This window comes from Macaca fascicularis, chromosome 1, assembly GCF_037993035.2.
Source record: "Macaca fascicularis isolate 582-1 chromosome 1, T2T-MFA8v1.1".
In the NCBI taxonomy this organism is placed as follows: domain Eukaryota; kingdom Metazoa; phylum Chordata; class Mammalia; order Primates; family Cercopithecidae; genus Macaca; species Macaca fascicularis.
The window spans coordinates 64925285-64980203 of record NC_088375.1 but is presented as its reverse complement, the minus strand read 5'-3'; the positions used below and the strand labels follow the sequence as shown (position 1 = coordinate 64980203).

Here is a 54919-nt window from a genome sequence, read left to right as displayed (position 1 = left end):
AAACCCATTCAGGATGGAAGGCAGTACTGCTCCACATGGTTAACTAGGGACTAGGGCCTTTTCTCCTTGTTGCTTTAATATCCCCTAGGATGCTGTCCTTCTCAACAAGGCAGAAGCTAGCTCTCATGCATCCTATCAGCATTTCAGCCCTCAAGAGTATGAAAAATAGGAAGGGGAGAGAAAGAAGCTTCCTTTTTAAGAGGTGACAAGCAAGTCGCATTTATTGGGAGGTTGCTCCAAGGGAGGGACTAGTTGAGAAACCCTTTGCCCTGCTGATACTTAAAATGGTAGAAGTGGTTCTATTACTTAAAGTAAAAATAGAGGTTAATACAGGCAAACAATTAACACTCTCTGTTATAGCCACAAGTTAATTTAAAATGCCTCACTGTCCCATCATGCTGCAAGTTAGCCTGCTGCCAGCAAAATTTGTTCACATACACAGAACTTTAAATGAGATTATTTAGGCCTTGCTCTTAAAGAACAACTGCTGACCAATGATCATTAACAGAGGTTTGCAGGGAGCAAAATCATACTTCCCTATTCCAAAATAGCTCCATAGAGACAATAATGAATCTAGATGGAAAGAACAGGATTACTATTTTTTAAAAAACAGAAAACAATTTTTAAAAATTCTTTGGAAAATGTTAGAAAGTGTTCTTAAAAGAAATTGAAAAAGTCAGCAAAAAAACAATGAAGTCAAGGAAATCTCCAAAAAAGTTTTTGGAGAATTGAAGGTAAGAATGAAAACAGAAAACATAACTAAATCCAATAATTAACAAGGAGGTCCAATACCAAATGATTTTGGTTTCCATGAAAAGAGACAACAGTGAAGAAATGTTACTGAAAACATTTTATAAGAAAATTTCTCAGAATAAAAGAATATGAGTTTACAGAGTGAAAGAGCCCATCAAGAATTAGCATAATAAATGAAAATAAATCATACAGTAAAGTATACCAACGTGGTATTTTAGAACACCATGAGTAAAGATTGTATCATAAAAGCTTCCAGAGTTGAGGAAAAATCAGGTCATAAATCAGGATGTCTTCTGACTTCTCAATAGCTATATGGAATATATTAAAACAGTAGATAAATTCCTTTAAAACGGGAGGAAAAATAACACTTTACCCAGCCTGCTATGCCCAGCCAAACTATCAATCAAGTGTGAAAATAGTTTCAATCAAGTGTGAAAATAGTATCAATCAAGTGTGAAAACAGACAGTTTCAAGAATACAGGAGTTCACTCAATAGTTTACTTCCTATACATCATTTCTTAGGCAGTTCCTGGAGGATGTGCTCCAACAAAATGAGGAAATAAGAAAGAGAACATGAGTCAACGAAGTAAAGACAGGGCAGGAAGGCAAGTCTACAGATTTGAGAGCATCCATTGCTTGTTGTAGTGGGTAGCAGGTCCTGTCACTGTCCTGTCAGTATCACGAGGGCCCTGCCACTTTAGCACACTCTGAACAACTTCCAACTGCCTGATATCTGTTTCCTTTTACCCAGGCTTTTTCCACAACCATCAAAGGTTACTCTGATTTGCAATTAGCAGGATAAACTGAAGATAACACCTTACAGAAGCAGACCTCAATTAACAACTGATGGAAGTATGTATAAATATCCCAGCTCCCTACCCTGAGCTATGATTACTCTGAGGTGCGAGTTCACCGTCTTTACCAGTTTCCCTTGGGATGAGACTTCAGTCATCCTAACTAGCTTCCTAACATATCCTATTTGGTTGCCTTTGTTTTCATATCTCACTGCCTTTCTCTCCTGGTGTTTCCTGCACCTCCTAAACAAATTACCTACACTTTAATTCTTGTTTCAAGGTCTGTTTCTAGGGCTTTGGAAGAAAGGTACATGAGAATAAGAAAGGAATTAATAAAGCATATGATATCTCAAGATTTGGAATACATTTGGTAGACTGAAAAATCTCTTGGAGCATTTAGGAGAAAATGTAAATAGGAATATAGAAAACAAAACAAGCAAGCAAACAAACATTACTGGAAAAGGACATTATAGACAACATATTAAAACAAAAGAAAGGAAACATGCTCACAAAATACTATTTGGTATACTGCATAGTCATAACCTGTAAAAGTTATTACTGATGTAACCAAAATTATGCAATAATTATATTGAAAGAAAAAGGAAAAGCAGGTGGTATATTAGAAGATGATTAAATATCTGTAATCAATAGATAGCAGCTAAAATGAATAATCTAAGACAAACAGAAAAAACCTATTATCTTAAAATATGAAGGTAAATATCAGAAAAAAAAATGTTGCAAGATATGACAGTGGTTCTCTGGGAGTAGGGAAAGGGAATTGTGTACACCAGATAATATGCTAATTTGTTAAACATGAATATATCTTAATTTTAAAAATAAATAAAGTTGATAGGTCAAGAAATAGATGCATTTCTAACATGGTTTACAATTTATAGAATTATACACAAAGTTAAAATCTTAAATGTGAAATTTAAATTTAAAATGGAAAGAGAAAAATGGATAATATGATGGAAGTAAGCTCTCTATACTTACCTTTATTGTTTTAATATTTGTTAGAATATATATATGTATTTATTTTAAATAATTTTTAGAGGGATTTAAATGAAAGGATAAATTAAAGAATAGAAGGATAATTTAAATCTATGTGAAAATAAGTCAACACTACTCCTTTATATTATTAAAGAATGGTAAGAAAGGAAAAATAAAGGGCAAAGGGCTAGTATTTAAAAACCTCAACTGTTTCTTCTGTACTCTTAAAGACTGAGACTTGGGGTGGATAACTCTTTGTTTAAGCATGTTAATAACATGAAAATATAAGCATACATAATTACCCATCTTATCCACTCATAAAATGGTGTGGAAGGTGACTTTCTGGATAGTGGAAATTTTAATTTTATTTATGAAATTAGTTCATTCACAGTTGGTGGAACAGAAGATCCTCAGCACCACTCCTCCCCACAAAAGTACAACTTGCAATTATTCAAAGACAAGAACACCACCTTGAATTCACCAGAATCTGAGGAGAAAGCTCCTACAACAAAACCACAACTGGTAAAATGGCCATTTTAGACTGTGCCACCCTCTCCCCTAAGCTGGCATAACCACCACTCACAGAGAACTTCCCTGGACCCACAGTTTCCAAGGTGGGAGGAGGGAACTGGAAGTGGACATTCTACCTTCCCACTGGTCTGGGAATTTTCATGGGAAGCCCACTGCAGTCCTGTCCCACAGGAAGCACTGGGAATGCCAGGAGGGCTGAACCACCTGGGGTGAATTGAAGACAAGTGGGGGGAAGGGTGCTTATCACAGGGACTAGCATGTGGATCTTGGTGGCTACTCTGCATATAAATCAGCTGGGCATCACACGAAGGAGACTGGACAGTGCCATAGTGCTTCATGGGATACAATCCATGGCAAGGCCTGAGTCCCTGGTCAGATTTCCCACACAGCCCGGATGCTTACATGGAACTTTCCCCTGACCTGGAAGCAACTGAAAAGTCAGTGATGAAATTCTGGTGCTCTCTTAAGTCTTCCCCAGACCTGGAAACCACTGCAGGTCTGTGTTTAAGTTCCTGTGCAAGCTATAAGTTCTGGTACTCACAATAAGTCTTCCCCAGACTGGGAAACAATGAAAGGGCAGTGATTTAGTTCCAGGGAAGTGTTTAAGTTCTGGTGCTCAATATAAATCCTTCCCAGAATGGGAAGCAACTACAGGCCAGCAAATAAAGTTCTAATGTTAAGTAATAAAAGTCTAACACCAAAGAACACCTGCAAAAGTTGGAAGAGGTGGCCATTTCTTCGAATGCACAGGCATCAGTGTAAAGACACAAGATTGAAAAAAAATCAGGGAAAAAAACCAACAAAGCTCTGGTAATAGACCCTGAAGAATTGAAGATCTGTGAACTGTCTGACAAATAATTAATAATAACCCTCTTTTAAAAGTTCAGGGAATCACAAAAAAATGAATAGAAAATTAAATAAAATTTATAAAACAATCCAGAAACAAAACAAGAAATCTGACAAAGAAATAAGAACAATTTTTATTTGATGTCTGTTTTTTAGAGATGGGGGTCTCACTTTTTCACCCAACTTGGAAGTAGTATGATCATAGCTCAACGCCATCTCGAATTTCTGGTCTCAAGCGATCCTTCAGCCTCAGTCTCCCAAGTGACTGCTACAGGCACATGCCAGAATGCCTGGCTAATTTTTAATTTTTTTGTGGAGACAGGGTCTCCCTATATTGCTCAGGCTGGTCTCAAACACCTGGGCTCAAGTGATCCTCTCCCTTTGGCCTCTCAAAGCACTGGGATTACAGGCATGAGCCAACATGCCCAGCCTAGGAACAACTTTTAAAAACCAAATCGAAATTCTAGAAATAAATAATGCAATAACTGAACTGAAAAACTCAACAGAAAACTTCATCAGCAGACCTGATCAAACAAAGGAAAGAATCAGCAAGCCTGGGCCCTAACACAGTGCCTTGCGCCTATAATCCCAGCACTTTGGGAGGCCAAGGTAAGAGTATTGCTTGAGACCAGGAGTTTGAGACCAGCCTGGGCAACATAATAAGATTCCTTGTCTCTTAAAAAAAAGCCAGCCATTGTAGTGCATGCCTGTAGTCCTAGCTCCTCAGGAGGCTGAGATGGGAGAGTCATTTAAGCTCCAGGGTTCAAGGTTACTCTGACCTATGGTTGCACCACTGCACTCTAGCCTGAGTGACAAAAAAAAAAAAAAGATTCAGTAAGCTCAAAGACAAAACACCCACCCCACTTTCAGCAATAAACAGATAATCCAGACAGTAAATCAACAAACAAACTTTGGAGTTAAACTACACACTATACCAAATGGAACAAATTGATATTTACAGAACATGTCATCTAACAGCTGCAGAAACACATTTTCTCATTACCACATGAAATATTCTCCAGGATAGACTCTATGTTAGGCCATAACATACACAAGTCACAACAAATTTTTAGAAATCAAAATTATACCAAGTACCTAAAAACAAAAAAGTCCATAAGTCACAAACCCATAGCTAATACCATACTGGATGGGGAAAAGCTGAAAGCCTTTCTTCTAAGATCTAGAACAAAACAAAGATGCCAAGTTTCACCACTTCTATTCAACATAGTACTGGAAATCCTAGTCTAAGCAATTAGACAAGCAAAAGGGGAAGAAAAAACATTCCAATTGGAAAGGAAGAAGTCAAAATGTCCCTGTTTGTAGATGACATTATCTTATGTTTAGAAAAACATGAAGACTCCATCAAACAACTGTTAGAATTGATAAATAAATTCAGTAAAGTTGCAAGATTCAGCATTAATACAAAAAAGTTAGTGATATTTCTGTAAGCCAATAGAGACTGGCCGATGCCATAGTTCTTAGTCAACAGATAGGACCATACAGAAAAGGCAATTGTAGAAGAGACCATCTGTACCCTGGCCATATGCCCTTGACCTACTCTAGAGATTACTGCAAATGGTCTCATAGGTGCCATTGGTTACCCATGTCTTTCTGCGTAATGGTAATCCCCAACCTTGGAGCCTGCTTAGCCAGCCTACAGTGTAGATCCCTTGGGTCTGGAAGCCATTGCTACTGGGGCAAAACTTCACCGGTGAGAGAAGAGAATAGGCAGAAAAATACCCAGGTCTTCATCCTGAGGAAGACAACTCAGAGTTGGATTCTACATGCTCTCAGATGATTCTAGCATGATTGAGTCCCAGTTGGCAATGAAATAACCCCCTCAACAATGTTCCCTCATGGGTTTTCTTCTCTTCCCCATCTTACTGCCCACTCACTCACAGTGTTTTCTGGAACCACCTTTCAGGGAAACTAGTTGCTCACAAATTCTTGGATCAGGAGAAATTCAAAAATAAACATTAAACCAAGAAATTCCTAGTAGCTTCATAGGTAATGGCTTTTAAGATCATAGATAGATATGTTTGATGCTAAGTGGGTGTCTTAATCTATTTTCTGTTGCTTATAACAGAACATCTGAAACTGGGCAATTTGTAAACAAAAAGAAGTATTTTTTACAATTCTCAAGGCTGGGAAATCCAAGTCCACGGCTCGGCATCTGGTGAAGGCCTTCTTGGTGGGGACTCTGCAGGGTCCCAAGGTGACACAGGGCATTACATGGCAAGGGGGCTGAGCATACTAACTCAGGTATCTCTTCCTCTTCTTATAAAGCCACCAGTCCCACTTCTGTGATAACAGCTGCGGAAACACATTCTTCTCATTAGCACATGAAATATTCATCTATGAATGGTTTAATCCATTCATCAGGACAGAACCCTCATGAACCAGCCACCTCTTAAAAACCCCGCCTTTCAATAGTTCCACACTAGGGATTTACTTTCAACGCGAGTTTGGAGGGGACAAACATTCAAACTATAGCAGTGGGTTTCTCCAACAGCTCCACCTCCTCTGTTACGTCTAAAGTTCAGTGAAAGCCTGCCATAATGCCATTTCCTTCACAGAACTTTGGGAAAATTAAGCCAAAAAGGCCAGTGTTCAAAAGGCCAGATTTCTGTGTGCAGGGAGAGAAAAGACAGCCAGAGGAGCTGGGATAAGAGTGAGAAAGAGACTGCACAGGAAGCAAGAGTCAGAATAAGTGATGACTTAAAGGAATAAAAGTTTCTAGAGTATCCAGAGATATAAGGAAGTTTGATATGGGGTATCTCTTCCTGTGTGAGGCAGTTGCTCAATCTGTTTTAATTTAATATTAAGGAAGGTGGTGACCAAATCAAATAGAAGACTTGAGAATATGCAGAGGGCTGACATGCGGGCTTGATCTTCATCTGTCTCTCGAAGTTCCTTCTCTGGGGTTGGAATGAGGAGTTCAGACACAAAAGTAAACTTCCTTCATGGCAGGCAATAGTGGAGATGTGGCATGAGTGAAAGAGACAACATGCACAGGGGCTCAGGGGAAAGCCTGACTCCCCCAGAGGGGGGAGAATGGATGAGGCTTTGGGGGTGTGTTGACATTTAACTTCACCAGGGAGGACGTGAGTACAGTGCACACATGAAACTGTGGAGTAAAGGCAGTCTGTCCAGGATGAGAACCCAAGTATGGCCAGGCATGGTGGCTCACACCTGTAATCCCAGCACTTTGGGAGGCCAAGGTGGGCAGATCACTTGAGGTCAGGAGTTCAAGACCAGCCTGGCCAAAGTGGTGAAACCCCATCTCCACTAAAAATACAAAAATTAGCCAGGCATGGTGGTATGCACCTGTAATCCCAGCTACTCAGGAGGCTGAGGTGGGAGAATCACGTGAACCTGGGAGGTGGAGGTTGCAGTGAGCCAAGATCACTGCACTCCAGCCTGAGCAACAGAGTGAGACTCCATCTCAAAAAACAAACAAACAAACAAACAAAAAATCCAAGTACCTATTTTTTGTGGCCCAAACAGTAAAACAAATGTATTAACTTTATATTATGGATTTTTAAGGACGCTTATTTCACAGAGTCCTAAATGACCACAAAGACAAAATAGTTTTTTATAATGTACATTTTTAATTGAGAAAAAAATTGTGCTTTGTGTCTTGAAAAGCAAAAATATAAGCCACACAAGGATGATTAATAATTTCACAATCTCAAAGCACCAAACTTTAGCAAATTATCATTTCTAGATATTTATTATGATGAATATCACTGCCAAATTGACAGTAGATTTGCTAAACTGATCTGTATTGATTTGCAAGAGGCAAGCCAGCAAGGCACCTTTTCCTCCTTCTTTTGAGAAAAATTATAGTTCTTTATCCAAAGTGGATTGTCTTGCCTTGTCTCTCTGTAGTTCCAGTTGTTCAATTTCCAGAGACAGCTTATACACCTCCAGGGCCATTTTCACATCCTCTGGGTTTGGAAGACACTGCATGAGTCTTTTGCCTGCGAGCACTTTTTCACAGCCTTCAGGGGTCTCCTAAAAGAGATATAAGTGGTGGGTGAGATTGAGAAGCTTCTCTCCTAATCATGAAGGAGAGTGGATCCTGACAGTGAAAGGACTACAGGATTGAACCAAGACCAACCTCAGACTGGTGGTTGAGGCTGGGAAAACAAGAAGTCACTTGGGTCCCACCACAGTCTTCCCCAGGGCAACATGGATCTGTTCTGAGACAGCTGTCCAGAAGGCCCCCATGGTAACAGAGGCTGTTTTTGCTGACCATCCAGAAATGGAACAACAATATATTATATAGCTTAGCAAAAGTTAAGTTAGGAATCGGTAGTACCGGGTCTATGAAACCCTGCTCTGTAAGGGCTCAGTTTTTGCTGTTCTCAAGTGAGAACAGGAGAACTTGCCACCCCTAACTTACCAGAACGCTTCAAGTCAAAAAGAGTTTCTTTGAGTGGGAGTGACTCAGAAATGAATCCTGACAAGTCAGATTTCAACATTGTTGAGTGGTACAGAGCTCTAGGGGATGCCACCATTTTTAGGGGTTGACAGCGCAGACTTTCCTTGAATTGTCCCACTTACCCACTCACACCTGGGCACCTCTGGGTACCAGGTTCTGTTCTCAGAGCAAGTGATGCTTTTGGGACCAACGATACCATAGCCAGAATCACATTGGATGGTGACAGTTTCAGGCTCAACATACTGATTCTTATCCACAGACAACATTCCGTTCACTAATTCTGGTTTCAGACACAGAGCTGTAACGGAAACATATTTTTAAGAAATCTGTAAATCTATGAAGAAGGACATGACAACAGTCTCGGATAATAAGAATGAACTGTATCTAGTTCTGCTAATTGCTCTATCTTTCTCTTCATTTGAAAAAAATCATATTAGCATTTTATTGAGTATGACTACCTATCAGACTTCTGCTAAGCCCTTTATGTTGCTATCATTTAAGTCTCCTGGCAGCCCTATGAAATGAGCACTGTTACTATTCCTATTTTATCTAAGAGACAGTTGAGATATGTTAAGACACTTGCTCAAGATGGTAACATTTTCATATAATATGACAGCATATTTCTTTTTTTATTATACTTTAAGTTCTGGGATACATGTGCAGAATCTGCAGGTTTGTTACATAGGTATACACGTGCCATTGTGGTTTACTGCACCCATCAACCCGTCATCTACATTAGGTATTTCTCCTAATGCTATCCCTCCCCTTGCGCCCCACCCCCTGACAGGCCCTAGTGTGTGATGTTTCCCTCCCTGTGTCTGTGTGTTCTCACTGTTCAACTCCCATTTATGAGTGAGAATATGTGGTGTTTGGTTTCTGTTCCTGTGTTAGTTTGCTGAAAATAATGGTTTCCAGCTTCATCCATGTCCCTGCAAAGGACATAAACTCATTCTTTTTTATGGCTGCATAGTATTCCATGGTGTATATGTGCCATATTTTCTTTATTCAGTCTATCATTGATGCGCATTTGGGTTGGTCCCAAGTCTTTGTTATTGTGATTAGTGCTGCAGTAAACATACATGTGCATGTGTCATTATAGTAGAATGATTAATAATCCTTTGAGTATATACCCAGTAATGGGAGTGCTGGGTCAAATGGTATTTTAGTTCTAGATCCTTGAGGAATCACCACACTGTCTTCCACAATGTTTGAACTAATTTACGCTCCCACCAATGGTGTAAAGTGTTCCTATTTCTCCACATCCTCTCCAGCATCTATTGTTTCCACGACAGGATATTTCCAAAAGAAGGTATGTGACCCCAGAATCCCAACAAGGTAACTCTCACTCACAGTCTTGATTGCTGCAAGATTCTATGTATAAAAATTTCCTTATTGCAGACATTTATGCAGCCAACAGACATATGAAAAAATACTCATCATCACTGGTCATTAGAGAAATGCAAACCAAAACCACAATGAGATGCCCTCTCACGCCAGTTAGAATGGTGATCATTAAAAAGTCAGGAAACAACAGATGCTGGAGAGGTTGTGGAAAAATAGGAATGCTTTTACACTGTTGGTGGAGTGTAAATTAGTTCAACGATGATGGAAGACAGGTGTGGCAATTCCTCAAGGATCTATAACTAGAAATACCATTTGACCCAGCAATCCCACTACCGGGCATACACCCAAAGGATTAGAAATCATTCTATGAAAAAGAAACATGCACACATATGTTTACTGAGGCACTATTCACAATAGCAAAGACTTGGAACCAACCCAGATGTCCATCAATGGTAGACTGGATTAAGAAACTGTTGTACATATACACCATGGAATACTATGCAGCCATAAAAAAGGATGACTTCATGTCCTTTGCAGGGACATAGATGAAGCTGGAAACCATCATTCTTAGCAAGCTATCACAAGATCAGAAAACCAAACATTGCAAGTTCTCATTCATAAGTGGGAGTTGAACAATGAGAACACATGGACACAAGGAGGGGAACATCACACGCTGGGGCCTTTTGGGGGGTGGGGGCTAGGGGAGAGATAACATTAGGAGAAATACCTAATGTAGGTGACAGGTTGATGGGTGCAGCGAACCACCAGGGTATATGTATACCTATGTAACAAAACTGCATGTTCTGTACATGTAATCCAGAACTTAAAGTATAATAAAAATAAATTTCCTTCTTGCCTATTATTCTTCTGTGTACAAAAGAGAAAATGGTGGCAAATAATTACTGAAGTTTTTGACAGCAAAGTCATGCATGTTGACAGCAAACTTCTATGCATGTAAAGATCAGACCTGATCTCAACTCCTCCTGTCCCCACAACTGCTGCAAACTACGAGTCCCCCTTCACCCTCCCTGGCCCCTCCCACCAACACACACCATCTATATCATAGCAGGTGGTGCCTGCCCTGCACGAGACTCTAATGGAAATAACTGTCACTCATGATGTTTATAATTCACTCAGTGGAGCCTATATTCATACTAGAGCAAGTTTCCATGGAAACTTTGCCACAGGCTACAGGTACACTAAGATAAAATGTGATGCTTTTAGAATATTTCTGGAAATATACAAGAAACCAGGTATGGGCTGCCTCAAGAAGGCTGAATTTTGTGATTGGGAGAAAGAAATGGAGGAGATTAATGCTTGTGTATGCCCTATGTACTTTTTGCATTGGGTACCATTTGCATATATTGGTTATTTATTTTTAAATCAAATCAAATGTTTTCATGCTGCCTCTGACAGGGAAGAAACTTAGCTCTCAGTGCTCTCAGGACAGGTCCACCCACTTAGTCTTGAGCTGAAAAGGAAGCTGGAGTTACCTTTACATCGAGGGGCTGGAGCTGACCAGCGTGAATTACTGCAGGAGAGTGTCGCCTGTCCGACCAGGACGTAGCCTTTATCACATTCATATATAATCTCTTCTTTGAAGATATTTGAAAAACTGTATACACTAGCTTGTTTATAATGCCCATGGGCAATTTTAGGAGGAACATTGCAATCTTGAGGGAGAGACAGAAAAGTGAGAGAGCGTTAGCTTGTAAAGTGTATCAAGTAGCACATTGCAGACTATGTGTAGCTTGTAGGAGGCTTCATTCTGTCCTTCCATCCTTGCTGCCCATAAGAGCATGTAGCCAAACCCAGATATTTGTGCTGCCCTCCTGTACACCTCAGACTGAGCAACCATAGAAAGGCTTGAGTTATAGCCCTTAGGTTTTCCTTCATCTTATTGACAAGTTCACTCAGCTTTCCATTGTTTAGGAACCATTTTGGCATGCAGCCTTAGGTCATATCATACTCATAGTACACTTAGTCACTTTCAGGCTAAATGCAGAGATGTGCATCCATGAGAAACTGTAAGGATGTTATATCATCCACCATCTCTGAGTCATTGCTTCCCAGTCGATACTGTCCATCCATGCCCTGGAAGAAAGTCCTGTGTTTTAAAACATTATAGAAAAGAGCTCATAGGATAAATGAAAATGGTGACTTGAACATTGAAATAGTCAAGAGGACATGGCGGGTGCAGAGCACCTCTCTGAAAGGGAATACTATCAGGTCCACAAACACTGCATGAGAAAATTAAAAAAAAAAAAAAAAAAAAAAAGCAGAGCAGCAGGAATGTTGGACAAAGTACTATACCAGTGGACTATGACAGTTATAAGTACTATAATAAGATGCTCCTAGAAGCATGGAAAAGGTGATGGCCCACAATAAATCAGACTGAAATGCTGGGATTGACATGGCAGGTGGTATAAGAAGAGATTAAATGACTCAGGGAAGTGAATATGCTGGAGTGGACATTTGTGTACACTGAAAAATGCACCAGGTAGTTATGCCACATGCGAAGTCCTAGAGGGAACAATATTTACCAAAGCTCTAAGGAACTCCCTGAAAAGAGGAGAACCAACATCAAATGCTGGAACTGATGATAAAAAAAGGTCATTAATGAAAAAGGTTCACTAATAGCCATAGCAGTCAGAGAGCTGCTCATATGCCTCAGAAGCTAAATAAATGCAACCATTATAATGAATTGCAAGGTCAGAGAGGCAACCAGGGATGCCTGAGAGTTATGAAGATTAAACCATAGCATTCTTAGGGGTGAAAACAGATGAGCAGCCAACAACAATATACACTTTATTTGTACCATCAAAAGAAATTAAGGATGGATGATCAAGGGACCAATGGCATTTGGCCCAATAAAAAGTCACAATCCTTTGCCCAACATATGAACCTAGGACAGTTTTCCAGCCTGGTAATCGTTAATTGAAGATGAAGCCAGTTGCCAGGGGTGAAGATGCTATAAAATCTTGGAAGGTTCGCACAGTAATGAATCTGCCAGTCCTCCAAGAGGACCTATGTTTATTTATGTAGGTAACTGTGCACTGATAAAAGAGGTACGATAATTCAAAAATTATTACACATAGGGCTTGAGTTGACATTGATACCTAGAACCATCATAGCTCTCCTATTAGTTCAGTTTGTGGTCATTTACATTATCCTTGAAAGTATAGTCAGAATAGACAAAATTGGTAGTTGGCCCAGCCCCTATATTGGGTTCTTGACCTGTGGGGTAAGAGCCATCTTATGCAGGAAGACCAAGTGAAAACAATTGATACCACCCACCCATTTCACCCTCTCCCCAAGGCAAATAAAGTAAATTTAAAGAAAAAAACACTACCACAATATCTCCCGGGGTGAGAGAGGAACATGAAAATTAGTGCTGCTCAAATAGCTAAAGACATTGGAGTGGTAATCCCTATTATATTTCCATTAAATTCTTATCTGTCTACTATAAAAATTAGAAGGATTCTGAAGAACTACAGTATACCACTGAAAAAACACACACATCTTAGTTCCTATTGCAGCCATTGTACCAGATGTGGTATCTTTGCTAGGGCAGATTAATGTGAGTTCAAGTAAATGAGGTCACTGATTCAGCAAAGACCCTTCTTTCCTTTCCTAGCAGAAACAGTTTGCATATACATGGAAGGTGTCAAGAGTGTACATTTGCAGGTTTGTTTTTGGGCTATGATAACCCTCCCGCCCATGTCATAATAGAGTCTGAATATATCTTGACCATCTGGATATCCACAGAACATGACATTGATCCGATATATCAATGGCATCATGTTAATTCCCCCAGATAAGCAAGAGGTATTAGCATGATGATGCTCCAAAGTAAAAAATAAAACAAAAAATAAAGTCAGGTGTTTGCCACATCAATAAAATTTTCAGAGGTCCAAGGTTCAGGGAACACTAAGATATCCCATCCAAACTAAAGTCAAATTATTGCAAATTGCACATCCCACTCTGAAGAATGTAGTACAGCACCTAAATAGGACTTTTCAGATTCTAGAGGCAGTGTAATTCATACTTGGGGATGGTGCTCCAACCCATAGGCTGGGGGGACAAATGATTGCCAGGTTTGAGTGGGGCCCATGGTAGGAAAGTGCTCAACAGCAGGTCTAGTCTGCAGTGAAATTACTCTGTTGCTTGAGCCTTAGGACCCAGCGGAGCCTAGTGTATTGAAGGTGGTTGTAGTAGGAAAAGATGTGAACATCAATAGGACATTTACCCCATAGACCATTGAGATCGTGAAGCAAGGCCATGCACTGCAGTAGAGGACTGTATGCTTTCTGAAATATAACTCTTGGCATGTTACCACATCCTGATAGAGAAAGCTCCCGACAGTGGGTCATCAAGTGATCATGCAGCCAGAATCACCCATCATGAGCCAAGTCTGTCAGACCCATCAGGTTATAAGGTTAAGCAGGCAACCATTCATTATAAGATGGAAGTAGAGCATCTGGGATTGAGCATGGGCAGGACAAGCTGGCACAGGCAAGCTGCACAAACAGACAGCCCAGTTCCTACCTGTGCCCAGCCACTGTGGCAGGAGTGCCTCTTCTTTAGCTCACAGTTGTGGCTGTAGCAGTTATCCAATATAACCAACTGTCAGGATGGGGAAAACTCTGAGCGTGGTTCACAAATACTTTTGGTATTGTAAACCAAAAACAAAATTCAAAGGTCCCCCAACCATCTGAAAGGACCCCTCCTCTCGGCCAAGGGCATTCCAGAGTTAACCTGAATATCTTGTTCAGGCCATGATGGAAGAGAGGGTTGGATATTCCCCATTATATCCATCCAACATTAACATCAACACAGATCTTAAATCTAATAAGAAACATTTATGGCTCAGCACGGTGGTTCATGCCTGTAACCCCAGCACTTCGGGAGGCCGAGGTGGGTGGATCACTTCAGGTCAGGAGTTCAAGAACAGCCTGGTCAACATGGTGAAACCCTGTCTCTACTAAAAATACAAAAATTAGCTGGGCGCAGTGGCATGTGGCTGTAATCCCAGCTACTCGGGAGGCTGAGGCAGAAGAATGTCTTGAACCCAGGAGGTGGAGGTTGCCATGAGCTGAGATCGCATCACTGCCCTCCAGCCTAGGTGACAGGGTGAAACTCTGTCTCAAAACAAAACAAAACAAAACAAATCTCCACAACCCCTTATCATAAACCAGATATTCCTTTCTTCTGGTAATAATTCAACCAATTGCCAATCAGAAAATCTACCTATGATCCAGAAGCCCAGCCCCACTCCCCCTTCCCCGACACCACTTTGAGTTCTCCCACCCTTCCAGATCAAACCAGTGTAAATCTTACATGTATTATGTCTCCCTAAAATGTATTAAAGCGAGCTGTACCCCTACCACCTTGGCCACAGTCATCGGGACCTCCTGAGGCTGTGTCACAGGCACGTCCTCAACCTCAGCAACATAAATTTTCTAAATTGATTGAGACCTGTCTCAGATATTTTGGGTTCACAGTATGTGTTGTAGAGAAGAGAGAGATCACCTCCATCTCAAATCCCCTTAGCTCTCATGTGGGCTCTTCAGTTGGATCTAGAAATCAAATTGGCACTAGGTAGATTAACAAGGGAAAAGCACACAAATTTTATACATACATGGGGATCTTCCCAAGAGGGTAAAGTCTGAAGAAGTGGCCAAAGCAAGATATTTTATACTTTGTAAACAAAGAACAATAAATTTGAGAAGAAATGTCAGGACAAAGGGGATTTGGCTAGGAGCAATAAATTTCTAGGAGAGTCACTAGGAGATGTATAGGGAGGGGCTGTAAAACTAGTGGAAAATAAAAGCTACTTTGGGAATTTTAGTATTCAGGTCCACTGCAGCCCCTAATTCCCAGTCTCTGGTGATAAGGGCTATATAGTTTCTTGCTCTAGAAAGGGTAGAGTACTGCTCCCCAGAGGAATCTTTATGGCTTGTGCATGCAAAAAGAGACAAGACAGCTAGCCCTTTCTGAAACTTCAATTTCTCTAATGTTTTCAACTTGAAATATTCAACATACCAATTCAGCATATTTTGAGATGGCATGTCCTTCACTCCTTTGGTCCTTCACTCCACTCCTAAAATGGAAGCCGCATTACAGCCCAATCAAGGTCAGTCTTGAAAGACAACTTGTAAGGGGTAATCTTCCTGAAAGGAAGTGCTATAGAGGGTACACCTAAAGAAAGTGGCCTAAGGATAGGCTAAATTAGGATTCAGGGCATGGAATGAATGGCTTGTCTGGTCAAGGTCCTACTCCTGTAAGGAGAAAGATTGGAAGATTGGGCACAAAGAGATCTGGGGTAGGAGCAAGTAAGTGGACATTTGAGAGTGGGCGGGAAGTGTGAAGATCTTTATTTTGTGTGTTAACACCAGAGCATCCTCAATAGAAAAGGTATTAAACAGCCAAGTAAAAAAAAGTCTCAGCTAGTTGAGGTAAGCTATTCTCTGTTATTGGCCTCATGGGTCCTGGCACAAGAGGAGGAGGAGCAGAGTGGTTGTGGTGGCATGCATGGAAGACAAGCATGGACCCAACAGCATGGGGTCCCACTCACCAAGGCTCATTGTTGTCACTGAATCTCCAACCTGCCAACAACAATGCTAAGTCCCTAGTATGATACCATCACTTGAGGCAACCAAAAAGCCACTTCCTAGCAAGTTGACTACATTGGACCTCTTCTACCGTGAAAGGAAGAGAAGTGTATTCTGATAGAACTAGACAAATATTGCAGGCATGGATTTGCCTTTCTTCCTTGCAGAACCTCAGTCAGCACGGTCATCTTAAGGGTTACAGAGTGTCTGAACAATTGGCATTGACATAGGATCCACTACATCCAACTAGAAAACCCACTTACAGCAAAGATGATGTGGTGTTGGGACTCACAGAATCCACTACTCAAATCACATACTGCATTACTCAGAACCTGCCGACCTGTGAAAACACCGAATGGCCTATTAAAGGCACAGTTGAAGTGCCAGCTGGGAGGCAATGTTTGACAGTGATGGGACACTGTCTTCCAAAATGCTGTATTTATTTTAAATCATACTGACTTTTATACGGCTCTGGGTCCCCAGTAAAATAAATGCATCAGTCCAGGAACTAGGGGATGGAAGCGTGAGTGGCCCCACTGGCCACCACTCTAAGTGACCTACTTGGGAAATTTGTGCTTCACATCTCTGAAGCTCTGGGACCCGCAGGTTTAAAAGGCCTGGTTGGCAAAGTGGGAACATTTCTACAAGTGGGAGATAGGAGTTTTCCTGTTGATTAATAAGCTGCAACTAATGCTTGGTCACTTTGGGCTCCTAATAGGGGTAATGAGCCCTCACCATCGCTAGATAGAGATATCAAACACAAAGGGAGAAGGGTGGAATGTGTTAACACTTGAGCCTTTTTTTTTTTTTTTTTTTTGACAAAGTCTTGCTCTGTTGCCCAGGCTGGAATGCAGTGGTGTGATCTTGGCTTACTGCAACTTCCACCTCCTGAGTTCAAGCGATTCTCCTGCCTCAGCCTCTTGAGTAACTGGGACTACAGGCCCACACCACCATACCCGGCTAATTTTTTGTATTTTTAATAGAGACCAAGTTTCGCCATATTGGCCAAGCTAGTCTCGAACTCCTGACTTCAGGTGATCTGCCCACTTCGGCCTCCCAAAGTGCTGGGATTACAGGCGTGAGCCACCATTCCTGGCCCACTTGAGCCTTTTGGAGAAGCAGAAGGAGGCATTTCACACTGGGTGATGGTCTGACTGGAGGGCTCAGAGGCAACAGAAGGCTGCTGTTTGAGGAAGAAGGAAGCGAGCTCAGAAAGGCAGGTTCAAATAGATTTTGACAGTTCTTCTTCTGCAGATTGAGACATATGGACCAGAAATAAGGGGAGAAAGAGAATAATACAAAGAAACAAAACGCAGTACTTGAAAAGTCCAGCTTACATATTACATGCTGTCTATTTCACTGATTCAGAAAAGAGGAAACTGAGGTGACCAAAAGAAAGGGAACACACAATGAGGAGGAAGGAGAAAGTTGGACCCATTCCAAGAATCATGGAAGGTATATGAATTTTTTTACCTAATTTTAAACCTTCTCTTAATAATCTCCATCACACTCATATGAAGAAACTCCCAGAATAAGATAATTCTATGAACTCTTACTGTCTCCACATGATGGTGTTCGGGGACTCCATGTGCCATCTGCTTGGCATGTAGCTGAAAATCTTCTGATCCCAAGACACGAAAATGAAATCTCATCTCCATAGAAATAAACACAGTGATTGGCAGGACGATTTTTCCTGTGTTGAGTGATTTGAGCACTATCTAGCTTTGGTTCAGGGCAACATAACGCTGAAAAATAAAACGTGAGGTGCATGGTTAGTAAAATCACCATGAGGAAGCTTCCATGGCTAACAACCCCATTTCCATCTTTGGAAGATCTCACCACTGAAGAGAGATTGGGAAAACAGAAAAGGAGACTCAGGACACTCCAAGTCTGCTCTTTTCCCCCTTATTTGCTAAAGTCCTCTAATCCAACTAAGCATTTCATTAGGAGGCTCCAAAATGAAAACCTATATGAAAAGCCAGGTGTGGTAGCTCATGCCTATAAACCCAGTGCTTTGGGAGTTCAAGATGGGAGAATTGCTTGAGCCCAGGAGTTTGAGACCGGGCCACAGAGTGAGACCCTGTCTCTAAAAAATTAAAAAAATTAAAAAAAAATTTTAACCAATAGGAAAATGTAAATTTTCAAAATTATTCAAGAGCAATGACAAACAACATCCATTTACTTATGGCTTCATTATTAAACTCTCTATTAACTTACACTGCTCAAGTCACAAAGAAGAAAGTTTTCGAAAGTTTATATCCACCTAACAGCTAAAGCATACGAATAAATTTAAATTATTGCTTATTTCAAGGATTTTTCTTTTTTCATGCAAAATTTAAGAGAAATAGCTATTTAAATGGCAAGATCTTGCTTTATCACTCAGGCTGGAGTACAGTGGCACAATTATGGCTCACTACAGTCTCAAACTCCTGGGCTCAAGCAATTCTCCCACCTCACCCTCCTGAGTAGCTGGGACTACAGGTGTGTGCCACCACACCCACTAAGTTTTTTATTTTTTGGTAGACAAGGGGTCTCACTATGTTACCCAGGCTGGTCTCAAACTCCTGGCCTCAAGTGCTCCCCTCACCTCAGCTTCCCAAAGTTCTGGGGTCACAAATGTGAGCCATGACGCCTGGCCAAATTCTTTAATTTTTTAATATAGTAAGAGCTGCTATAGGGACAAAATTGTTTTATTCATTAGTAGCAATACTTCAAGAAAAATCTTGCTATTGTCTGATGTAAGAGAAAACATCAAAACAGAATAAAACATTATATTCTCCATGTCAGTAACTCAACCAGTATTAAAATGGGGTCTTTTGGACATACTCAAACATTTCCAGTGCTCATTTGTTTAGGAATTATAATAAAAATACTCAGCAATCATATGGTTTGGATATTATAACAACAATAATATTTATGAAATGCTTTACAGTATAGAAAATACTTTTAAATATGTAAGTCATGAGTCTAAATTCACATTTGATCAGGTTTCATAACTTGGATAAATACTACTTCACTTCTGCTTTTAAAATTGTTAAAAATATTCTTTATTAAATAATTAAATCAATAAGACCATAGTGGGTCAAATAAATGTAACCAACTGGGTCCTGCTCTGTCATCCAGGCTGGAATGCAGTGGCATGACCTCGGCTCACTGCAGCCTTGGCCTCTTAGCCTCAAGTTATCCTCCTACCTCAGTGTCCTGAGTAGCTGGGATTACAGGCATGTGCCACCACATCCAGCTAATTTTTAAAATTATTTGTAGAGACAAGGGTCTCACTATATTGCCCAGGCTGGTCTCAAACTCGTGAGCTCAAGCAATCCTCCCGCCTCAGCCTCCCAAAGTACTGGGATTATAGGTATGAGCTACTGCACCTGGCCTAAACACAACTATAAAGGAGGTTTTTAAACATCTATAAGCAGTATTTTTTGTTATTTAAGTAATGGCAATAAGTTAATTATTAAGTATATTTTTAATTCAGTCCTTTCATTAAAATATTTTATTCTATTTCCCCAAAATGAGTCTGAATAACTGCAATTAAACTTTGTTAAGCCTTAATACGAAATAAATAATCTTCTGACAGGTTGATCTAAACTACCACTTTTTGTTACTTATGCATTTCACACATTGTTCAAATTCTGCCATGCAGCATAAAATTCCCTGTATTCTTGGCCTCAGTTACTTCACCTCTAAAGTGGCAAGGTTCTGATAGATGGGTAGAAGAAAGCATTTTCTTCCTCTGTTGTCTGTTCCACCGAGGCTCATAAAATAGTATCCACCTGTCCTTCAGTCCCTCACTCATTCCCACAAATAAAAGAGGTGCATCTCCTACCAGAGAAACTGGAGAAAGTCTCCTTTATATCCTTCCAAAGTGAGAATACTGAGTCACGAGTCAGGACTTGTCTTCTAGAGGCAGATCAGGAGTCCTGCCATCTCATGACTCAAGAGGAATGAGACACAAGTCACCTTGCAGCTAGTTACATTCATGACTGTTTCACAAACTTGTCTCCTGCCAAACACCCTAAAGCCCATACTGGGGGGAGGTAAGGGCTATGAAGGAAGCCTGACTCCGACAACAGTTGAACTGTATTCTCCATTCCAGTTTTACCAGTAAGAAGACTAATACTTAATCTGCATACTGTTTGACTTCTGTGTCTACTTCTCATTTGATTCTGAACTGGGATAAGGAAAGGTTCCAATTTCTCAGTGCCTCAAACTGTAACATGTTTATGGTTCCCTTCTGGTACTAACGGTTCACTAATCTGTTCAATTAACTTAATTCTAAACTTGTTGTGAGGGATAAAATTATATTCATTTAAGGTAGAGAATCCTAGCACGTACTGGATGTTTAATATACAAAAATATTAAAAAACAAAAACTCACCCTCACATCCTTGATATGGGGTCCATCTCAAATTTTTCTGACAAATCAATGTTGTAGGTGCATCTGTAGTGGGTTTGTAGCCAGGATGACAGCGGTACCTTAATATAGTCCCAACAACATACACATCCTCTTTTTTCGGCCTAGGATATGTTTCCCAGGAAGCATGTGGAATGTCTGGTAAGTTAGTACAACTACCTGCTCATGAAAGAAGAAGAAGAACAAAGGGACACTATTACTAGGGCTGCCACAGCAATCAATAAGCCTGTCCTATCAAAGGAGGTCATGTGTTCATTCAGCCTGGAACCAGCCTGCAAGGCCTGATGTATCAACCACACCAGAAAAGACGTATGGACATTCGCTCAAATGTGCACACCTCCAGAGAGGCTCTTTACTAAGGGCACTCCCAAGTGGTTTCCATATGCTGTGCCAAGTATAATAATATTAATTCTCCTTCCTCTTCTTTACACTTCAGAGATTTCAGTTTCTGAACTGAAGCATGGCAGGAAAACTGTCACAAACAAATCTAACTATGTTTCCTGATTGATTGGGGAAAATAAACAAGAGCCATTCCCCTCATCCAGATGATACCAGGAATGGCTTGGCAAGAAAAAAAACAAACTCCAAGCATTTTCTGAGCCTGGGCCTTGGGTCTTGTCCTCTTCTCTCTTTCCCAATGCTACTGATTCATATGATATGGAAATATAATGCAAACATCTACCACATTGGATGTTTATCACTTTTTATCTTCAGATATTTGAAATGGAATATAAAAGTTCCTTTTTAACGGCATTATTGAGATTCAAGTCACAACAAATAAATTCACCCATTTAGAATGTGCAATTTGATGGTTTTTAGTATATACAGAGTTGTGCAACCATCACCATTAACTAATTTCAGAATATTTTTATCAACCCAAGACGAAACCTCATATTCATTATCAGTCACTCTCTATTTCCACCTCCCCCTAGGTCCTGACAACCACTAATCTATTTTTTTTCTTTATGGATTTGCCTAATCTGAGCATTTTAAATAAATGGAATCACACAATACATGTACTTTTTGTTGCTGGCTTATTTCAGTTAGCATAATATTTTCAAGGTTCATCCACATTGTAGCATACATTAGTACTTTTTATTTTTCATTTTTATTGCTAAATGATATAATCCATTTTATGGATAAACCACTTTTTGTTTATTCATTATTCAGTTGATGGGTATTTGGGTTCTTTGGCTATTATGAATAACGCTGCTATGAATCTTCATGTAAAATTTTTGTGTGTGGACATATGTTTTCATTTCTCTTGGGCAGATACCCAGGAGGGTAATTACTGAGTCATATGGTAACTCCATGCTTAAACTTCAGAGGGACTGCAAAAACTCTTTTCCAAAATGGTCACACCAATTTACATTCCTATTAGCAGTGTATGAGAGTTCTAATTTTTCCACATCCTCACCAACATTTGTTATTGTCTATCTTTTCTATTGTAGCCATTCTGCTGGATGTAAAGTGGTATCTGATTGTTACTAGAAGGCTATCCTTACAAGAAATACTAAAGGAAATTGTTCAAACTGAAAGTAATTGACACCAGACAGTAATTTGAATCCACAGAGAAAAACAATGAGCATCAGCAGAGGTCATTATGTCAGTAATTTGAAACCCAATAGGATATATATTACTACTCCTTCCTTCTCTTAGCTGATTTAAACAGCAATTGCATAAAACAATATGTATATTATTGCATTATTAAGCCTATAACATAGAGAAATGCAATATATTTGACAATAACATCACAAGAAAGGTAGGAGGGAACAAAGCTGTATTGTAGTACAGAAGTGACACCAGATGGTAACTTAAATCTACAGGAAGAAATAAAGAGAGCTAGAAATGATGAATAAGAAGATTAACATAATAAACTCTATAAATATATACTTGCCTTCCTTTCTTCTCTCAGCTACTATAAAAGACATGAAACATGAAATTATATAAAACAATAATTATAAAAATATATTGTGCAGTTTGTAATATATGTAAGTGCAAAATATGTCATTGGATTCTTGGTTGAGGTTTTTATCTTTCTGCACTTTGAATGTGCCATCTAGCTGCTTTCTAGCCTCCATTCCTTCTGATGAGGAATCAGATGTTAATCTTACTAGGGTTGCATTGTACATGATGTGTTGCTCTTCTCTTGCTGCTTTCAAGATTTTCTCTTCATTCTTGGTTTTCAACATTTTGATTATAATGTCTCCAGGCCTAGATCTTTTTGCATTTATCCTACTTAAGTTCAACAAACTTCTTGGATATGTAGATTAATGTGTTGTTTTGTGTTCTGTTTTGGCTTTTTTTTTTTTTTTTTTTGGCCAAATTTGTGATATTTTCAGCTGTTTTTCCTTTGTATAGTTTTTTAGCTCCTTTCTCTTTCTCTCATCTTTCTGGGATTCTCATTACACATATGTTGGTACACTTCATGGTGTCCCACATTTCTCTGATGCTGTTTATTTTTCCTCATTCTTTTTATCTCTGTGCTGCAATTGCATAATCTCAATTTATATTTGAATTCACTGATTCTTTTTCCAACTCAAATCTACTGTTGAGTTCCTCTTTTGAATTTTTCATTTTACTTACTGCGTTTTTCAACTCTACAATTTCCATTATCTTTTTAAAATAATTTCTATCTTTATCAGTATTTTCTATTTGATAAAACACTGTCATAATACATTTCTTTAATTCTTTAAATATTGTTTCCTTTAGTTCTTGGGACATATTTATAATAGCTGTTTTTTAATTCTTTGAACTTTTCTGCTAAGTACAATCTCTGGGCTCCCTCAAAAACAGTTTCTATTGTTGGCTTTTTCCCTTTACATGGGTCACTCTTTCCCGTTTCTTTGCATGTCTGACAATTTTTTTTTTTTTTTAAACAGGACATGTTAGATAATACATTGCAGCAACTTTGGATATTGATTCTCCCTTACCACTTTTAGGATCTGTTGTTGTTTCCTTATTTTCTTGTTTGTTTGTTTGTTTAGTGATGTAATTGGACTAGTTCAGTTAAGTCTATTTCCTTCAAAGTGTGCAACATCTAACAGCATGCCTCAGAGAGCACAGACTTGGGCATGTACACAGTATTTTTAACTGCTAGGGATAACTGTGGTTTTCTCTTTGACTGTCTCTTTCTCATTGAGACTTTGGGTAGTCTACCTCTGTTGGTATTACATACAACTATTGGCCTCCAACAATTTTTATCTGATTGTTCTATTTTTTTCAACAACTCCCTGGGGCATAATATGCATCACAGTCTAATCCAATTAAAGTTCCTTGAAAGGGGCAGAGTGTTTACAGTCTTTGAAGCTTGCTCCAAATCTGCCCTGGAAGAATGTCTGTCCTATAGATCAGGAGCTGGGGGAAATTAGAAAACTCATTCTTCTCCAGGCACTGCACTAGAGTTCTTCTTATGGTGTAGGAGCTGTGAGGAGAAAAAAGTGGGCAGTAGGAACAGGCACTGCCACAAAGCTGTGCCCACCACCAAGTACACATATTCCACAACCCAGAGCCAGGGAGAATACTAACTACCAATATTCATAGCTGTCAACCTACCCATAATAGTTCTTCCATTCTAGAAAGCTGGGGAAGATGGGAGATGCCACTTGGCTGCTGAGCCAACTGGAATAGTTCTCCTGCAACATAGAGCCATGCAAAAAGTGGGGACTGAATTCTTTACCAACTGCCCCACTTAGATCCTCCCCATATAATGGGAGTTGGGGGTGAAGGAACAGACACTGACGCCTGTTTGCTGGCACCTATTCAATGTACGACTTCCACAGCATGGATCTCTGAAAAATGCTATCACATAATTTTCATGGGCTGCCAAATCCACCCCAAATAAATTTTTTACCCCAGGGAGCTGGGGAAGATGGGAATTGCCACTCATGAGCCCACAGAAACTATCCTCCCACAAGGTAGAGCTGTTGCAGCCACTAGTTCTAATGCAATGTCCTCTCACTGTTCCTATCAAGTTTCCATATTTTTGCTGAATAAATGCTTCTCAGTTTGTTGTAATCCCTTTGGTCAATCTCCAGAGACCTTGAATGGTTTTCTTTGCTAATTTTGACCAGCTTGGTGGATACCTCTCCAGGAGAGAGGTTTCCCCAAACTCCTCTACCTCTGTTCCAGAAATCCCCAGAAGTTCTTGGTATTTTGTGAGGGCAAAACTTAGAGCACAAGGCATCAGTGGCTTCCTTCCCTTACCAGTTGTATAACCTTGGGCAAGTCTTTTAACCTCTGTGAACAGTTTCTCATCTGTAACATAGGATAATCATAGTGCCCACAATTGTTGGGAAGATTCATTGAGTTAATCCTTGTTAGGCACCTAGTCTAGTGCCAAGTTATCATTATTACTATTGTCATTATTTTTAATAATCCACATGAGTTTATAACTTCAGAGTGTTGGAATCACAACCAGTTCACACAATACTTTTGTACAAGTTATAAAAGGCATTTTTCCTCAGGACACTTTATTATTTGTCTTTCAAAGTAATTATAATAATATAATGATTTTGTCAGAATAAGACAGCTTTCTATCAACTTCCAGAAAATTGTTGAAATAAATATACAAATCCACAAATATCTACAATATTAACACCTCCTTTTAAGGTTGGAATGTGCCCAGTCTTGTGGTATGTGGCAGTCTTGTGTGATGATATATGACCTCGCAGAGTGTATTAAAATCATTTTTCTTTCCAACAAGAAAAAAATAAAGGAAATTATTGATCTAGATGTAAATTTTTACTGTAATTCGTAGTGAGCCTATGCATGCAAGTATACCCATATTAACAGTACTGGTTACCTTTAGATGTCAAACATTGAAATTCCTTCATAGTCCATACTTACTGGGCTCACAAGCAGGAGGAGAAGGATCCCATTTGCTATCAGCACCACAACGAATTACACTGCTGCCTGTGAGAGCAAAACCTTTTTGGCAGTTAAACACAATAGCGTCTTTGTAATTATAGATGGGTCCAAATCCAGAGACAATTTCCCCATGTGAAACATCTGGCTTGTGACAGGTGATTTCTAAAGAATCATGAGAAAAGACAAGTGGATTTTAAAAGGTAAATGGTAATAATGATATTATTGCCACTGCTAATCCAGTTACAAGTGCAACACAAATGCCTGATGAATGTTCATGTCAAGTAGATACAAGGGAAACATTTTAAAGTGAATACACATACACAAACACATACATATATAATATGGCTGTATATATTTTTTATATATATATATATATATGTGTACTCCTTTTAGTACTAGTTTTTATTGGTGGAGAAGTTGAAGAAGTTATCCACAATTACCTCATAGAAAGACCAATGTGATGAAAACTCATTTTACTGAGGCTTTTAAAAGCTGAAATTATTTATATTATGTTAATAATATATATAATACTATATATTATACAATATAGTATTATAGAATATATAACATTATATTAATAGTATTATATATTATAATTTTATTACATTTGATATAATGTATATTTATATATACATATAAGTATGTGTGTGTATATATATAAAATATGTAATTTCAGCTTTTAAAATGAGTTTTCATTACATTGGTCCTTCTTCGAGATGATTGTGGATAGCTCCTTTAAATTCCCTACCAATAAAAGTCAGTCATACATAACCCAGCAGAAACGTATTTCTAAGGCCCCCAAAACTTTCAATATAATGGCCTAATTTCCTAGATGATTTTGGTTATGGGTCAGTGACCCATAGTAATTACATAGTGCAGAGGCAGCCCAGGGGATCAGAGACCCATTCTCCAACAAGCAGAGAACAAACTGCCCCCTATCCCACACCCCTCACCCGCATCCTGGCAGTCATCCAATCCTGTCAATTCTGCCACTTTAATTCCTCTACAATCCCTTAACTTCTCTCCACCCCACTGCCACGCTACAGCTGAAGTCACCTTCAGTTTTTGGCTGGAGGGTTATACAGTTGCTGTCTTAGTCTGTTCCTGCTGCTATAAGAAAATACTTTTGCTAGTTTATAAATGATGGAAATTTATTTCTCACAGTTCTGGAGGCTGGGAAGTTCAAGATCTAGCCACCATCAGATTCAATGTCTGCTTGCTCTCTCCTTTCAAGATGGTGCCTTCTTGCTGCGTCCTCACATCGGGGAAGGGATGAATGCTCTGTCCTCACAAGACAGAAGGGCAAAAGAGACTAGGGCTCTCCCCTCCACCTCTTTTATAAGGGCACTAATCCCATTCCTGAGAGTGGATCCTTCATGACTTAATCACTTCCCCAAAAGTTCCACCTGTTAAAATGATCACATTGGGTCTCAGGTTTTATCATGAGTTTGGAAGGACACATTCAAGCCATAACAGGTGACTGTCAGTTAAGTTTTGTCCTACTTCAGGTTGTTGTCCCACAGCCAGAGTTATCTTTCTAAAATGCAGCACATTTATTCCCCTCGTCAAAGCCTTTCAAAGTCTCCCCTTCATGATTGTTCTGAGATCCTGAGACTGAAACACAAGGTCCTTCATAACCTGGCCCCTGCCCACTTTTCCGCCCTCAGCTATTGCCACTTCTGATTGTTGCAGATCTAACTCCAGGCATTTTGCACTGTTGGCAGTATCCTGCTCTTTTGTGCCCCTCATCTGATTGTATCCTGTGGTGGGTTAGTAAGCAATATTGTGTAAACTTAGTAGTAAAGTCAGTAAACTCAGATTCCTTAGACTAGCTAACTAATATATGTTTTGACTCAATTATCACTTGCTTTGTCCTGTTGCCCTTCTGGCACTTAGTAGGTTTTGCTTGCCCTACAGGCATATGGGTTTCATCTTATAGGTGCAAATTATATTTTCAGTTCCGCTTCTTGAACAGACTGAGACTACGTTCCCCAGTCCTCTGAGGCTACTTTCTAATTCTAGACAAAAGGCTGGAATGGAAAGTGATATGTGGTTGCTTCTAGGCCAAAGCTCTTAGCCAGGACACAATTGGCCTTTCTCTCTTCTTCTACTGAAGAGACTGTGAAAGCACATTTTGAAATGGAGGTGCCATGAGATCAAAGCAACCTGGCTTGCTGAGCTGGTTGCTAAGCCAGCACAGACTACAGCTGCCCTGGAGAGTCTCCTGGACATGAAACAAACTTAGTATGAATGAGAATAAACTTTTACTTCACCAAACCAGTGAGATGTTGCTGTTTGTTCCCATATACTGTTAACTCCCAGTTCACTACTCCCATTTTTATGGATTTTATATACTAAAACAACATGCAATAAGTATCAGGTGGCCAAATAAATGATTGCATCCGAGCAATAATTAGTTCATCTTTTAATTTTCCATTTTCCTCCCAATAAATTCACCTTTCTTTCTCTTTTAAACAAAAGAGAGCAAACATTTTGATGCAGAATTCATCATTCTGACTTACTTTCACAGGTAGGAGGACTTGGTCTCCAAACACCTGTTGTTTTATTCTCCACAGTGCAGGAAATGGAGGCATGGCCCAAGAGTGAGAAGCGGGAGTCACAGCTGTAGGTGACAGAAAAGCCATATGTGTAGAAATCTTCTTCACCGCTGTGCCTTCCATTCCTGATGTCTGGAGGGGGTTCACACTTGACAACTGAGGTAAGTGAGGGAAGGGAAAGAAATACTCAGGGAAGGCATCGTGATAAATCTAAAATTCATGCAAATTCTAAGGGAAGGTACACATACCTGTAAAGATGCACAGGGACTTCATTACCTAACAAAGTTTAAATTGATAGTCAAGTCAGAAGATCTTTACTTACTTTCACACTGTGGGAGAGGATGACTCCAGCCAACTCCTCTATCTTGTACTTCACAATGACTAGTGGTTGAGCCAATTAAGACAAATCTAAATAAGATAAATCAAAGATTTTAATGGAATTCCTCCTACCTTAAATTAAATTAAAGAGGTCTGAGTAAATAGAATGGTTACTCCATATTAAAATAAGGAAATCATATTTTCCTGGATATCATTTCCCATTGAGCACTCCATTCAGTAAAATTTCATTACTACAATGAGATGTGTGTGTTTGTTCCTTTGGACCCTCATTCCTTAATCTGTTACTATAAGCATCTACTAGGGATCAGGAATGCAGTTCATCCAGAGCTCAATCAAGCACAACAATAAAAGGCTTGCTTCGGTGTGTTCTGTGGTTGTCTTTGGTTGAGAGTACCAGCTAGATTACTGACTCCACACTCTCCCCATCTTTGGCTCAAAGCTTCCTCTGACTTCCAGGTTGGTGTCTTATTCCCACACATCATTAGCTTTCAGTTCACCACTCCCATTTTTATGGCTCTTGATACGTCCTACTCTTTCCTCAGTTTGTCTTCCTGCCCTCTATCTTGTGCTAACAGAAAATAAAAAAAACAAAAGATATTACTAGAATGATTACAAATTGTAGCATCATGAAGGATATTGATAATCATCAATGATATCAAATTGTAGCATCATCAAGGAATAAACCTACAATGTGATAGAACACTAAAGTAAATGTCACCTTCAGCAATCTAAGAGTCTGTGGAATTTATTGAATAACAACTTCAAGAAAATATATCTTAACTACAACACAATTAAGTATTTCTTTACTTTAAAATTTCTTTAAAATGTAGTTTTTCCAACCAAGCCCAGAGACTAAGTGCAAAATATTGTTTCTGGTTGTTTCAGTGGGAACACCTTAGTGTTCCAACAGCATCTTAATTCTGATTCTTCTCACCTTCCCTTATGAAGCCATACACAATAAGGAAAACAGGGGGTAAAAATGAGAAAATCAACAAAAATGAAACAAACAGAAAAGATAAGAGAAAACTAATAGACATAGGTATCAAGCAAAAGAGAATCAACATATACTTAATTGGATAACCTAAAGAAGGAATCCAAACAGAACAAAATAGCTTTTTAAAAATTTATTTCAGGCCAGGTGTGGTGGCTTACACCTGTAATACTAGTACTTTGGGAGGCTGAGGCAGGTGGATTCCATGAGACCAGGAGTTCAAGACCAGCCTGGCCAATATGACAAAACCCCATCTATATTAAAAATACAAAAATTAGCCAGGCATGGTGGTGCACACCTGTAATCCCAGCTACTTGAGAGGCTGAGGTGGGAGGATTGCTTGCACCCAGGAAGTTGAGGCTGCAGTGAGCTATGATCATGGTAATTACATAGTAACCACCTGGGCAATGGGAGTGAGGCCTTGACTCAAAAAATATATATATTTCAAGTAAATGTTACTAAAATAAAATAATACTTCAATCTACATATTAAAATTGCACATCACATAGCAGCAAAAAATTAAACCAAGTGATTTCTATCAAAACAACAAAGAGTAAAAGTATTAGGTTTCAAAGATAAAGAATAATATCTTTAGATAGTCAAAGAAAGATCAAGCCGCATGAGAAGAAATTTCAGATCAGTAGTATTCACTAGCAAAAGACAGTGCAGCAGTACCTATAAGACATCCAAGAAAAGAAGGGATGAGCCAAGGACTATATCAAGCCCCATTATCTTCTAGGTATCAATGCCTCAGATATATTATCTGAACCTGGAAGAACTCAAAGAATAATTTTCACTTGGGACTTTTTTTTGGAAACCACCATAGGACAAACTATAGCCAACCAAGAGATGACAATGGCAACTTTAGCCAAAGCAAACAAAAATGGTAGCAAATATTGTACATGCAGATCTGAGACCAAAGCAAATGTGATTTTAAGTGTGACTGAAGGAAATATAAACGCTATATGCTCAGATAGCACTGAAATAGTATAACTAACAAAAAATAGAGATATGGAAGAGAAGGTAAAATAAACTCCCTTATTGCCTGATCATTTGCAAGACTAGGAGTGAAAGCAATCATAGACACATGTGAGTATTTCACATTAATATTAAATGCAAAATAAACACTAAGATAATAAAAATGATACAAATTTGCTGGTAGGGAAGATAGAAGGGGTGAAAGCGGGGAAGAACACAAGAAAAGTTTATTGTTGTTTATAAGAAGGAACTAATTTAAACTGTCTAAAGATAAAGAGGAATAACAGTATTATATAAATTTAAATGTATATAGGTCACCACTAGAACCAAATTTTGAACCTTCCTAAACACCACTATATATTTTAATAGAAAACAAATATACACTTACATATGTATTATAAAATATGAAATAATATGACAAAACCAAGTCTATAAGTATCACTCACAGCAATAAATGTAATTACGCTTAAAACTCCTAATGAAAGAAAAACAGCTTTTAGTTGAAGCAAAATTCAGCTATGTTACATACAGGAGACAAACTTAAAAGTGTTTCAGACAGATTAAAAATAAAAGGCAGGATAAAATTATACCAAGCAAATTCAAATCAAAATAAAAGCAAAGATAATAATTTTAATATCCCATAAGTTGGACATCAGAACCAAGATTATTAAATTACACAAAAATGGGTTCTTTATATATTAAAGATTATGATTTTCAGTGAAGAGTTATGAATCTTTATGTAGCAAAATATGTATGTAGCAGCAATTTCAATAAAACAGAAGTACATGAGACATAAGAAAAATGATCAAAATATGCTACTAATTATCGTTAAATTATGATAGTTAAAATAATTATAAAATTATTAATTTACTTTAACTCCTATCTTCATGTTTAAGGTATATAAAGATAAGCATAATAAAAGATTCAAAACAACTTATCAAGAAAGTAGATCTGACTGGGCACAGTGACTCATGCCTGTAATCCCAGCAGTTTGGAAGGACGGGGCAAGAGAATCTATTGAGTCCAGGTGTTCTAGACCAGCCTGAACAACATAGCAAGACCTCATTTCTACAAAAGTTAGAACTTTATCCAGGCATCATGGCACATGCCTGTAGGCCCAGCTACTCAGAAGGCTGAGGCAAGAGGATTGCTTGAGCCAGGGCAGTCCAGGCTACAGTAAGCCAAGACCGCACCACTACACTCCAGCCTGTGTGATAGAGGGAGAACTTGTCTCAAAAAAAGAAAGTAAATCTGATGTGTATATAGCAAACTCTATATACTAATAATAAAAAAAACTTCATTTCAAGTGCCTGTTGAAATATTAATGAAAATTGATTGTATATTATGATGTGCCCTAAAACCTCTGTAAATTTTAAAACATAAAAATAAGCAACATTCTTGGTTAATCTAGAAGTATTTTTATTTCTTTTATTTTTTTAAATAATTTTTTCATTCTTTAGAGATGGGTTTTGTTACATTGCTCAGGCTGGTCTTGAACTCCTGGGCTCAGGTAATCTTCCCACCTCAGCCTCCCAAAGTGTTGGGATTACACTGCACCTGGCCCAGTCAGTTTGGAAGTCTCCAATGGAGGAATGCTTCCACCATGGGACGCAGCAAGAGTTCCAAAAATTAGAGTTGCCAGATTTAGCAAATAAAAATACAGGGTGCCTAGTTAAACGTGAATTTCATGTAAACAATGAACACATTCTTTAGTTTAAATGTGATCCAAATGTTGCATGGAACATACACTAAAATTATTTGTTGTTTACCCGAAAATCAAGTTTAACTGGGCATCCTGTATTTTACCTGAAAACCCTAAATTAAGTTTGGAAGTTGAGACCTGTCAACTCTGGACCCTCATGCAAGTGAATGAAAGGCAAAGAAGGATGGTTGGAGTGACTAATCCTGATAATGATGGGAAATGTTAGATTGCTTCTGCACAGTGATGGTAAAAATGAGTATGTTTGGAATGCAGGAGATTCCCTGGGGCGCCTCTTTATACTCCCATGCCCTATAATTAAAATCAATGAAAAACTATAATAACCCAAATCAGGCAGGACTGCTGATGGCCCAGACCATTCAAGAATAAAGGTTTAGGCGACCACATTGGGCAAGAACCAACGTCAGATGAAGTTCTTGCCGACGGCAAAGAGAATATGGAATGAGTAACAGAAACATGTTGTTATAAATACCTGTTACAATCATATGACCAGTTGCATAAACAAGGACCATAAAAGTTGTGAATGTTTCTTTCTTATTTTAATATAAATAGATATTACACTAATTGTGTTTCTTTACCCCTTTCCTTCCCCTACTGTATAAGATGTGTTAGTAGTGGCTTACCTTACATCTCAGTATTTAAGTTATAGAATATCAAAGGGGAGATATGACTCAGCTCAAAAGGAATTCTCTTTTAGGAAGAATATTTCCATGTTTTCAGTGTATGAGGGATAGTTGCATTATGTAAAATGTGAGTATTATTTTGCTATTGGCTTTATTCGGAAATTAAGCTAAGTATGGTTAAGACTAGTGTATACAAATACCAAATTTGACAAGGGGTGAGCTGTGGTAGATTTATGTTGTGTCAACTTAGCTAAGCTGTAATTATGTTTCCCAGAATTCTCTTCCACACATAATGCCAAGTTAGTATGTCCCATAAAAGATGGTAGATGTGAATTAGTAGAGCCATACTCCATATGCTAGAAAGGTCAGGGCAGAGCACAGGATGTGACTGCAGTTCACAAGCACTGTTGTTTCTCTGTTCCATCACTTTGTTGGCAGAGGGCTCAACCAGGCCACAGCAGGGCCAGCTCCTGCATGATCTCCTCCTTCATGTATCCTGGCTTCTGATCCAAGTACATTGGCACTGTGACGAAAGACAACTTCTACAGGATATACCCATTTTTGAAGTTGAAGGCTAAGGGACAGTGAAAGAACAAGATGAATTCTAGTTTACAATGGTGGGCTTTACTCACTCATCTTTGCAGATTCCAGTTTGTCCTTGAAGCACTCAGTTCATGTCTATCTTCCCTTCCTGACTCCCTGCCCTGCTGACTTCAGGCCACAGCAACAGACATTGAAGGAACAGCCTCCTGTACACACCATTTAACTATCTCCCACACCTACATCAAGTCATGTCCCTACAATAAATCCTGTGGTTCTATTTCTCCAGGTAAATCCTGACTGACATAATTAATGTAAGTAGACAAGAAAAAGAAATTGGAAATCTAAAAATTGGAAAGTAGAAGGTAAAAGAATCATTGAAATGATGTGATTACAAACCAGGTAATCCTAAGAGATTTCAACTGAAAGAATTTTTTTAAATTTTTACAAATAATATGACGTGGTTTTGCTGTGTCCCCACCCAAAACTCATATTGAATTGTAGTTCCCATAATCCCCATGTGTCGTGGGAGGTAATTGAATCATGGGGGCAGTTACCCCAGTGCTATTTTCCTGATAGTGAGTGAGTTCTCATGAGGTCTGCTGGTTTTATGAGGAGCTTTTCCCCCTTTACTCAACACTTCTCCTCCCTGCCACCATGTGAAGAAGGTGCCTTTCTTCCCCTTTGCCTTCTGTCGTGATTATAGGTTTCCTGAGGCCCTCCCAGCCATGTGGAACTGTGAGTAAATTAAACCTCTTTTCTTTATAAATTACCCAGTCTTGGGTATTTCTTCACAGCAGCATGAGAATGAAATAATGCATAATACAAAAATTTAGAAAGTTAGCTGGGTTATCAAACTAACATGCAGAAATCAATAGTAGATAGATGATTGATTGATAGATAGATAGATCGATAAATAGATAGATAGATAGATAGACTAGTTACAATATAAAATGGATAAATAATCCATTTAAAATACCAAAAACATTTTTTGTTTGGTTTTTGCTAGAGGTTTAAACTCTTCAAGAAATGCAAAATCTCTGTGAGGAAAGCTGAAACACAGATGAAGAAACAAGGAAAAAAAAAGACAAAGATGAACAGAGGGAAGAATAGCAAAGGGTAGCAGAATAAGCCAAAACAGACCACTTTGGCATAAAGATTGTTTTTTGAGTTGAAAGCAATTGAAACACAGCAAGATGCAGGAAGGCACTCTGATCTCCCCTTTTCTTGCTGAAGGCAGGAGATGAAACTCACAGGAAAGATACTTTCCCTATACCTGAAGGAAAAGAACACTCTTAACACCAGAGGCAGGGAGTCAAGGCCAAGAGATATCTGTATAAAGAAACTTTGTACAGAGACCACTTTTTGGGTCTTCATTTCCCTGTGAAGATTCCCATGTACTTATTAAATTAAAACCTGTGTGCTTTTCTCCTGGTAATCTGTTTCATGTCAACTTAATTCTCAGACCTGGTGGAGACCCTAAGAGGGTAGAGGAAACGTTTTGCCTTCTCTACAGTAACATATTCTTATCTAGAGAGAGTCAACATTATAAAATATCTATTCTCCTAAAGTTAATTTTATTAATCTATTTTTCGAGATGAGGTCTTGCCCTGTCACCCAGGCTGTAGTGCGGTGGCGCTATCATGGCTCTCTGCAGCCTTGAACTCCCAGGCTCAAGTGATCCTCCCACCTCAGCCTGTTGCACAGCTGGGACTAGAAGTGCGTGCCACCACACTCAGCTAATTTTTTTAATTTCTTGTAGAGACAAGGTCTCCGTAGGTTGCCCAGGCTCATCTGGAACTCCTGGACTCAAGCGATCTTCCCACCTTGGTCTTCCAAAGTGCTTGGATTACAGGTGTGAGCCACTGTGCTTCACACAAAATTAATTTTAAAACTAATCTAGCACTGATTTTAAAATATGTCTAACTTTAAAGTTCTTATAGAAAAATACGTACTGTCGGGAAAACTTCAGAAAAGAAGAGTAATAAGATAGCACTACCCATATTGGCTATTAAAACATATTATAAAGCCTCAACTATTAAATGACTGTGAAACTTGTACATAAATGTACAGAAAAAATAATGGCATTGAATAGGAAGTCCAGAAATAGACCTAGATAAGTATATGAATTTTATATAGTATCAAAGAGCATCCCAAATCAGTAAAGGCGAACTTTTAAATAAGTGGTGTTGGGACAATAGGAAAGCAATATGAAAAAATATGGTCTAAAATCTGTACCTCATACTACATACTGTACATTAACTCCAAATAAATTAAAGCTTTGAACATTAAAAAATATGAAAATATAAAAGTAGAGGAAATATAGGCAATTATTTTTAAACCTTATATTGGGGGAAGGCCTTAAGACATAAAATCCAAAAGCCGTTTCTAAAAGGGAAATTGATTAATTTAACAACATAGATACAAATAATTTCTCCTTAAGGGGAAAAAATACCAATAGCCAAGTCAAAAACATTATACATATATATATATACACACACACACACTCCCCCCCCCTCCCCACACACACAGAGTGGGAAAAGTTACAGTGTATATTAGAATTAAGGCCTAAATCCTGCTATGCAGAGACTCATGTGTATGTATAAATGTATATATCCTAAAACTTAAGAATAAAAAGTTCAACAAGTTAAGCAAAAAAAAAAAACAAAAACAAAAAACAAACAAAACAAAAAAAAAACAGGCATCAGACATGCTAACTAGTGCACAAATAAATACAAACATCCCTTGGACATAAAAAAATATACTCAACCTCCCTGACAAAAAGAGAAATGTACATTGAAACTATAGTGAGATTTTATTTTCACCTCTTACATTGGGAAAAATTCAAAAATTTGACAAGTTTTCAAAAGTTTGACAACACAGTTGGAGAGTTTATGGAGAGACAGACATTTGCATACTCTGCAAAACATGAAACCCTTAGGGAAAGCAGTCGGAGGATATCTTTTAAATTTTCAAATATACATACTCTTTGAGCCAGGGAAGCCTCCTCTAGGAAGCTACCCTTCAGATGTAACTACATATGACATACATACAAGAGAATACGTCAGAACATTGTTCAGAATAGCAAAAGATTGGAAACATCCATGGATCCATCAAAGGGATGGTGAAGCCATGACACAACTACACAACAACATTCTATGCAATTGTAAAAGGAAATTAATGAGGAAACTCTCTACACAAAACCATGGAAATATCTCCAGTATACATTGATAAGTAAACAATAAAGCAAGATTCAAAACTAGGTTCATTAGAGGAAAGAGGGGAAAATAAGAATATATGCTAACTTCTTAGTTTGTATTTGTATAAGGAAACACTAGAAAGATACATAGGAACCAATAAAAATAGATCTTTGCTTGAGGACAGGAAGGAATGGGACGTATGAAGATAGGATGGAAGTGAGGATTCTCAACGTCTATCTTTTTACATCATTTTAAATTTTGAAATATATGAACACTTCAGCTACTTTTTAAATAAAGGTAAAAGAATTGTTCATAGATTACCTCACACTCACCCTTCTGAACAGCTAAATTCTATTTCTGATCCAAAAAGTAAATCTGTCTTAATCTCCACATGCCCATTAGGTAAATCTCCTGGGTTGCTGCATCGTTTGTCTGGGAGAAAAATTTAAATGATGATTAGTACTTCCAAGTACTCACAGATATAGCATAAGAAAAGAAAATAAATTAACCAAGGTTCACTTCTGCTTCCAGAAACACGGAGAGATTTAAATTCAAACTTATTTCTAACCCTGACTCACCTCAAAATTAATACAAAATTTGATCTCGTTTTTTTCTGGTACATTTTACCAATAGAGAAAAATGCCCAGTTAACTCATTGCAGCAGTAGAACACGTGGTCCAGGACTTAATAAGCTGACCAGGGATGGGAGAGCTTTGCTTCATTCTATGTCTATGGCATGTACTTAGAACCTAGGCCACTCCAAAATGTATGTCACAAAAGGAACAAAAAAGAGAAAGCATCGATTGTATACCCCTACTATTGGAAAACACTACAGAATGCATTCCCAACTGACAGTGAATCATAACTTTTCTTCAAAACACAGCAAATATTTTGAGTAAGGTTCTTTTGAAAACTGCATTGCCACTTTCTAGCCACCTACCTTTTTATAATTTTTTAAAAAGTGAATTTGATTTTCAATGTATCATAATGAAATTTGTGGTTCATTTCTCAAAAGAAGTGTTTGGTGGATTACTTTATAAAGAATAGTCTTCTGACCAGGCCCAGTGGCTCACACCTGTAATCCCAGCACTTTGGGAGGCCGAGGTAGGCAGAGGACTTGAGGTCAGGAGTTTGAGACCAGCCTAGCCAATATGGTGAAACCCTGTATCTACTAAAAACACAAAAATTAACCAGGTGTGGTGGCGCATGCCTGTAATCCCAGCTACTCAGGAGGCTGAGGCAGGAGAGTCACTTGAAACCAGGAGGCAGAGGTTGCAGGGAGCCAAGATTCCACCACTGCACTCCATCCTGGGAGACAGAGCTAGACTCCATCTCAAAAAAAAAAAAGAATAGAGTTATTTTTCAATGAAACTAACTACCCCCAATTTTTCTGTTTTGCTTTGTTTTTCAAAAAATGCCACAAGTATGTACATTGAAATCAGTAATTGACAAACTGTCTTCTTGGTGACAAAAGATTCAGAAAATTTAGTTTCCAAAGATAAGAAAAGCACAAATGAAAAAAATAAATGTTGATACTCACGGACACAGAAGGTAGTATACGTCCATTGGCCATCAGAATTACAGGTAAGCATCTGATCGGAATGGGATCTGGCATAGCCAGGGCGGCATGTGTATTTCAGAGTAGTTCCAGTTTCAAAGTGTGTCTCAGTCAACGTAGTAATATTCACTGGGGCAGCAAACGATAAAGTGGGTGGAGGATCACAATTGCCTGGACACCAAAATGACAAGGAGCACCAAAAATTATACCTTGGGACACAGTGTCTTATTGTTTCTGTGGTATGATGTTTAGAGCAGGGATCATTCTTTTCACCTCTAGTCAAGAAAAATCGTAACTCCATTATACTCTCTGTTCAATACACCTAGTGAGTGATCAGTAATATATATTTATTCACAAAAGATAATGACAATGATAACAATAAACAATAATGATAAAAGGCAGAATTTTTATCCCTTCTCTACTACACCTGGGATAATTTATCTGAAAAAGAAGAAAGACATGAACTTCACCAACCTATTGATTCCCCATATCTGCTGACTCAAATGCATCTGTGCAAAGTCAGAAGTCCCTGCAAGTTGCCTCAACAGAAACATATTATTGTATTAAAAATAACTTTACATAATATTGGTTGCCTCAGGGAAGAGAAACAGGGTGGCTGGGAAATGGGTAAAAATAACATTTTTAATCTATGTTTTTTTACACCTGTTTGATTTTGAATGATATGGAGGAAGAAGCAAGGAGCCCTTGAAGCATAAAAATCTTAACTTTGCTTTCTTTGCAAGAATTAAATACCAGGCTGATTTACTTTTTAAGCACCCCCTGAATAAACCCACAGGCAGTGAAAATTGTTTAGTCATAGTGATAGATAATATAGATCTGTTCAGGTTATGGTTGGGAGAGAAATTCTTTCCTGGAGAAATAAAAATTTAGGGGAAAATGTCTAGAACACTATTTCCTTTATGTGTAAAGCAAATTTCCCTAAGTTCTAGCCTGTCAAATAAACCACTTGTTGATGAAGCTGGGTCTCTACTAGAAACTCAGTCATCATTTTTTTTAGCCTTAAAAGTGAATGCACAGGTGATCTTGATTGTTTGTTGCCGATCTGGGCTTGTTTCCCACTACTCACCAAGAATAGCAGGCAACAGAGCAGCGACCAAGGTCATTTGGAAGAGAATTGGATCAGAGACTTTCCACAGCCTGGAGAAGGGCCAGGCTGCCATTTTCCCTTTTCTATGAAGAGCCCCAGATGGAGTTCTTGAGGGGCGCATGGCCTTCTGCTTTGCTGATTTTTTCTGCTGAAAGAACTCAATTTAATAAATAGTCATTGAATTCTCACTTGTCATAAAGCACTAGAATAAATGTTATGGGATCCATGTCTGCAAGGAAATGACAGCCTGGAGTGGAAACAAAACAACACAAACCCCTGAGCACAAATGTTGCAGCACAAGACAGTAAGGATTGGCCTCTGCAGAAGCTCTGTGTTCAGAAGAGAGATTGATTCCAAGTGGAGGGAGGGAGCGGGCTTTGCAGAGGAGACTGCGTCTGCACTAGGTATACTGAAGACATTGGAGAATGGATGCAGGGCATGTTGAGGGAACAATAGATAATACTCCAATTTGTCTAAGAGTCTGAGATGGGGAAGGGACAGTTTACAGATGTGTCTGAATGGGATGTAAAGGTCAAGTTTAGGAAATGCATAGACTTTACTCCTTGGGGAATAAAAGTGCTTGTTTTTTATGTGAGTGTTTGTTTTTAAGCTGAGGAATGACACAATTATTATGCTTTAAGATCATTATGGCAGATGTGCACAAGACAGATTGAAGGGATTAGAGGAAAGAAACAGGGAGGTTGAGTGAGAAGACTTGCAATTGGCCAGATGATCTGAATAAAGAAATGGCAGAGGAGTTAGAGGAAAGGTACAAACATAAAACAAAACAAAACAAAACAAACAGGCAGGAAAATGATGGGATAGAAAGAGTTGAGTCGCCATATAGAAGTATTGGGAGTTCCTTGTGAGAACTATTGACAAAGGCAATAAACCAACAAGCAATTCGCAGTTTTGAAAAATGATCATACACACACACACACACACACACACATATGAAAAATATACGTGGTAAACGCACTTTTATTTTTAAATCAGACTATATAAAGATGTGTTTAAAGCAAAATTAGTAAGGACTTTTTTGTTCATTCTTCACCACCACTTCCCTTTCCCTTTGGAGAACACAATATATCCTAAGTTTGCATTAGAAAAAGTCCCTTTCCTTTGAGTAGATACTCAATAGTGGGAATGCTGGATCAAAGGGGAGTTCTATTTTTAGTTTCTTGAGAAATCTCTATACCATAAATCTATAAAAATAAAAAGAAATTAAAAAAAGAAATAGTGCTTATCTTCAAAGGAATATATGAAGTTAACCAAATTCACTCCTATCAAATAGTGAATTTCATCTTTTACTTTGACAGCTCTGTTAGATCCAGATGGCTGGCCACTCTCATGCATCCATAATTCATACAAAGCCCATATACATTTAGGTAAAGGGAGTCCCTTCAGTATTTCTCCCCAAGATGTTTCAGTCCCACATAATGTAGGACTGTCATGTTATGTAATGTACATCTAAGGTAATGTTCAGTCCCTCAACATAAAGCTGGTCTCAGTAATATGGGACAGTCTTACATAATGTAGGACTGAAACATCTTGGAGAGAAACTGTGTGGGAGAAGGGAAGTTGATAGTGCCCTTCATACTTTGTGGGATCTAATTTCTTCCTTGAGTAAAGACTTACATAAGCCTCTTATCTTTCTAAAACTCAGTTCTAATGAAGCCATCCCTCTACCTGTTGTCAGCTGTGGGACCCCATTCACACATGTCCTGTCCCATGAGCTCTATACATCCCCACCAGGGTAACTCTGCCAGTACGTAAATTCACCTAACGAGCAATTTACCAGCTGTAATCACTTACTGGAAATGTGTTCACAGACTTTGTACTGAATGAATCCAGGTGATCTAAAGAGGTTGGGAGGAGCCAGGACCAACATTCTGGGCCTTCATGCTTCCCCTTCTACCCAGTTTCCCCTTCTCTTTTCCCATTTTCCTCCTTCCTAACTCTACGCTCCTCTCTGCCCTCACAATCTTGTGAAGCTGGAGACAGCTGAGAGCCAGGCAGGGTGCATATCATGAAAACCACCTCATTCATAATCTGTGAAATGTGTAAAATGTGACAAATTTCTCCCACCCAATAAGATATGTTATGAACTATGAAAACTATGGGAAAAAGTTTCTTCAATTTTTGACAATGAGTAGATTTGTTGTGTTTATTGAATTTCAGTGAAATTGAAGAAAGAGATTAAAAATATCAGTGGGTTGGCAAAACAGAATCTGACTATGAAAAATCAAAAGGATAAGAGTATAAAGTGGAAATTTCCCATAGGAATTGTTGCAGTTGTTACTACATTCACAGGAAAAATACATGTGTTGAATATGTTCAGAAAAATATTTATGACTATATAAAAATACAACCATAAGATTAAATCATTAGCTTCAAGAAGTTGAACAAAAGTATCTTAAATGCTGCTAAAATATATATTCATTAGCTACAGTCAAAAAGAATATATTTATACTCATTGAATATTCAAAATGAATATTTTTTCTTTTTCATTTCTAAAATTATAATGGAGGTGTGATCTTACTATGTTGCCCAGGCTTGTCTCAAACTCCTGGCTTCAAGCAATTCTCCTGCCTCAGCCTCCCAAAGTGCTGGGATTACAGGCATAAGCCACCGTGCCTGGCCTCCAAAATGAATATTTCTTAAAACAATGTTAGGTAAATTGATACTTTGATAAATTCAACAAATTTATTTCTATGAACTGAGCCTTCAGGAACTGGCATTCACTCAATTGGCTTTGATGACTAACTTTTCAGTATTGTGGCCTGACCCCCTAGGCTCCAGTTGTCCTGGACAACCAGAATTCCTTATCATTCCCAGCACTTTCCTACCTCCCATTCCTGTCCACATCATCTACCCTCTCTCTTTTTCCTCTTTAATTCCCACTCATTCTGCCAGTCCCTTCTCCAGCATTCCCTCCTATCCAAGCAAGCCTCCACATACCAAGTACAATTTTGTATTTATAACCCTGATTCGGACTTGGTCTGTAACTCACATCTGAAGTCTGCCTTCACCACTAAACCACAAGATCCTTGAAATTACAGAGTATGCTCCCATTTATTTCTGCCCCACAGTAGCACCTAGCCTGTGCCTCATGAAGTTAAAGAGATCAAAAAATGTGCATTGAATTTAAATCCAAAGGCTCTAGTGATAAAATATGTTCCAAAGAAAAGTAGTACTGTGCCACATCCGCGTCTCCCCTTACGGTGTATGCTTTGTTAAGGACTGATTTTACCTGATTGTAAAGCAAGGCAAACACCTGTATTTTAATGTGAACAATGAGAACTGGCCCAAGAAATTTTACTCTAGGCTCTTCCATTCTTCAACCGAAGTCATCATATCATCAGCTAGTCAAGGGAGGACAGTGAAGGAGGGAAGGAGTAAGCAAAAACCAGTTCTCCTCCTTCCACAGGTTATGACAGGAGACACAGAAAAATGCAGACGCTACACTGTGATGAGGAAGTTGTTTCACTCCCTTTGCTTCAGCCTCACACCTAGGCCACGGCCACAGAGCTGGGGACAGAGGAGGACAGTGTGGCCAAGACCTTGGGCATGGGCTCTGGAGTCACACCCAGAACATATGAGTTGGCCTCCTGGTTCTACCACATGGGAACTGAGTCCCATGGGTAAAACACTCAGCTCCTCTAAGCCTCAATTTCCTTTATTACAAAATAAAAAGGATAACTGTCATTGCATCTTGGAATTTCTGAGAGGGGCTTGGCATGGTGTGTGGACGGCACATAGTAAATATTCAAAAGAAATGATAGGGAAGAGTTTCATAGAATTGGCATTGGAATGTCACTCTGTCATAAGCCAAACTCCTAGACGTTAAAATACTATCATCATAATGATTTAAAATTGCACTAAATGGTTGCATCACCAGGGACTTTAATTATACCCCCAGTGCAGAGAAACATCCACTGAACTTCTGGCTAGAAGCCCTGGGTCTGGTCTCCACTGTGGCCTTTGGTACAGTGAGATCCAATGTGTCATGCAGAGCAGAGGGATGCTGGCACCCCTGGGGCTGTCCTGGGGCTTTGTCTTCCCTTGCCCTCAGCTGTCTTCCTGGAAGGAAGTCATCCACGTCCATGACTTTAATTACCATACATGAATCACCCACAGGCCAGGCACGGTGGCTCACGCCTGTAATCCCAGCACTTTGGGAGGCTGAGGCAGGCAGATCACGAGGTCAGGACTTCGAGACCAGCCTGACCAACACGGTAAAACTCCGTCCCTACTAAAAATACAAAAATTAGCCAGGTGTGGTGGTGCACACCTGTAATCCCAGCTACTCAGGAGGCTGAGGCAGGTTAATCGCTTGAACCCAGGAGGCGGAGGTTACAGTGAGCTGAAATCACACCACTGCGCTCCAGCCTGGGTGACAGAGAGACTCCAACTCAAAAATAAATAAATAAATAAATAAATAAATAAATAAATAAATAAATTGATCACCCACAGACCTCTGGGCCTAATTGTCTCTGGTTCATGCAAAAACTTCCATGCTCCATAAATTCAATTGTTAATAATTATTTTATTCTGTCTTATTCCTTCCTCAGTGTAAGTTTTAAGCTATTCAGGCTTGTCTTCTTTACTCTGGTTGCTAACTAGTTCAATTCTGGTGCTCAAATTAGGTCTTTCTAAAGGCAATGAAATAAATCTCTATAAAATGAGGGGAACTCTTTTCCTCTGCAGCTGCGAAAAAGCAGATGATAATCTACATGACAAAACTGACCTTGCAAATGTTTTTTCTAACAAAGGAGTCATTCCTGGATTTTAGAGATGGTTGCTCTGCCACATGACGGTAACTTTTAACCTTAGAAAAGTGTAATTCTGACTGGTTATCTTAGTGAATTTTTTTTTCTGGAATAATATTTAGATGAACATTTCTGTTTACTGGAAGTTATAAGTGCTTGTGAGTTTTCCTTGCCAAATCCAGAAATAATTATTACACTTTCCTCTTCACCTGCAACCTTGAAAGTAAACTAAAACTTTTGACTCTGTTAGATTTCTCATTTAAGCAAAAAAAAAAAAAAAAAAAATTAGTTAAAATTCCCACGGTTCAAATCAGTATTTCCAATCACTTCATTTGTATCTCCCAGGCAGCTTGAATTCAACATATTTCAAACTAAATTCACTATGTTCCTCCAACACTACTTAATATCTGTGCTTTCTGTCTCAGTGAAGGTGACAATCTCCACCCAGCCTCCCAGACTAGAAATCCAACTCATTATTGCCTCCTCTGTCTCACCTTCTTGCACTATTCAGAGTCGTCAAGTCCTGTCAAGTTGGTCATAGCAGCAGCACCAGAATCGGCCACTCTCTCGTACACTCCACTTCCATAGTCCAGGTTTAGGTTCCTATAATTCCCTTCCCCTCACTCTAGATCACTGCAAAAGCCTTCAAACATTTATAAGCCAGCTTCCATGTTGATGCCATTATGTCCCTAAAAAGCAATTTACATGTTGTCACTCTGCTTAAAAACTTTCATGGTTCCCAGTTTGCATAGGTTCCCATATCTGCCCCAATTTTCCCATCATTTCTCACTTAGAACACCATGCTTCAGTCTCAAGGAGACACTTACCCTTCCCCAAAGACATTCTGGGTTTTTTTGTTTGTGTGTGTGTGTGTGTGTGTGTGTGTGTGTGTGTGTGTTTTGTTGAGACTGGGTCTCGCTCTGTGTCACCCAGCCTGGAGTGAAGTGGTGCAATCACAGCTCACTGCAGCCTCAACCTCCTGGGCTCGAATGATGCTCCCACCTCAGTCTCCCCAGTAGCTGGGACCACAGGAGCGTGCCACCACACCCAGCTAATTTTTTAATTTTTTCTAAGGACAGGGGTCTCACTATGTTGCCCAAGCTGGTCTTGAACTCCCGGCCTCAAGTGAACCTCCCACCTTGGCCTCCCAAAGTGCTGGAATTATAGGCATGAGCCACCACACACAGCCAGGATTTTTTTGAAAAACATCTGCAAGCATTTGCAGTTAATGGCTCACATGCATTAATGCTCTTACCTCCAACTTCTCCTTTATTCACTATTCTTTTATTCACTATTCAGATCAAATGTCACTTCCTTGGTGAAGCATTGCCTGACTTCATCATGAGATGCCAATGTTTTCTGTTCTTCCAGTACTTGGCTAATACCTTAATTGAAACATTGCTTTGTATCATAACTGTCTATTTGCTTTTGCCTCCTGAAATACACTGTGAATTCCTTGAAGACAAGGAAGGTGCTTATTCAACTTTCCATCTCTAACGTGGTATTGTAATTGATCTATACAATCCCGTGACTCCTTTGTTAGAACAAACATTTGCAAGGTCAGTTTTGTCACACAGATTATCACTGGCTTTTTTGCAGCTGCAGAGGAAGAGAAAAGAGTTCCTCCTTATTTTGCAGAGATTTCTTTCACTGCCTTTAGAAAGACCTAATTTGAGCACCAGAATTTAACTAGCTTAAAATTTATACGGAGGAAGGAATAAGACAGAATACATAACAATAAATCTAAAAGGAATGAAATTCAATTTAATTTATCTTTAGAATGAGAATGACTGTCTCACTGAGAACCAAATGAAATAATGTGTGTGAAATGCTTTGTCAGTTTTGAAGAGAGATAATACAGTGACTAGACTTCCCTAACAAACCATCAGGTTGCATCCTAACTCTTCTCCAACTACAGCGTTTGCAGTTCACCATAACTACTCCTGATGGTCCCTCAGCAGAAACCAGCTGGCCACAGAGTATGGGAATGGAGGCTAGAACTTGCGAGCTGAGAAGACCCAAGTTGGAGTTCCAGCAATACCACATACTAAGTCTGTGATCTTGAAGAAGCTATATCAGCTTCTTGAATATCAGTTTCCTCCATCTCTGAAATGATGACATTAAACCTAGATGAACAAATTCTGCAATTCTGTAACTGCTCACCGAAAAGCTGAGGCTACTCTAGCAAACGCTTTCATATTTCAAGGACATCATCTTTTAAATTCCTGCCGAAATGGAACCAACTCAAGAACTTCAGTCAGTATGCTGGGTCCCTTGTGAAAAATACTATTAGCACTTAGCAATGCAGTACAATTTGAGAGACACTGAAACAGCCTTTAGTCCTCAAATTTCTCCCTCCATGAGAAGTTACTTTTTAAATTAAGATATTTATTTCGTCTAACTTCCCCCTTTTAAAATGCAGATACCTTGTGAAAGGATAATATTTTTCTCCAGTCTCGGGCTGAGTGTCTTCCTCCTTACACCTAGGCTCTCAATTATATCATTTATAAACTTCAGAAAAAACTTGCTTCCACACTTTCCCACCCTTCTTAGAATCTCTTTTTGTTTTGTTTTTTTTGGCGGGGGGAGGGGGTTGTTTTTCGTTTTTTGTTTTGTTTTGTTTTTGAGATGGAGTTTCACTCTTGTTGCCCAAGCTGGAGTGCAATGGCATGATTTTGGCTCACCCCAACCTCCACCTCCCGGGTTCAAACTATCCTCCTGCCTCAGCCTCCCAAGTAACTGGGATTACAGACATATGCCACCATGCCTGGCTAATTTTGTATTTTTGGTAGAGACAGGGTTTCTCCATGTTGGTCAGGCTGGTCTCGAACTCCCAACCTCAGGCAATCCACCAGCCTCCCGAAGTGCTGGGATTACAGGCATGAGCCACCGCGCCCGGCCAAATCTCTTTATTTTTCTATCAGCTCCTTTATTCTGTGCTCATACTACATTCAAACATATCTCTAAGCTTAATGCCAACCTTCCTTGATGCTTCTGCCTCTTCTGTAGTCTAGTTTTTATTCTCTTGGTGTTACCATATTTAGAGATAGAATGGGATTCAGCAAAGAGACAAGTGGTTGAAGAATTAAAATGAGGACCAGAATGGTACTGTATCCTGGTCAACCAAGGAAGAAGAGAATTTCAAGAAGGAAGGGTTATCAGCATCATCAAATTAAGAAAGTAAAGAAGGTGAGGATGACTAAGCCTGCTAGCTTCAGAGACCAACTGGAGGCTGGCCAGTGTCCTCCTTATTACCAAATCTAAACATCTTTGCTGTCAATGGTGGAGGAGATTTGGAGTGGTTAATCAAATCTCAAAAAAAAAGAAATGGCCCCAGTTTTCAGAATGTAGACTACGAGAAGCAGGCTTCCTGTGAACCCTTTGAAAACTCTGGTTGACCCCTTGCCTCAACTCTCTGATGTGGGAAGATGGTGAAAGATCAACCAACCAACCACTACACCTGTTTTTTTAGATACAGTAACAAGAGCAACACCTTACACCTCTTCTTCTTTAGCTTATTTTATTAGAATGCAATATTATTCCTCCATTTATAATTTTCAGATGGAGTTAAAGTACTTTTCAAGTCATACATCCCCCTAATATAGTGATCCTGAAAAGATTTCTGCTGAAAACACCTCCAAGCTTTTGTCTCTGTTTTATCCTTCTAATCCTGCACTCCTTAAAGGGGCAAACCACCAGCCTTTCCTCCAAGCTACCCCAAGGGTTTAGTAGTCCACCGACCTTTGGTAGTTAAGGAAGAGCAGAAGACTCTGTGATGATATCTTGGATAGTTTCTCAAAGAAGAAAACTGATTTGATCTATGTAGTCCTGGTTCCTGCCCAGATCAGAGTTTATCATAATACCCTGAAGTTGATTGGTAATTGCTCCACCAAAAAGTCCCTGAATGTCAACCATACAGTTGGCTGGTCAGGGATGGCTGGATGGAAATAGATGGGCAGAAACTTTTGATAGGCCCAATGAATGATTAACAGCAGAAATAAAGCAGCACTGTTTACCTAAGCTCCTTCCTCTTTGCTAGTCCTCATTCTTCATAACATGTTGCAATCGTTTATTTTCTCCTTTGCCAACCATTTCCCCTAAGTGGAAAGGTAATTGAAGCCAGAATTCTTTTTTCTTTTCGTAAACACACAAGGGTTGTGCAAGTCACAGTCCAGCTAGCCTGGAAACCTTAGATACTGCGAGGTTCAGACAGGCTCCGCAAAAATGATCCACTTTCCATGACACTAGGTCCAGTAGGTTTTCCTGGAGTTTGAGAACTGATATTCTTGCCCAGAGCTTGTCTCTGTCTCACCCCAAGGAATTACAAAAGGTGGGGAATTTATCAAACATGTATTGGGTTTCCACTATGTGCTGAGTTATCTAGAACATATTCAGAGTTAAGCAAACGTTAACTACTACTACATGTCAGGCACCAGAGGGTCTCCAGAAATTGATCTATCCAGTGTGCTCAGAAGAACACAATGAAGGACCAGCCGTGTTTCTTCTCACATAGATCTAAAAAGACCACAAGCACTGACATTGTCCAATTAAGCTACTAATCCTCAAGGTTAAGATTTGTGTGCTCAGAAGACTTATTAAAAGGCTATTCTTTCTGAGAACTTCACTTTTTCTGTAATAAATATAAAAGACCAAGAAGAGTTTCCGAAAAGGAGCTAAACTACAACAGGTTGAGTTAATCAAGGAAGTTTTTACAGAAGATGTGACATTTGCGTAAAAGGTAGAAATTATTAGATAAAAGTGGTAAGGATATTAGACGTAAAGAAACCATGCACTATGTCACCAAGGTGAGACGCTGATTTGACAAGAATGAACATAGAGGAGGATTCCAGATTGCACAGTCTTGAGCACTAAATTGGAAGAAATACCACCTTTAAAGCTGCTATTTCTTTAAAGTACCGTTTCCCAATGTACTGAAGTCCTTTCGTTTACTTTCCACAGTGACACTTGCAGATTTTTCTCTCCAGATCACCAAATTGTCACATTCCCTCTCAGCAGATGCTCTTACCTCCTACTTTACTAAAAATCATTCTACCTTAGCTTTATCAGTGTCAAATTTTCCCTCCTATTCACTCCTCATTCAGAGGAGAGTTGTTTCTTCTCTTCCTGCCTCATTTTCAATGCATCTCTCATCCTGAAATGTCCCTTCAATTTTGCCAATACTGTAAATTCCACTTTTCTTCTTTAGTGTGATGTTCAACTTCTCAAAGGTATGGTTTATTCTACCTGCCTGTTCTTCCTTATTCATCACTCCACCTGTTGCTTTCCCATCTGGCTTCTACCCACTCTTCTACTGACATGTCTCTCTGAGGCATGCCCTTAGGTCCAAGTCCAAAATACCTTTAATTCATTTCTTATGATCTGTCTGCAGCCTTTGTCACTGCTGATCATTTCCTTTCTGAAACTCTTCTCCTTTGGCTTCCATGACACTAAATTTTCCTGATTCCTTTAACTTAATTGATTTCTCTTTCTTAGTTATTGTTACCTCCTCTTCCTCCTTCTCATTCCTAAATATAGATATATCTCAGGCTCTTCTTTTAAAAAAAATTATCTTCGCAATTTTAATGATCTTGCTTTCTGTCACAGCTTTGACTATTACCAGTAAGAAGACTAGCCAGCACTACATTATTTCTGATTACTCTCCCAAACTCAAGACTTACTTTCTTGGGTCTATTTATTGCCCACTGGACATCTTACAAGCACTTTACCCTCAGCACATCCGAAGAGGAATTTCTCATTTCCTGCAAACAAGCTTCACTTTCTGACCCCAACTTTTTCTGACCTCTGGTTCTCGGGAATAAAATTTCAGATTCACTTTTGAACTCCTCCTCTCCCTCACCCTTCAATGTTTGATTAGTTGGCAGGTTGTTTTGATACGAGTTTTGCAATACCTCTCGTGTCTGCTGCTTCTTTTTCATTTCTGCTGCCATCAAACCAGTTCGGGTTGATAGTGCCTCCGGTATGGACTATTGTAGGAGTCCTTTCATTGGTTTCTCTTAGTTCTTTTCCCTCATCAACCAGTAACACAACATTGTGAGAGAAATCTTTCTTTATGTTCTGTCCTTATTACTTCCTTGTTTGAAAGGTTTCCATGTCTCCATGGTCTGACTGCCAAAAAACAAGTGTATATTATCTGCCTACCAAAAGCAAGTGTATATTCTCTGGCATGTCATTTAAAACCCTCCATAAACTGACTTTGACTTATCTTTCCAGCCACCTTCTCTCACCAATTTCCATGCTTCATCTAGGCCAGTCCAGGCTATGTGCAAGTTCCTAAACATATCCCATTTTTTCTGCCTCTGTGCAGTGCCTTCTAAAATTATTATTAGAAATTCATTTTACAATGTTAAAAAGCTTTAAGAGAATAAACACGTATAATTTTACATTCTAAGACAATTGTTTTTATCTGTGCATATTATTGTCTAGTCCTTTCCCACAAGAATAAAGGTTTTACATAAATGCAATCGTAAGCCCTTATTAAATATTCTATTTTTACTTAAGATTATATTTTTAAGATTTTCTACTTCCTCATATTTATCACCGTATAAGTCTGCATTACATTTGAAGTACCAAATTTATTCAAAATTTTCCTAAGAGTAGACATTTCAAATGCTTGTAAGGTCCTCCTAGATAGACAATATATATAAATAAGAAGTAGCTTCAATTTCAAATCATTTTGCTCCAGTTAGATTAATCCTAGGAATGAATTTACTTGGTTAAAAGTCTTATTATTGGCCAGGCGTGGTGGCTTACACTTGTAATCCCTGCACTTTGGGAGGCTGAGGCTGGCAGATCACCTAAGGTCAGGAGTTTGAGACCAGCCTGACCAACATAGAGAAACCCTGTCTCTACTAAAAATACAAAATTAGCCAGGCGTGGTGGTGCGTGCCTGTAATCCCAGCTACTCAGGAGGCTAAGGCAGGAGAATTGCTTGAACCCAGGAGGTGAAGGTTGTGGTGAGCTGAGATGGCGCCATTGCACTCTAGCCTGGGCAACAAGAGCGAAACTCTATCTCAAAAAAAAAAAAAAAAAAAAAATCTTATTATTGTCTTACTCCATTTCTCAAATATTCTTTCCATCAGGAATGAACTCCTTAATCTTTGTCTCCAGTTCTCACTCACTTTTGAAGGCCCAAATAACTGTGACTTCTTCCTTGACGATATTCTTGCCTCCTCCTCCCAGACAGAAGTGAACCTCCTCTCATCTGAGCTCTCATAGCCCACTGTAGTCTGAAAAATGTTTAGTTCATTCTAACCACTCTAAAATAATGCTATGTAGTGTACATGTCTTGTGTCTACTAGTAGACTCCGGAGTACTCAAGAGTCCATCTTTTATTCCCATTCATAACTCTACCTAGCAATTTTCCATTATTTCAAGCTGGCTTATATATTTTGGTTGCATTTTATCCAGATATCATATGTATTCCAGGTAGCAGTCAGAATGAGAGGAGGGAGAAGCTTGTCACACCAGCTCAGTATGACTTCTTGATTGAAAGCCTTAGGATTCTTATTCCTTCTTCTACCCTCTAAAAAAGGACAATTTAAGTAAAAAACTGTTTAAAATTTTTGTTTCTAAAAAAGAGAAGAAAAATATATTCACTTGTGTTGCACCATCTCTAATCTACCATGCAGGACGAAGTTTCATTCAAGAGGCAGTAAGCGATTTTCCTGCAGAAGATTTGGAAACCTGTTTCCATAAGCCAGATGTGGGCAAGACTGGGAGGAGAGTTTGGGTCTTAGCTCCCCTTCTGTCCCAAAGGGTCATTTTTAAGGATGTAACTATTCCAAGCATCTTTTCCAAAATGGAAGGTTAATTTTTGCCTCATAAGTTGTAGTTAGTTTTGGTTTCCTAATTCATGGTCTCGTGTTAAAAGACGGGGTACCCTCTTGGTTGAGATCAGAGTTTCCCCACTCTCCTTACAGACTGGAAATTAAGCCCTCTATGCTCCAATAATATGTTGCTAATTCTGGCCTTAGACAACCGCTACATTTGGCCTTTTCACATTCTGAGAAACACACACACACACACACACACACACACACACACACACGGTGCATTATACAACTGCAGTTGGCAATTTCAGCCCAATAAGAGGTACATCTGAAACCAATTTCAGAACCAAGAAGAAATTTTATTCATAGGTTTATTTCTATTACATCTGCTCAGCTGCAGTGTTACAACAATTTTGCCTTCAACTCAGCTTTCTTTAGCTCCAGAGAATATTTTAGCTCCTCCATTGTCATGCCACTTTCCTTTAATTGTTGCATAAAGTTCTCTATGGCTTCGCAGAGGTCCTTACGCTCCTGAAAGGCAAGCTGAAGAAAGAAAATATTTTACAAGTTACAACATAAGGACTGAGACCCGGCTATATACTCTGAAGCCAGTGAGCAGCAGTTAGCTCTCTGAATGGGGGCTCAGAACCAGGCTAGCTTAAGTAAAGATTTGGGTTTTCAACATGATGAATCATTTATATCTTCTGGCTTAAATATGCTTATTAATACTATCCCAGTAATAAAGATGAACTAAAAGAAGAATCTCAATGTAAATGGATCTGTTCAGTGTTGTTTGTTTAGTGTTGGAGCCTAGAAGGATTTTAGAGACTTTTCCAATTCTCATGCATTGTGCTTATGTGCCTTGCCCTATAACAGGGATGCCCAACCCCAGGGCCACAGACCAGTACCAGTCCATGATCTATTAGGAACTGGGTCACACAGCAGAAAGTGAGCAGTGGTCAGGCAAGCAAAACTTCAGCTGTATTTATAGCCACTCTCCCTCGCTCACATTGCTGCCTGAACTCCACCTCCTGTCAGGTCAGCGGTGGCATTAGATCCTCCTAAGAGCGTGAACCCTATTGTGAACTGCTCATGCGAGGGATCTAGGTTGACCCCTCTATGAGAATCTAATGCCTGATGATCTGTCACTGTCTCCCATCACTCCCAGATGAGAATCTAATGCCTGATGATCTGTCACTGTCTCCCATCACTCCCAGATAAGAATCTAATGCCTGATAATCTGTCACTGTCTCCCACCACTCCTAACTAGATGAGACCCTCTAGTTGCAGGAAACAAGTTCAGGGCTCCCACTGATTCTACATTATGGTGAGTTGTATAATCATTTTATTATGCATTATAATGTAATAATAATAGAAATAAAGTACATAATAAATGTAATGCACCTGAATCATCCCCAAACCATCCCCACTCTCCCCACCCCCATCCGTGGAAAAGACATCTTCCATGATACCCATCCCTGGTGTCAAAAAGGTTGGGGATCACTGGTGTATAAGGCACATGAGACAACAACTTCTACCAACAGGGTCTCATGAGGTATTTGTGATGATGGTGGCGAATGGGAACTTCCAACTTCCATTTACAAAAATGTGAGCTAATAGTTTGTGAGCCCCTTCTATAGCCAGGCCGAGGCCAACCCATTCAAAAACAAAATATCCCACATTAAACAGATATATATGGAGCATATGCCAGGAGTGATGCCAGGTCCTGGAGATCCAGCTGTGAACAAGATAGACACAAGCCACCTACTTACAAGTGCTTTCTCATACTCCGGTTTGGGAGCTTCCTGGATCAATTTGCAGACTGGAAGTGCACTGCTCCACTCCCCATCAATGCACTGCTGCTCCTGCATGCCCACTAAGTAGTACCTGAACCGAAATTAGAACAAGGCTTAGCTTTTCCACTTTCTGAATTGGGTAATGGAGACTGGTTTTGTGTAGTTGTTTTTCAGTATTTCATGCTGTGATGGAATCCACCTCCCCGCCCTTGAGCCTCAATGCATGCTTATCTTGGTATTTCAAAGCAGTTCAAAGTAAAACCATTCTCCTGGAGGTGGGGAGGACCCAAGTGAAGAGTCAACCCATAAAACATAGAGAAGTGAGAGATTCTGAATGAGGTATTTACACACACAGGTTTTGGGTGGGGAGAGTGATAGAAGCACTTTATCATTCAATAACCTAAAAAGGCATCTGGCATTTAAGCTCTAGACAGGAGTAGAAAGTGAGAAACAGCCTGCAAATAAATCTCAGCGAAGGGGCTAAAAAGGAGCAATAGCTTTTAATCAGAAAAACATGAGAGTTGCCTGCAAAGTGCATTGAAGGTATATAATGAGATTGAAATGCCAGTGAGGCCACATGACTCTGAGTTAATTAGGGGGCTTTAAGGGTCTATACACTAAGTCTTTATATTTTTGCACTTCTGTATTTGTTTTTTAGCATTTATATTCTCTGAATTTTTTTTTTTTTTTTTTTTTTTTTAGAAAAACGTACATTTTAGGCCAGGCATGGTGATTCGTGTTTGTAATTCCAGCACTTTGGGAAACCAAGGTGGGAGGATCACTGGAGCTCAGGAGTTCAAGACCAGCCTGGGCAACATAGGGAGACCCCATCTCTACAAAATCCTTAAAAAATTAGCCAAGCATGGTGGTCCATGCCTGTAGTCCCAGCTATTAGAGAAGCTGAGGTGGGAGGATCACGTGAGCCTAGGAGGCAGAGGTTGCAGTGAGCTATGAGTACACCACTGCACTCCAGCCTGGGTGACAGAGGGAGACACTGTCTCAAAAACAACAACCGAAAAAAAAAAAACCCATACATTTAATTTATTTATTTATTTAGTTTTAAAACAGAGTATCACTTCTCCACCCAGGTTGAAGTGCAGTGGCACCATCTAGGCTCACGGCAACCTCCACCTCCTGGGTTCAAGCAATTCTCATGCCTCAGCCTCCTGAGTAGCTGGGATTACAGGAACGCACCACCATGCCCAGCTAATTTTTTTATTTTTAGTAGAGACGAGGGTTTTGCCCTGTTGGCCAGGGCTGGTCTTGATCTCCTGACCTCAAGCAATCCACCCACCTTGGCATCTCAAAGTGCTGGGATTACAGGTGTCAGCCACCACGC

The 54919-nt window shown here is 39.2% G+C and overlaps 2 protein-coding genes across 13 annotated transcripts in view; both read right to left on the bottom strand.

The window, feature by feature from the left end:
- Positions 1-7505: 7505 nt before the first annotated feature.
- C4BPA (complement component 4 binding protein alpha) lies at positions 7506-47933 on the bottom strand. 4 transcript variants are annotated; one of them, XM_005540678.5, is made up of 12 exons: positions 47736-47933; positions 39202-39370; positions 38097-38285; positions 36889-36988; positions 28488-28573; positions 28130-28321; positions 25587-25769; positions 20703-20900; positions 17876-18064; positions 11199-11378; positions 8484-8659; positions 7506-7931 (listed from the first exon to the last, which is right to left on the bottom strand). In XM_005540678.5, the coding sequence occupies exons 2-12, from the start codon at positions 39341-39343 to the stop codon at positions 7758-7760; spliced, it is 1809 nt and encodes a 602-aa protein (XP_005540735.3). In that variant the 5' UTR covers positions 39344-39370; positions 47736-47933; the 3' UTR covers positions 7506-7757. The 4 variants fall into 4 exon arrangements, with proteins under 4 accessions (XP_005540735.3, XP_073891230.1, XP_005540734.3 ...); XM_074035129.1 differs by having other exon boundaries at positions 20703-20897; XM_005540677.4 differs by having other exon boundaries at positions 39202-39367.
- A 4189-nt stretch (positions 47934-52122) lies between these two features.
- Positions 52123-54919, bottom strand: part of C4BPB (complement component 4 binding protein beta) — an 11036-nt gene continuing 8239 nt past the window's right edge. For all 9 annotated transcript variants that reach the window (XR_012432489.1, XR_012432493.1, XR_012432494.1 and 6 more), the window contains 2 exons: positions 53557-53671; positions 52123-52327 (listed from right to left, as the gene is read on the bottom strand). Coding sequence is in view for 5 of the 9 variants with exons in the window: in XM_005540675.4 (XP_005540732.3) it covers positions 52187-52327; positions 53557-53671 (256 nt within the window). In the remaining 4 variants the exon portion in view is untranslated. The remainder of the gene's footprint in view (positions 52328-53556; positions 53672-54919) is intronic.

Bases quoted from the DNA above. Each gene is read 5' to 3' on its own strand.
- C4BPA (XM_005540678.5), bottom strand. From the start codon at position 39,343: ATGCGCCCCTCAAGAACTCCATCTGGGGCTCTTCATAGAAAAGGGAAA. The intron at 11,379-17,875 runs GTAAGAGTTCAT...CTCTCCCTCAAG, and splicing joins AACACCATCATGTGGAGACA to ATTGCAATGTTCCTCCTAAA. The intron at 8,660-11,198 runs GTAACTCCAGCT...TTTCCGTTACAG, and splicing joins TCCAGCCCCTCGATGTAAAG to CTCTGTGTCTGAAACCAGAA.